The following is a 72,089-nucleotide window of genomic DNA, read 5'->3' on the forward strand; positions in this document are numbered from 1 at the left end:
AGTCTCGAAATGGTCGAGACATAAAGATTGATATATTGGACGGCTATATTTGGACACCGGAAGTGTTCCGGGTGATTTCAGAGAAAACCGGAGTGCCGGAGGGTTACCGGACCCCCCCGGGGAATTAATGGTCCACATGGGCCTTAGTGGAGAGAGAGGGCCAGCCAGGGCAGGCCGCGCGCCCCTCCCCCTCTAGTCTGAATTGGACTAGGGAAGGGGGGGACGGCACCCCCTTTCCTTCTCCCTCTCCTCCTTCCTTTCCCCCTCCTAGTAGGACTAGGAAAAGGGGAGTCCTACTCCTACTAGGAGGACTCCTCATCCTCTCCTGGCACGCCCCAAGGGCCGGCCGGCCTCCCCCTTGCTCCTTTATATACGGGGGCAGGGGCACCCTAGAACGCACAAGTTGATCATTGATCTTTCAGCCGTGTGCGGTGCCCCCCTCCACCATAATCCACCTCGGTCATGTCATTGTAGTGCTTAGGCGAAGCCTTGTGCCGGTAGCTTCATCATCACCGTCATCACGCCGTCGTGCTGATGAAGCTCTCCCTCGACACTCAGCTAGATCGACAGTTCATGGGACGTCACCGAGCCGAACGTGTGCAGATCGTGAAGGTGTCATACTTTCGGTACTAGGATTGGTCGGATCGTGAAGATGTACGACTACATCAACCGCGTTGTCATAGCACTTCCGCTTATGGTCTACGAGGGTAAGTGGACAACACTCTTCCCCTCTCGTTGCTATGCATCACCATGATAGATCTTGCATGTGCGTAGGAATTTTTTTGAAATTACTACGTTCCCCAACAGTGGCATCTGAGCTAGGTTTATGCGTAGATGTTATATGCATGAGTAGAACACAAAGGAGTTGTGGGCGTGGATATATACATATTGCTTGCCGTCACTACTTGATTCTTGATTCAGCGGTGTTGTTGGATGAAGCGGCTCAGACCGACATTACGCGTACGCTTACACGAGACTGGTTCTACCGACATGCTTCGCACATAGGTGGATGGTGGGTGTCAGTTTCTCCAACTTTAGTTGAATCGGATTCAATGAACAGGGTTCTTTCTGAAGATCAAAAAGCAATCACTATACCGCGTTGTGGTTTTTGATGCGTAGGTAAGAACGGTTCTTACTCAGCCCGTATCAGCCACGTAAAACTTGCAACAACAAAGTAGAGGACGCCTACTTGTTTTTGCAGGGCATGTTGTGATGTGATATGGCCAAGACATGATGCTAAATTTTATTGTATGAGATGATCATGTTTTGTAACATGGTTATCGGCAACTGGCAGAAGCCATATGGTTGTCACTTTATTGTATGAAATACAATCGCCATGTAATTGCTTCACTTTATCATTGAGCGGTAGCGATAGTCGTAGTAGCAATAGTTGGCGAGACGACAACGATGCTTCGATGGAGATCAAGGTGTCAAGTCGGTGACGATGGTGATCATGATGGTGCGTTGGAGACGGAGATCAAAGGCAGAAGATGGTGATGGCCATATCATATCACTTATATTGATTGCATGTGATGTTTATCCTTTATGCATCTTATATTGCTTAGTTCGGCGGTAGCATTATAAGATGATCTCTCACTAAATTTCAAGGTATAAGTGTTCTCCCTGAGTATGCACCGTTGCTACAGTTCGTCGTGCCGAGACACCACATGTTGATTGCTACCTCTTGAGCACTGCGTTGGTTTTCCCTTGAAGAGGAAAGGGTGATGCAGCAAAGTAGCATAAGTATTTCCCTCAGTTTTTGAGAACCAAGGTATCAATCCAGTAGGAGGCCACACGCAAGTCCCTCGTACCTACACAAACAAATAAGAACCTCGCAACCAACGCGATAAAGGGGTTGTCAATCCCTTCACGGTCACTTACGAGAGTGAGATCTGATAGATATGATAATGATGAGATAAATATTTTTGGTATTTTTATGATATAGATTGAAAGTAAAAATTGCAAAGTAAAATAGATTGGAAACTTATATGATGGAGAATAGATCCGAGGGCCATAGGTTTCACTAGTGGCTTCTCTCAAGATAGCATAAGTATTACGGTGGGTGAACGAATTACTGTCGAGCAATTAATAGAATTGAGCATAGTTATGAGAATATCTAGGCATGATCATGAATATAGGCATCACGTCCGTGTCAAGTAGACCGACTCCTACCTGCATCTACTACTATTACTCCACACATCGACCGCTATCTAGCATGCATCTAGAGTATTAAGTTCATAAGAACAGAGTAACACATTAAGCAAGATGACATGATGTAGAGGGATAAACTCAAGCAATATGATATAAACCCCATCTTTTTATCCTCGATGGCAACAATACAATATGTGTCATTTCCCTTTCTGTCACCGGGGTCGAGCACCGCAAGATTGAACCCAAAGCTAAGCACTTCTCCCATTGCAAGAATGATCAATCTAGTAGGCCAAACCAAACTGATAATTCGAAGAGACTTGCAAAGATAACCAATCATGCATAAAAGAATTCAGAGAAGATTCAAATATTGTTCATACGTAGACTTGATCATAAACCCACAATTCATCAGATCTCGACAAACACACCGCAAAAAGAGTTACATCGAATAGATCTCCAAGAAGATCGAGGAGAACATTGTATTGAGATCCAAAGAGAGAGAAGAAACCATCTAGCTACTAGCTATGGAACTGAAGGTCTGAAGTAAACTACTCACACATCAGCGGAGAGGCCATGGAGTTAATGTAGAGGCCCTCCGTGATCGATGCCCCTCCGGCGGAGCTCCGGAAAAGGCCCCAAGATGGGATCTCTTGGGTATAGAAGGTTGCGGCGGTGGAAATAGGGTTTCATGGTGCTCCTGGATGTTTTGGGGGTATATTAATATATATATATATATATATATATAGGAGGAAGAAGTAGGTCGGTGGAGGGCCCACGAGGGTGGAGGGCGCGCCCCCTGCCTCGTGGCCTCCTCGATTGTTTCTTGACGTCCACTCCAAGTCCCCTGGATGACGTTTGTTCCAAAAATAACTCTCCCGAAGGTTTCATTCCGTTTGGATTCTGTTTGATATTCCTTTTTCTGCGAAACACTGAAATAGGAAAAAAAACAGCAATTTGCACTGGGCATTGGGTTAATAGATTAGTCCCAAAAATAATATTAAAGTGTAAAATAAAGCCCGTTAACATCCAAAACAGAATATATAATATCATGGAACAATCAAAAATTATAGATATGTTGGAGACGTATCAGCATCCCCAAGCTTAATTCCTGCTCGTCCTCGAGTAGGTAAATGATAAAAACAGAATTTTTTATGTGGAATTCTTTCTAGCATATTCTCAATGTAAATCTCTTTATTGTGGAATGAATATTCAGATCCGAAAGATTCAAGATAAAAGTTTAATATTGACATAAAGATAGTAATACTTCAAGCATACTAACTAAGCAATCATGTCTTCTCAAAATGACATGGCCAAAAAAAGTTGTCCCTACAAAATCATATAGTCTGGCTATGCTCTATCGTCACCACACAAAATATTTAAATCATGCACAACCCCGATGACAAGCCAAGCAATTGTTTCATACTTTTGATGTTCTCAAACTTTTTCAATCTTCACGCAATATATGAGCGTGAGCCATGGATATAGCACTATAGGTGGAATAGAATGGTGGTTGTGGAGAAGACAAAAAAGGAGAAGATAGTCTCACATCAACTAGGCATATCAACGGGTTATGGAGATGCCCATTAATAGATATCAATGTGAGTGAGTAGGGATTGCCATGCAACAGATGCACTAGAGCTATAAGTCTATGAAAGCTCAACAAAAGAAACTAAGTGGGTGTGCATCCAACTTGCTTGCTCATGAAGACCTAGGGAATTTTGAGGAAGCCCATCATTGGAATATACAAGCCAAGTTCTATAGTGTGAAATTCCCACTAGTATATGAAGGTGACAACATAGGAGACTCTCTATCATGAAGATCTTGGTGCTACTTTGAAGCACAAGTGTTGTAAAAGGATAGTAACATTGTCCCTTCTCTCTTTTTCTCTCATTTTTATTTTTAATTTGGGCCTTTTCTATTTTTTATGGCCTCTTTTTCTTTTATTTTTTTTGTCCGGAGTCTCATCCCGAATTGTGGGGGAATCATAATCTCCATCATCCTTTCCTCACTTGGGACAATGCTCTAATAATGATGATCATCACACTTTATTTACTTACAACTCAAGAATTACAACTTAATACTTAGAACAAAATATGACTCTATGTGAATGCCTCCGGCGGAGTACTGGGATACGCAATGAATCAAGAGTGACATGTATGAAAGAATTATGAACGGTGGCTTTGCCTCAAATACGATGTCAACTACATGATCATGCAAAGCAATATGACAATGATGAAGCATGTCATAATAACGGGACCGTGGAAAGTTGCATGGCAATATATCTCGGAATGGCTATGGAAATGTCATAATAGGTAGGTATGGAGGCTGTTTTGAGGAAGGTATATGGTGGGTGTGATACCGGCGAAAGGTGTGCGGTATTAAAGAGGCTAGCAATGGTGGAAGGGTGAGAGTGCGTATAATCCATGGACTCAATATTAGTCATAAAGAACTCACATACTTATTGCAAAAATCTATTAGTTATCGAAACAAAGTACTACACGCATGCTCCTAGGGGGATAGATTGGTAGGAAAAGACCGCCACTCATAAGGAAGACAATCAATAAATAAATCATGCTCCGACTTCATCACATAACGGTTCACCATACGTGCATGCTACGGGAATCACAAACTTTAACACAACTATTTCTCAAATCCACAACTACTAAACTAGCATGACTCTAATATCACCATCTTCATCTCTCAAAACAATTATCAAGTATCAAACTTCTCATAATATCCAATGCACTTTTTGTATGTTAGTTTTTATTATACCGATCTTGGATGCCTGTTATATTAGGAATAAATTCATACCCAAAGAAAATTACCATGATGTTCTAAAGGACTCTCAAAATAATATAAGTGAAGCATGAGAGATCAATTATTTATATAAAATAGAACCACCACCGTGCTCTAAAAAGATATAAGTGAAGCACTAGAGCAAAATTATCTAGCTCAAAAAATATAAGTGAAGCACATAGAGTATTCTAACAAATTCCAATTTATGTGTGTCTCTCCCGAAAGGTGTGTATAGAAAGGATGATTTTGGTAAAATAGAAAGCAAAGACTCAAATCATACAAGACGCTCCAAGCAAAACACATATCATGTGGTGAATAAAAATATAGCTCCAAGTAAAGTTACCGATGGACGAAGACAAAAGAGGGGATGCCTTCCGGGGCATCCCCAAGATTAGGCTTTTGGTTGTCCTTGGATTTTACCTTGGGGTGCCTTGGGCATGCCCAATCTTAGGCTCTTGTCACTCCTTCTTCCATAATCCATCAAATCCTTACCCAAAACTTGAAAACTTCACAACACAAAACTCAAATAGAAAATCTCATGAGCTCCGTTAGTAAAAGAAAACAAACTACCACTTCAAGGTACTGTAATGAACTCATTCTTTATTTATGTTGGTGTTAAACATACTGTATTCCAACTTCTCTATGGTTCATAAGCTCTATTACTAGCCATAGATTCATCAAAATAAGCAAACAACACACGAAAAACAGAATCTGTCAAAAACAGAACAGTCTGTAGTAATCTATAGGTTTTGACTACTTATGGAACCCCAAAAATTCTAAAATAAATTTTTGGACGTGAGAAATTTATCTATTAATCATCTGCAAAAATAATTAACTAAATAGCACTCTTCAATAAAAAAATGGCAGCAATTCTCGTGAGCGCTAAAATTTCTGTTTTTTACAGCAAGATCACAAAGACTTTCCCCAAGTCTTCCCAAAGGTTCTACTTGGCACAAACACTAATTAAAAGCATAAAACCACATTTAAACATAGTCTAGATGAATTATTTATTACTAAACATAATCAAAAAGCAAGTAACAAAAATAAAATTGGGTTGCCTCCTAACAAGCACTATCGTTTAACGCCCCTAGCTAGGCATAAAAGCAAGGATAGATCTAGGTATTGCCATCTTTGGTATTAGGAAAGAAAAGAGAAAATATCTTTTCTACAGCATTTATATTTATATTTTGAGATAGCACGTGGCCATTGATAGTGGAAGAAAGATCAAGTACGTTACGGAAATTGGCGTCTAAGCTAGCCCTCATTTCTTTGATAATTTCATTTTGATAAAAGCACAAAAGAGAGGTAGATTCAACCTTCTCACTCATGGGGTGCCCAAATATAGTTTTCATCCTTTCATAAGTATCAATGGGATCCCCCTCAAGAAAACCTTCTTTAAAGATAGAATCTAGAACTTGCTTGAATGAAGAGGGTAAACCAATATAAAAGCTTTTCAGGTAAACCTCAATTTGATATTGGGGCACATAGCTAGCTCGGATACTTAATAGCCTATCCCAAGCGTCTTTCAAAGATTCATCAAGTAAATAACAAAAAATTCTGGGATCATCTTCATCGAAATTATTCAAACTCTCATTGATAACGCCAGTAGGTCTCTCCATAGCATCATTATTTATGAGCTTAGAGAGGACAGAGGGACTATCCAAGGTAAAACCCGGGAGAGAACCCTTAGCCCTTTTTGAAGCGGCCATTGTACAAGAAAACAAACGGGAAAGAGGCAAATAAAAAGGCAAGGGTGAAGTGGGGGAGAGGAAAACAAGAGGCAAATGGCAAATAATGTAATGCGAGGGATAAGAGTTTGTGATGGGTACTTGGTATGTCTTGACTTGTGCGTAGACTCCCCGGCGATGGCGCCAGAAATCCTTCTTGCTACCTCTTGAGCACTGCGTTGGTTTTCTCTTGAAGAGGAAAGGGTGATGCAGCAAAGTAGCATAAGTATTTCCCTCAGTTTTTTAGAACCAAGGTATCAATCAAGTAGGAGGCCACACGCAAGTCCCTCGTACCTACACAAACAAATAAGAACCTCGCAACCAACGTGATAAAGGGGTTGTCAATCCCTTCACGGTCACTTACGAGAGTGAGATCTGATAGATATGATAATGATAAGATAAATATTTTTGGTATTTTTATGATATAGATTGAAAGTAAAAAATTGCAAAGTAAAATAGATTGGAAACTTATATGATGGAGAATAGACCCGGGGGGCATAGGTTTCACTAGTGGCTTCTCTCAAGATAGCATAAGTATTACGGTGGGTGAACGAATTACTGTCGAGCAATTGATAGAATTGAGCATAGTTATGAGAATATCTAGGCTGATCATGAATATAGGCATCACGTCCGTGACAAGTAGACCGGCTCCTGCCCGCATCTACTACTATTACTCCACACGACCGCTATCCAGCATGAATCTAGAGTATTAAGTTCATAAGAACAGAGTAATGCATTAGGTAAGATGACATGATGTAGAGGGATAAACTCAAGCAATATGATATAAACCCCATCTTTTTATCCTCGATCGCAACAATACAATACGTGTTGTTTCCCTTTCTGTTACTGGGATCGAGCACCGCAAGATTGAACCCAAAGCTAAGCACTTCTCCGATTGCAAGAAAGATCAATCTAGTAGGCCAAACCAAACTGATAATTCGAAGAGACTTGCAAAGATAACCAATCATGCATAAAAGAATTCAGAGAAGATTCAAATATTGTTCATAGATATACTTGATCATAAACCCACATTTCATTGGATCTCGACAAACACACCGCAAAAAGAGTTACATCGAATAGATCTCCAAGAAGATCGAGGAGAACATTGTATTGAGATCCAAAGAGAGAGAAGAATCCATCTAGCTACTAGCTATGGACCCGAAGGTCTGAAGTAAACTACTCACACATCACCGGAGAGTCCATGGAGTTAATGTAGAGGCCCTCCGTGATCGATGCCCCCTCCAGCGGACCTCCGGAAAAGGCCCCAAGTTGGGATCTCTTGGGTACAGAAGGTTGCGGCGGTGGAAATAGGGTTTCGTGGTGCTCCTGGATGTTTTCAGGGTATATGAATATATATATAGGAGGAAGAAGTAGGTCGGTGGAGCAATGAGGGGCCCACGAGGGTGGAGGGCGCGCCTAGGGGGGTAGGCGTGCCCCCTGCCTCGTGGCCTCCTTGATTTTTCTTGACGTCCACTCCAAGTCCCCTAGATCACGTTTGTTCCAAAAATAACTCTCCCGAAGGTTTCATTTCGTTTGGATTCCGTTTGATATTCCTTTTCTGCGAAACACTGAAATAGGCAAAAAAACAGCAATTTGCATTGGGCCTTGGGTTAATAGGTTAGTCCCAAAAATAATATAAAAGTGTAAAATAAATCCCATTAACATCCAAAACAGAATATATAATAGCATGGAACAATCAAAAATTATACATACCTTGGAGACGTATCAATGATCGGGCGTGATAAGCTCTACGTTCACATACAATGGGTGCAAGCCAGTTTTGCACATGCAGAATACTCGGGTTAAACGTGATGAGCCTAGCATATGCAGATATGGCCTCGGAACACTGAGACTGAAAGGTCAAGCGTGAATCATATAGTAGATATGATCAACATAATGGTGTTCATCATTGAAAACTACTCCATCTCACGTGATGATCGGACATGGTTTAGTTGATATGGATCACGTGATCACTTAGATGATTAGAGAGATGTCTATCTAAGTGGGAGTTCTTAAGTAATTTGATTAATTGAACTTTAATTTATCATGAACTTAGTGCCTGATAGTATTTTGCATGTCTATGTTGTTGTAGATAGATGGCTCGTGCTGTTGTTCCGTTGAATTTTAATGTGTTCCTAGAGAAAGCTAAGTTGAAAGATGATGGTAGCAACTACACGGACTAGGTCCGTAACTTGAGGATTATCCTCATTGTTGCATAGAAGAATTACATCCTGGAAGCACCGCTAGGTGACAAACCCGCTGCAGGAGCAACGCCAGATGTTGTGAACACTTGGCAGAGCAAAGCTGATGACTACTAGATAGTTCAGTGTGCCATGCTTTACAGCTTAGAACTGGGACTTCAACGATGTTTTGAACATCATGGAGCATATGAGATGTTCCAGTAGTAGAAGTTAATATTTCAAACAAATGCCCGGATTGAGAGATATGAAGTCTCCAATAAGTTCTACATCTGCAAAATGGAGGAGAATAGTTCTGTCAGTGAGCACATACTCAGAATGTCTGGGTACCACAATCACTTGACTCAGCTGGGAGTTAATCTTCTGGTTAATAGTGTCATTGACAGAGTTTTTCAATCACTGCCACCAAGCTACAAAAGCTTCGTGATGAACTATAATATGCAAGGGATAGATAAGACAATTCCCGAGCTCTTCGCGATGCTAAAGGCCGTGGAGGTAGAAATCAAGAAGGAGCATCAAGTGTTGATGGTCAACAAGACCACTAGTTTCAAGAAGAAGGGCAAAGGGAAGAAGGGGAACTTCAAGAAGAACAACAAGCCAGTTGCTGCTCAAGTGAAGAAACCCAAGTCTGGACCTAAGCATGAAACTGAGTGCTTCTACTGCAAAGGGACTGGTCACTGGAAGCGGAACTGCCCCAAGTATTTGGCGGAAAAGAAGGATGGCAAAGTGAAAGGTATATTTGATATACATGTTATTGATGTGTACCTTACTAATGCTCGCAGTAGCGCCTGGGTATTTGATACTGGTTCTGTTGCTAATATTTGCAACTCGAAACATGGGCTACAGATTAAGCGAAGATTGGCTAAGGACGAGGTGACGATGCGCGTGGGAAATGGTTCCAAAGTCGATGTGATCGCCGTCAGCACGCTACCTCTACATCTACCTTCGGGATTAGTTTTAGACCTAAATAATTGTTATTTGGTGCCAGCATTGAGCATGAACATAATATCTGGATCTTGTTAGATGCGAGACGGTTATTCATTTAAATCGGAGAATAATGGTTGATGTATTTATAAGAGTAATATCTTTTATGGTCATGCACCCTTGATGAGTGGTCTATTTTTACTAAATCTTGATAGTAGTGATACACATGTTCATAGTATTGAAGCCAAAAGATGCAGAGTTGATAATGATAGTGCAACTTATTTGTGGCACTGCCGTTTGGTTCATATTGGTGTAAAGCGCATGAAGAAACTCCATTCTGATGGACTTCTGGAATCACTTGATTATGAATCACTTGGTACTTGCGAACCATGCCTCATAGGCAAGATGACTAAAACTCCGTTCTTCGGAACAATGGAGCGAGCAACAGAGTTATTAGAAATCATACATACTAATGTATGTGGTCCAATGAACATTAAGGCTTGCTGCAGAAATCGTTATTTTCTCACCTTCACAGATGATTTGAGCAGATATGGGTATATCTACTTAATGAAACATATGTCTGAAACATTTGAAAAGTTCAAAGAATTTCAGAGTGAAGTGGAAAATCATCGTAACAAGAAAATAAAGTTTCTACGATCTGATCGTGGAGGAGAATATTTGAGTTACGAGTTTGGTCTTCATTTGAAACAATGCGGAATAGTTTCGCACTCACGCCACCAGGAACACCACAACGTAATGGTGTGTCCGAACGTCGTAATTGTACTTTACTAGATATGGTGCGATCTATGATGTCTCTTACTGATTTACCGCTATCGTTTTGGGGTTATGCTTTAGAGACGGTTGCATTCATGTTAAATAGGGCACCATCTAAATCCGTTGAGACGACACCTTATGAACTATGGTTTGGCAAGAAACTCATGTTGTCATTTCTTAAAGTTTGGGGCTATGATGCTTATGTGAAAAAGCTTCATCCTGATAGGCAAGATATTCGTTGCTAAGAATGTATCCTTTCCAGAGAAGGAGTTTCTCTCGAAAGAAGTGAGTGGGAGGAAATTAGAACTTGATGAGGTAATTGTACCTGCTCCCTTATTGGAAAGTAGTTCATCACTGAAATCAGTTCCAGTGATTCCTACACCCATAAGTGAGGAAGCTAATGATGATGATCATGAAACTTCGAATCAAGTTACTACCGAACCTCGTAGGTCAACCAGAGCAAGATCCGCACCAGAGTGGTACGGTAATCCTGTTCTGGAGGTCATGTTACTTGACCATGACAAACCTACGAACTATGAGAAAGCGATGATGAGCCCAGATTCCGCAAAATGGCTTGAGGCCATGAAATCTGAGATGGGATCCATGTATGAGAATAAAGTGTGGACTTTGGTTGACTTGCCCGATGATCTGCAGGCCATAGATAATAAATGGATCTTCAAGAAGAATACTGACGCTAATGGTAATATTACTATCTACAAAGCTCGACTTGTTGCAAAAGGTTTTCAACAAGTTCAAGGAGTTGACTACGATGAGACATTCTCACCCGTAGTGATGCTTAAGTCCGTCCGAATCATGTTAGCAATTGCCGCATTTTATGATTATGAAATTTGGCAAATGGATGTCAAAACTGCATTCCTTAATGGATATCTTAAAGAAGAGTTGTATATGATGCAACCAGAAGGTTTTGTCGATCCAAAAGGTGTTAACAAAGTGTGCAATCTCCAGCAATCCATTTATGGACTGGTGCAAGCCTCTCAGAGTTGGAATATACGCTTTGATAGTGTGATCAAAGCATATGGTTTGATACAAACTTTGGAAGAAGCCTGTATTTACAAGAAAGTGAGTGGGAGCTCTATAGCATTTCTGATATTATATGTAGATGACATATTGTTGATCGGAAATGATACTGAATTTCTGAATAGCATAAAAGGATACTTGAATAAGAATTTTTCAATGAAAGACCTCGGTGAAGCTGCTTATATATTGGGCATCAAGATCTCTAGAGGTAGATCAAGACGCTTAATTGGACTTTCACAAAGAACATACCTTGATAAAGTTTTGAAGAAGTTCAAAATGGATCAGGCAAAGAAAGGGTTCTTGCTTGTGTTACAAGGTGTGAAGTTGAGTCAGACTCAATGCCCGACCACTGCAGAAGATAGAGAGAAAATGAAAGTCATTCCCTATGCTTCAGTCGTAGGTTCTATCATGTATGCAATGCTGTGTACCAGACCTGATGTGTGCCTTGCTATTAGTTTAGCAGGGAGGTACCAAAGTAATCCAGGAGTGGATCACTGGACAGCGGTCAAGAACATCCTGAAATACCTGAAAAGTGTTGGGGAACGCAGTAATTTCAAAAAAATTCCTACGCACATGCAAGATCATGGTGATGCATAGCAACGAGAGGGAAGAGTGTTGTCCATGTTGTTGGGGAACGCAGTAATTTCAAAAAAATTCCTACGCACACGCAAGATCATGGTGATGCATAGCAACGAGAGGGAAGAGTGTTGTCTACGTACCCTCGTAGACCGTAAGCGTAAGAGTTATGACAACGCGGTTGATGTAGTCGTACGTCTTCACGATCGACCGATCCTAGCACCGAAGGTACGACACCTCCGCGATCTGCACACGTTCGGCTCGGTGACGTCCCACGAACTCACGATCCAGTAGAGTGTCGAGGGAGATCTTCGTCAACACGACGGTGTGATGACGGTGATGATGATGCTACCGGAACAGGGCTTCGCTTAAGCACCGCTACGATATGACCGAGGTGGATTATGGTGGAGGGGGCACCGGACACGGCTAGAAACAATCAATTTGTGTGTTCTAGGGTGCCCCCTGCCCCTGTATATAAAGGAGCAAGGGGGAGGCCGGACGGCCCTAGGGGCGCGCCAGGAGAGGAGTCCTCCTCCTAGTAGGAGTAGGACTCCCCTTTCCTACTCCTACTTGGAGGGGGAAAGGAAGGAGGAGAGTGAGAAGGAAAGGGGGGTGCCCCCCCTCCTAGTCCAATTCGGACCAAAGGGAGAGGGGGCGTGCGGCCTGCCCTGGCCGGCCCTCTCTCTCTCCACTAAGGCCCATGTGGCCCATTGGTTCTCCAGGGGGGTCCGGTAACCCTCTGGTACTCCGATTTTCTCCGAAATCACCCGGAACACTTTCAGTGTCCAAATATACCCGTCCAATATATTAATCTTTATGCCTCGACCATTTCGAGACTCCTCGTCATGTCCGTGATCACATCCGGGACTCTGAACTACCTTCGGTACATCAAAACACATAAACTCATAATACCGATCGTCACCGAACGTTAAGCGTGCGGACCCTACGGGTTCGAGAACTATGTAGACATGACCGAGACACGTCTCCGGTCAATAACCAATAGAGGAACCTGGATGTTCATATTGGCTCCCACATATTCTACAAAGATCTTTATCGGTCAAACACATAACGATATATGTTGTTCCCTTTGTCATCAGTATGTTGCTTGCCCGAGATTCGATCATCGGTATCTCAATACCTAGTTCAATCTCGTTACCGGCAAGTCTATTTACTCATTCCGTAATGCTACATCCCGTAACTAACTCATTACCTGCATTTCTTGCAAGGCTTATAGTGATGTACATTACCGAGAGGGCCCAGAGATACCTCTCCGACAATCGGAGTGACAAATCCTAATCTCGATCTATGCCAACTCAACAAACACCATCGGAGACACCTGTAGAGCACCTTTATAATCACCCAGTTACGTTGTGACGTTTGGTGGCACACAAAGTGTTCCTCTGGTATTCGGGAGTTGCATGATCTCATAGTCATAGGAACATGTATAATTTATGGAGAAAGCAATAGCAATAAACTAAACGGTCATCGTGCTAAGCTAACGGATGGGTCAAGTCAATTACATCATTCTCTAATGATGTGATCCCATTAATCAAACGACAACTCATGTCTATGGTTAGGAAACATAACCATCATTGATTCAACGAGCTAGTCAAGTAGAGGCAAACTAGTGACATTCTGTTTGTCTATGTATTCACACATGTAAAAAGTTTTCGGTTAATGCAATTCTAGCATGAATAATAAACATTTATCATGATATAAGGAAATATAAATAACAACTTTATTATTGCCTCTAGGGCATATTTCCTTCAGTCTCCCACTTGCACTAGAGTCAATAATCTAGATTACATTGTAATGATTCTAACACCCATGGAGTCTTGGTGCTGATCATGTTTTGCTCATGAGAGAGGCTTAGTCAACGGGTCTGCAACATTCAGATCCATATGTATCTTGCAAATCTCTATGTCTCCCTCCTTGACTTGATCATGGATGGAATTGAAGTGTCTCTTGATGCTTGGTTCTCTTGTGAAATCTGGATTCCTTTGCCAAGGCAATTGCACCAGTCCATAAATGGATCGCTAGAGCTTGCACACTTTGTTAGCGCCTTTTGGATCGACAAAACCTTCTAGTTGCATCATATATAACTCTTCTTTAAGATATCCATTAAGAAATGCAGTTTTGACATCCATTTGCCAAATTTCATAATCATAAAATGCAGCAATTGCTAACATGATTCTGACGGACTTAGGCATCGCTACGGGTGAGAAGGTCCCATCGTAGTCAACTCCTTGAACTTGTCGAAAACCTTTCGCAACAAGTCGAGCTTTGTAGACAGTAACATTACCGTCAACGTCAGTCTTCTTCTTGAAGATCCATTTATTCTCTATGGCCTGCCGATCATCGGGCAAGTCAACCAAAGTCCATACTTTGTTCTCATACATGGATCCCATCTCAGATTTCATGGCCTCAAGCCATTTTGTGGAATTTGGGCTCATTATCGCTTCCTCATAGTTCGTAGGTTCGCCATGGTCAAGTAACATGACTTCCAGAATAGGATTACTGTACCACTCTGGTGCGGATCTTATTCTGGTTGACCTACGAGGTTCCATAGTAACTTGATCAGAAGTTGCATGATCATCATCATTAGCTTCCTCACTTACTGGCAAGTCTCTTTACTCGTTCCGTAATGCATCATCCCACAACTAACTCATTAGTCACATTGCTTGCAAGTCTCATAGTGATGTGCATTACCGAGAGGGCCCAGAGATACCTCTCCGATACACGGAGTGACAAATCCTAATCTCGATCTATGCCAACTCAACAAACACCATCGTAGACACCTGTAGAGCATCTTTATAATCATCCAGTTACGTTGTGACGTTTGATAGCACACAAGGTGCTCCTCTGGTATTCGGAAGTTGCATAATCTCATAGTCACAGGAACATGTATAAGTCATGAAGAAAACAATAGCAATAAAACTAAACGTTCATTATGCTAAGCTAATGGATGGGTCTTGTCCATCACATCATTCTCTAATGATGTGATCCCGTTTATCAAATGACAACACATGTCTATGGTTAGGAAACTTAACCATTTTTTATTAACAAGCTAGTCTAGTAGAGGCTTACTAGGGACACTGTGTTTTGTCTATGTATCCACACATGTATCAAGTTTCTGATTAATACAATTCTAGCATGAATAATAAATATTTATCATGATATAAGAAAATATAAAATAACAACTTTATTGTTGCCTCTAGGGCATATTTCCTTCACGTGCGCCGCGGCGTCGTCGGGCCCGAGGACTTCGTCACCGATGTCGGCACCGTCGCGGCTACCATTGCCGAACGCAGCTTGCGCGAGGAGGCGAAGCACCGGCGCCACCACAAGGAGCTCGACGACCTCGTGTTCCAGCAGGCGGTCATGGCGAACCTTGCCGCCAAGGAGAAGGACGACGAGCGGCGGCGCATCCGCGAGGAGCAGAAAGCGAAGTACATCGGTCTCGGCAGCTTCGACGAGGAGGATTGAGATCCTCCACCGCGTCGTCCATGGCCGCGAGCTCGCCGCCGTTAGATCCCCCCCCCCCTCTAGTACTAGTAGTGAATGTAGTATGTAGTATGAACTAGTGTTTGTAATTAATTAGTGTTTGATCATGTAGTATATGTAGTATGTGATAAACTACTACGGTTGCAATTTCTCCCACGAAACTTTTTTCAAATTATGCAGTTCCATATACGGTTTCTGTTCGGCTACGCACGTTTTCGACCCGCAAACGAGATCCGCGTTGAACTGCAAACACGTTTTGCGGGTCGGGAATTTGCGGAGTCTGCTAGAGATGCTCTTAGAATTGGTTAAATATCAGTCGACTGAGACCTAATCACACCCTTTTGCTTTCTTTCAAAAGCCGCAGTACAATCAATGGATTGGCGCGGAAATATTTTTTGGAAAAAATAATTATGTCCATTCATTTCCTCAGTCTGTTTTTAAATTAAATGAATCTCTTAATAGTCAACATTATAACATACAGAAGGAAAAGAAACAACTTTATACAACACAAATGATAAGGGTTGAACGTTAGGAATTTTGATGTTCAGACCGAACGTGCCAGCAGCCGTTGGATGATAAGCACAAATCTTAACACACCCATCAACAGACACGTCGGCGATTGAAAGTGTTCGCTCGATCTCACGCCTGGCCCGAACGAAAAAAGAAGCCCCCCGCTGCCCTCACTCCTTCTATCTTATCAATTTCCTCTCGTTCCCTCTCTTCTATCCCATTCCAGATCGCGACAGTCAAAACCCCGCGTGTTGTGCTACAACAACGGATCCAGAGCAGAGTCATGCGAGCTCCTAGCCAGACACCAAGAATCAGGCCTCCGCCGTGCTCCAGGGTTGTCTCTCTCCGTCAACCGGCTCGAGGTGTCGTCGCGGGCCGAGGCAAGCGCCGCCTGCTCGCCTGCGGCCGATGCAACATATCTTTTTGCTATGGTGTCAACCTTTTGTTGTGCCTTTGCCATGTATATTCGAGGAAAATTGCCATGGTTACTTTGAGATCCTTTTTTGCCATGCCATATTGAAATTGTTTTACCCATGCCAACTGCATTCGCCATGGCTTTTTCAATTCATCATGCCCCATACAACAATTCAGGCTTCATGCTTTTTTGCTAGCTAGTTCTGTTTTCGACATCATTTTCCAGTTTACCATGGCAATTTCAATTTGACTATCATGGCAAATTAAATTCATAGAACATGGCAAATTCTATCATATTTTTTTACGTGCCATGGCAATATTATTCCATGTGCCACGGGAATTTGGCTATCATTTTTCCATGGCAATTTTTTGATCATTTGTTTGTGTTATTTCATATACATGACGATTTTATTACGCAAAAGATGGCAATTTTTGTAAAACTACCATGGCAAAATTCAGCGTGAATTTTTCATCGCAATTTTTTATCAATCTTTTATTACTTCACATTCTTCGCAAATTTCTTTCATGGCAAATTTGATAAAAAAAAACACGACAATTTTTTATATGCATTTTCCATGGCAATTTTTGATCATTTTTTTGTGTTATTTCACATATACTACAATTTTATTATGCAAAATATGGCGATTTTGGTAAAAAAAAACATCATGGCAAAATTGAACATGCATTTTCATGGCAATTTTGTATCATTTTTTGTATTATTTCACATTCTTGGCAAATTTTCTTCATAAAGCATGGAAACTTTGATAAAAATATCATGGCAATTTTTTAATATGCATTCTTGGCATGGCAATTTTGAATCATTTGTATGTGTTATTTTCACATACATGTCAATTTTATTACGCAAAAGATGACAATTTTGGTAAAAATACCATGGAAAAATTGAACTTGCATTTTCCATGGAAATTTATTATTTCACATTAATGGCAAATTTCTTTTATAAATCATGGCAAATTAGGTAAAAAATAGCACGGAAAAATTGAATATGCATTTGCCATGGCAAATTTTTGATCATTTTTGTGTGCTATTTGACATACACGGTAATTTTTATTATGCAAAATATGGCATTTTCGGTAAAAAGAAATACCATGGCAAATTGAACATGCATTTGCCATCGCAATTTTTTTTTATCATTTTTTGTATTATTTCACATTCATGGCAAGTTTATTTTTATAAAGCATGGTAAATTTGATAAAAATACCATGGCAAATTTGAACATGCATTTGTCATGGAATTTTTTTTATCAATTTTCTGTGCTATTTCACAAACATGACAGATTTCTTATATAAAAGCATGACAAATTTTCCTTAAAATACCATGGCAAAATGTATTATACATCTGCCACGGCAACTTTGGTCGTAACTACTCTTATTTGACATAAATGCCAAATTCTTTATATGGAGCATCGAAATTTTAATTGAAATATCATGGCAAATTTTTATATACATCTGCCACGTCAATTTTGTAATTAAAATAACAAAAGGCAAAAAATGATATACATTGCCACAATAATCTGTTCAAATGTTTTTCCGATGGGAAATTGTTTTGTATATGTATCATGGTAAGTTTTACACTAATTTTTTTGTCATGGCAAATTTTCATTTATCATCACCTCAAAATTAGGGCTTCATTAGTCTCAGCCAAATCTGGGTTTTTTAGTCACGGATTAAATTGGGCCTTATTTTTTCTTTTTCTTAGTCACAACAAAAGGCCTATACGAGTGGCGTTCGGTCCAAGAACTTCTCGTGCCAGGCGAACTCATTCGGTCGATGCCCTCCCAGACCACACGTCCGGCCAATACAAAGGTGCCAATGAAACGGCTACGCACTCGCCAATTGCAAAAGGCACACATCAAGAAAAAGGGTTTCCTGGTTACAAGCAAACACCAAAACAAGCAAACGTAGCTCCCCTAAAAGGCAGTAACAAAACAAAAAAATGTAGAAAGATTGCACCAACGCCAAGTTCATTCAAAGTCGAGTCAGTGCTAGGAGGAGAAAAAACAACATTTGGCAATGATTTAGCTATACTTGAGTTGACTAAAAAACAAAATTTTTGCTAAAGCACATCTGAATATGCTATAAGATTGCACATATAAGTCATATGTAATTGATCTTAGATGAAGGTCGTGTAGATATTATTTTTCTTGTTATGCTTGACTGAGTCATTTATATGTGCCTTAGACAAACCAAAAAAATAATTAGGATTAGTCAATTCTCTTAGCACACGCGCGTAGAGTACCGCATGCATGCAACATGCAACTAGTCTGTGAAGGACGGGTGACGCGACCACGAGAGCATATTATAAAAATACGTAATTTCTTGGCAAATTGTATGCAAATTTTGTCATTATTTGTTTTAGTTTTTCATTTTCTTTGTTCTTAAAGAGTTTTCATTCTTCATCACATAACTTCGTATTTTAATTTTATTTTCTTTCTTATTTAAGGGTAATATGAATGCCAACAATTTATTACTTTTTAGTGAACTTTTTTTTGCGAAAATACCACTATTATGTGTAAAATCCATGTAAATTTGATGTGCTTATTCTCGCATATTATAAAGAGACGCAAATTATGTGTAATTTTTTTTACAAATTTTGTCATTATTTATTACGGCGGCCACGGCCATGACGGCGGGGGCAGGCACTCCCTTTGAGGTGTGGAAGCGGCGAGCTAGGGAGGGGGTCCGCTGCTATGCGCGTGGTGAGCATGTAAATTTGGGTGCGAGGGAAGAAAACAACACAGGGGGAGAACCAAATCCGACGGGCACATACGAATAAATGGGGTGGATGGGCGGCGGCCATCCAAATTTGGGTCGGCCGACGGCCTCTAATAGTCGCTATTTAAAAAAGGAATTTGAACAAAAAGCCCAGTGCTAATGTAACGTGCCAACCCGGGGTGCAATTGCGTTATTTATTTTACGACCGTGCCCTCATAAGGGATCTTTTCACTGCATCTGTTTTGATCCGTGTGCACTTATCGGTGTTGGGTCACGGATGGGCTCGGAGGCCATCTTTACGTCCGTGTGCACCTTTTAGTGCTGGATCACGAGTTGGGCTCAGTGGCCTCTTTTATTTATGCTCTTTGACATCTTTCGCAGTTAACAGCCGTGCATTATTCCCATGTTGGTGATGCAACAGGTAAAGTCCATCCAATAAACTGGTCACATCCTAATTAAACTTCCCGTACGGTACTAATCTGCGCAGCGATGGATTTTACGTCCCGCACCGGCCACCCTGAAAAACTCGGTTGAGGCCCAACTGGGCCCGTTCCCCTGGCCCGTGACTATCCCGTCCTCCTCTGCTCTCTTCCCCGAACGCACCCGCAGCACGCCGCCGTGAACCACCGCGCTCACCGCCGTCGCCTCGCCTCCGGAAGTTGTCTAAAAGCTCCGCCGAGCCATGCTGCATCTCCTCGCCGATGAACACGAGCCCGGGAGCATCACAGCGAGCCTTTGAGCTCGTCACCGCCGCCTCTGTTCGCCGATCGCCGGCGTCGATTCGCCACCGTCAACGCTCCCCCGAGCTCGCCGACGACTCCATCGGATGCGCCGTGAGCCCCTCCTCGTTTTCCTCCTGTTCCCCTTCTCGCGCTCGTGCCCTAGCTAGCTATTCCGCCATGGCCGAGATCTCGCTGCCGCCGCGGCTTAGCTCGCCATTGCTAGTCATCCCTGCTGATCAAACCGAGTGCGAAGCCGAGCTCTTGAAGCGCCCAGGAGGCCTATGAGCCCCTTAGCCAGCCTTCTAGCGCTTCGTAGCACTCTCCATGGTACTCCGCGGCGTGGGATGGTCGCCGGCCGGCTGACGCGTCCCTGTTTAATTAGTCGCTAATGACTCCGTTAACTAGCCACTGAGGCGCTGACTAGTGGGACCCCCAGTTAATTACGTCGGTTAAACTCTCTGTTTAGGGTTAGTTTCATTCCCGTCTGCAGATCAATTCTCTCGTTAGCCTTGACTGCTTCAAGGAAGCTACAAACTCAAAAGAAAATTTCCTTTTACTTATAACTGAGTTGCTGATGGCCGCGCAGAATCTGGAAGCTCAGTTGTGATTGTGATGGAAGGGGGCAAGAAACTGTCAATAAACATGAGGCGTCCAAGCTTTGTTGTTCTTACCTACTTTTGTGATCGTCCTCACGATTAACTTGACGCGAATGGGGGCATAGGTGTACCTTTTATGTCAGGCCCAGTACCACTCCTTGTCCTCCCAGCGTCAAGTATACGGCCTCGGGCGTGGGCCGGCCCGCAAGACGGAGGAAGCCCAACCCGCGGAACCAAGGCCCAGAGTGGGTGTGACCGAGCGGAGGCACCAACTACTTAAAGGCACACGTGCAGAAGGCCAAACCATCCAGTGGATCACGGCACCCGGCGGCGGCGGCTTCCTGTTCCTCTCCCGATCCCCTTGTGTACCACTTCTTGTAATCACTATCAGATACTCGAATTCGTGAGCAAGTGCAATAGATCGTGTGATATACTACCTGGGTGCTAACATATGGTATTCAGAGCCTTGGATTTGGGGCTGGCGCACCTCATCGAGACACGGCGGCAAAAATCGATCAGAGATCGAATCAGCGCCATGGATCCCTCCTTCAAGGAATATTTCAACAAGCTGACTTCCTCGCTGGACGGAATCCACGCGGATATCTGTTGACGGCGGCCAAATTGAAGGATCTGGTCGCCTGGCGCCCGGAGCTGGAACGGCGCGTCGACCGGCTCTCCACCGCAGTCGCTGAACTCCAACAGGGGTGACCCGCGGCAGAGGAGGAGCAGGCGCCCGCGCCCAAGGCCGCTCCGACACTCGTTCCCCTGCGCGACCCGACGGACAACAACAAGGGTCCGGAGGGCGGCGTCGCATCAGGGCCGATCGGCCACGACATCGACATCCTACCGCGGGGTCTGGCACCGACGTTCGCGTCGGTGTCCACCCCGGCAAACGGTCAGTTCGCTCCCCTGTCTCCCGCACCTCTGCCCTCTCCTTATGCACATGCAAGCCAGTTGCTCGCGGGGATCGGCGAGACGCACCCATCCATTGTGTTTCCCCAATTTTTTAGCGAGAACCCACGTCTCTGGAAGACGTTGTGCGAGCAGTACTTTCACATGTTCGCGATTCAGGAGAAATTCTGGGTTCCCATGGCCACGCTCAACTTCTCGGGCACGGCCGCAGTGTGGCTGCAGTCGATTCAGAAGAAACTCTCTGAATTCGACTGGGAATCGTTCTCTTCCTTGTTGTGCACCCGTTTTGGCCGAGATCGCCATCAACTCCTCAGCCGCCAATTTTACACGCTTGCACAAACAACAACTGTGGCAGATTACATCGAACGATTTGAGCAAATTATCAGTCATTTGTCTGCTTACTCAGACTCAATTCATCCTTATTATTACCTCACTCGTTTTGTGGAGGGACTTCGGGCGGACATACTAGCGATTGTGCTGGTGCAACGACCGCCTGATCTGGACACGGCGTGTGCACTAGCACTACTGCAAGAGGAAGTGGCAAACGGCGGCACCTGGGAGCGGCCTCGTCAACCCACCACGGCTCGGGCGGCGGACCTGGCGACGCGGGCGCACGTGGGCATGCCCATGCCGCTCCCGCCCCCTCCTCCACAAGGGCGGCCTCCTACGACACCGGCTACGTCCGAGCGCAGGACCAACGACACCAACCGCAGCGACAACTCCAAGATCAAGGCATTGCGCGAGTACCGGCGAGCACGTGGCCTTTCTTTCAAGTGTGGCGAGCGATGGGGACAGGACCACACTTGCCCCACGAGCGTGCAGCTTCATGTCGTCGAAGAGCTGCTGGAGCTCTTGGGCATGGAAGGGAGCGAGGAGCTTCCAAACGCCCCAACCGAGACGGTGATGGCAATTTCACGGCAAGCTCTCACGGGTGGCACTCCTCCAAAAGCCGTTAAACTCCAAGCGTGGCTCCAAGGCCGCGCTATTCTCCTCTTGGTGGATTTCGGCAGTTCAATCTCCTTCATTGACGCGCAATTGGCTGCCTCGCTGTCAGGAGTTGTACAGCTCAACCGTCCTTGTCGAGTCAAGGTGGCTGATGGGGGGGGGGGGGGGGTGGGGGGGGAGCTCTGCTGTGTGTCTCACATACCCAAGTGTTGCTGGTCCATTCAGGAGCAGGAGTTCAGCACGGACATGAAAATCCTTCCGTTGGGGGTTTATGATGCCATTTTGGGCATGGACTGGCTCGAAGAGCACAACCCCATGAATGTGGATTGGCGCGACAAGCAGCTCTGGATCACCACTCCGACAGGGACAATGCACCTTCAGGGCCAGATTGAGGGGGTTACGAGCTGCACGGAGATCAACAGTCTGCAACTGCAATGCATGCAACGTCAGGGAGAGGTGGCACATGTCGTGCAGCTGTACTAGGTTTACGAGTCGGATGAGATCTTCACCCCAACCCCAGGCAACATCCAGGCGGTGATTGATCAATTCAAGGACATCTTTGAGGAACCCAAAGGTTTACCGCCAAGGTGTGCGTGCGATCACTTCATTCCACTCATGCCAGGAGCGCAACCGGTGAATCTGAGGCCTTACCGTTACAAACCAGAGCACAAGTCAGAGATTGAGAAGCAAGTTAAAGGGCTGTTGGATCAAGGCGTCATTCAGAAGAGTCAAAGTCCCTTCTCGTCACCGGTGATTCTGGTCAAGAAGAAGGATGGAACACGGCGACTTTGCATCGATTACCGCCACTTGAACGCTATGACAGTGGTGGGCAAGTACCCGGTGCCGGTGATCGAGGAGCTATTGGACGAGCTGCATGGTGCTCGATGGTTCTCAAAACTGGATTTACGTGCAGACTACCACCAGATTCGCCTGGCAGAGGGGGAGGAGTACAAGACGGCCTTTCAAACCCATACAGGTCATTTCGAGTTCTTGGTGGTCTCGTTCGGGTTGGCTGGAGCTCCGGGCACCTTTAATGGGGGTATGACAGAAACCTTACACCCTCTTATCAGAGAGTGTGTGCTGGCGTTTTTCGATGACATCCTTGTCTTCAGCAAGACCCTACAAGATCATGTTCAGCATCTGCAGCAGGTGTTCAGTCTGCTCCGGCGTGACCAATGGAAAGTGAAGATGAGCAAATGTGCCTTTGGTCAGCAGCGCATATCGTACCTGGGGCACGTCATCAGCGCGGAGGGGGTTGCCACAGATCCTACCAAGATCCAGGCTGTTCGTGACTGGCCAACGCCAACAAATGTCAAGGAAGTCCGTCAGTTCTTGGGTTTGGCTGGTTACTACCGGTGATTCATGCGACAGTTTGGGGTGCTAGCTAGACCTTTGTTCAATCTATTGAAGAAAGGCTCTCCGTTTGTCTGGACGGATAACACTGAGCAGAGCTTTCAGGTGCTCAAGCAGGGTTTAATCTCGGCTCCGGTGCTCGCACTACCTAATTTCCAGAAGCCATTCACTATCGAGACGGATGCTTGTGACGTGGGCATCGGGGCAATTTTACAGCAAGAGAGACACCCAATTGCTTTCATGAGCAAATCGCTTTGTCAGAAATACCGCGGACTGTCCACATATGAGAAGGAGTACCTCGCAATCATCGCGGCAGTAGATCAGTGGCGTCCTTATTTGCAGTCGGCAGAATTTGTGATCAAGACTGATCAACGCAGCTTGGTGCACTTACAAGAACAACGGCTAGTCACCCCATGGCAGCAGCGAGCCTTTACTAAACTCCTCGGGTTGCAGTACCGCATCGTCTACAACAAAGGATCGGAGAACGGGGCAGCTGATGCTCTTTCTCGGCTGCCCAAAACAGAAACATTGTTTGGGATCTCCACTTGTCAGCCAGCATGGATGGAGGACGTGCTCGCAAGCTACAACTACAATCCGCACACTCAGAAGCTGTTGGAACAGCTGGCAATCAGACCTGACCCCAAGAAGCGCTTCACCCTGGCACAGGGCATCATCCGTTTCAGAGAACGCATATGGCTGAGAGGCAGCACCGAGCTACAGCAGAAAATTATGGCAGCTTTCCATGACAGCCCCATCGGAGGACACTCTGGATTCCCGGTGACTTACAAGGCTATCTGCAGGTTATTTGCTTGGCCCAAGATGAAGACCCACATTGAGCAGTATGTCAAGTGTTGCCAGATATGCCAACAAGCCAAAACAGAGAGAGTGGCATCACCAGGTCTGCTGCAACCTCTTCCTGTTCCACAGGCTTCATGGGATATGACAACAATGGATTTCATCAATGGATTGCCACAATCAGGTCAGCACAACTGCATCTGGGTTTTGGTCGACCGGATGACCAAGTTCGCTCATTTTCTGCCTCTTACCCACCCATACACCACTTCTCGAGTGGCTCAACTGTTCATGTAGCGCATCTATCCAATTCATGGGTTTCCTTAGGCCATTGTCTCTGATCGGGATCCGGTTTTCATGAGTCACTTCTGGCAAGAACTCTTTCGTTACGCCGGCACTGAACTTCGTTTGAGCACTGCCAACCACCCTCAAACATACGGGCAGTCAGAGCTAGTGAACCAATGCCTCGAAACCTTTCTCCGTTGCTTCAATCACGCTTGTCCCAAGCGATGGAGTCATTGGCTTCCTCTTGCTCAATTCTGGTACAATTCTTCACCCCATTCTTCCATTGGCATGACTCCCTTTAAGGCCATGTTTGGGCATGAACCCTGACATTGGGGAATTACTACAACTACAGTGTGCTCGGTACCGTCACTTCAGTCCTGGTTGGACGAACGCGCTGTCATTCAGGACCTGCTGCAACAGCACTTGCAGCGTGCTCGGCTCCGCATGAAGCAACAGACTAACCGTAAGCGTTCTGAGCGCAGATTGGAAGTGGGGGACATGGTGTTTCTGAAACTACAACCTTATGTCCAGACGTCAGTGGCAAAACGGGCTAATCACAAGCTTTCGTTCCGGTTCTACGGTCGTTTTCCTGTCATCAGCAAGATCAACGAGGTGGCGTATAAGCTGGAACTGCCCCCGCAAGCCACGATCCACCCGGTCTTTCATGTTTCCATGCTGCGTCGCGCGGTGCTCCCAGGTACGCCGGTCGAACCAGTACTTCCTGTACTCTCTGATGTACCAGCGGTACCTCGAGCCATCCTCGACACTCGCTAGAAGCGCAAGCAAGGAGCCATGGTGGAACAGGTTCTGGTGCGCTAGTCGGATCAAACCAAGATCGACGACACCTGGGAAGACAAGAAAGAGCTGCAAGCTCGTTTTCCAGCGGCTGAGGCTTGGGGTCAAGCCTCTTCTCAAGAAGGAGGGGATGTCAGGCCCAGTACCACTCCTTGTCCTCCCATCGTCAAGTATACGGCCTCGGCGTGGGCTGGCCCGCAAGACGAAGGAAGCCCAACCCGCGGAACCAAGGCCCAGAGTGGGTGTGACCGAGTGGAGGCACCAACTACTTAAAGGCACACGCGCAGAAGGCCAAACCATCCAGTGGATCACGGCACCCGGCGGCGGCGGCTTCCTGTTCCTCTCCCGACCCCCTTGTGTACCACTCCTTGTAATCGCTATCAGATACTCGAATTCGTGAGCAAGTGCAATAGATCGTGTGATATACTACCTGGGTGCTAACATTTTATAAGGGCGTTGAAACTGTTGGATGAATTACAAATTCCATGGCCATCTTTAGAAATGACGCGTAAGCGTCTAGTAATCCCAACTATGCAACCATGCGTGCTAGCCTCAGATGGCAGTGCTTGTTTAGTTTTGTACTTGTACAATGGTAGATGCAGAGATGAAGTCAAATCATCAGATTCAGAAGAGGTAAGAAGAACAAACTCTGATGAGCAGGCTCACCATCAGATCCAACAGATTCAGAATGAATACTACACGTTATATGCGAGGAACATTGCACTTGGCACGATATGATAAAAGGGAGAATAAGAAATCTTTTTGAGGAAAAGCAGCAGCCTTGGTTTCTTTTCCAATTAATTCAGAGAAGAGTAAGAACTACACTAGAGACTAAACTGAGTCAGCTTCTTTTGAACCCCCTCGTGGTTTTGTGGAGAATGCTTGAGTGAAGAAGAGGTAACTCAGTTGAGCAGATATGACTTGAGAGCTGGGATCGCTGTTCAGCAACGACTGTGCACGGACAATGAGGCAAGAACTGTTCAAATTGACTGACATTGTTTGTTTACTTACCACTGTAGTATCAATATGGATAAGGAAAAGTCGTGTATAGTATCCAATTGCAGCCTGCTAGATAAGGAAAGAACACCTTTGAAACTGAAGCCTCTGCTCCTCTTGGCACCTACCGCACCAAGTTGATACTACAGTGGACAACGCCAAGTTGGCTGAGCAGTTCAGAAAGAACAACTTTGACGATGACATGAACTCTTTTCCAACGCAAGTTGGCTGGGCAGTTCAGTCTCCTTTCCGGCGCCAAGCAAAGCAAGCTACCACGTGTGTAGATAAATACAGTAATCTAATCTAGTAGGCGCAATGATCCGACATGGCATGCACTCTGGAGACCGGAGACCGGCGAATGAGTGGCTGCATGCACTCTGGCCACCTCCTGCTGCGTCGAAATTTCCGGCCTTGCAGAGTCGTGGACTAGTATGCATAGGCAGGCTGCGCACGCACGTGTTGGTGAGATTTGAATGTTAGCCAGCCAATGGATGGATCCCGTCCAAGTTGAACCTGCTATATAAACCTCCGCGGCAGCACAACACAGCAGCAGCAGCCAAAGCCTGTGGCGAGCAAAGAAAAAGTTCAGAGAGGATAGCTAGGTGATTCCTTCACAGACCACTTCCGCTTCCAACAAATCCATCACCTCGTCCGCGTCATGGACGTCTTGGAGAGAGGCGAACGCGCGCCGCTCCTGCAGAGTCACGGCCCAAAGGTTCAGGAGGATGATAGCCTGCAGGTGCCGCTCCTGAAGCACAAGAAGCGGGGCGGCAGCAAGGCACCAGCAGTTATTCTATGTAAGCAAAGCTCAATGTTCTTCTTATTGTCTTCTTATTGTAGCTCGAAGAGGCTGGTGGTTTAACTGAACTTTTCGCAATTGAATGGTGCAGTGTTCGAATGTCTAGAGAGCACGGCGTTCAATGGCATCTCCACCAACCTGGTGGTGTACCTGGAGACCGTCCTCCACGGCAGCAACCTCGCCAGCGCCTCCAACGTCGCCACCTGGTTTGGCACCAGCTACCTCACCCCCGTCTTCGGCGCCATCATCGCCGACTCCTTCTGGGGCAACTACAACACCATCCTCGTCTCCCTCGTCGTCTACCTTCTCGGCATGATGCTCGTCACCTTCTCCGCCTTCGTGCCCACCACCACGGCGGCGCTGTGCGCGGCGGGCGCGTCGTGCGCCGGCACCGCCGGCACGTGGGGGCTGAGCTCGCAGACCGTGGCTTTCGTGGGGCTGTACCTCGTGGCGATCGGGTGCGGCGGGGTGCGCTCGTCGCTGCTGCCGTTCGGAGCGGAGCAGTTCGACGACGACAGCGCGGCGGACCGGGAGGGCAAGGCGTCCTTCTTCAGCTGGTTCTACCTCTGCGTGAGCTTCGGCCCCATCATCTCCGGTGTGTTTCTCGTCTGGATCCAGCAGAACATCAGCTGGGGCCTCGGCTTCGGCATCGCCACCGCCTGCATCGCGCTCGCCTTCGCCGCCTTCGTGCTCGCCACGCCCATGTACAAGCGCCGCATGCCCGCAGGCACGCCGCTCAAGAGCCTCTGCCAGGTCGTGGCCGCCGCGTGCAAGAAAATCAGCATCAAGGTGCCCGCCGAAGCCGAACACCTCTACGAGGTCAGTGACAAGATCGACTCACCCCAGCCTAAGATCGCGCACACCAGCGACTTCAAGTTCCTCGACAAGGCGGCCATCGTCACGGAGTCGGACATGGAGGAGAGGCCGGAGGCGGCGACCTCGTGGAAGCTCTGCACCGTGACTCAGGTGGAGGAGCTCAAGATCCTTCTGCGGCTGCTGCCCGTCTGGATCACCAGCGTCATCGTGTCATCGGCCTACTCGCAGATGAACACCACGTTCGTGCAGCAGGGCAGTGCCATGGAAATGACCATCCTGTCGGTGCCGGTGCCCGCGGCGTCGCTGGTCTCGTTCGAGGTGATATGCGTCCTGACATGGGTGCTCCTCTACAACAAGGTGATCGTGCCAGCGTTGAGGAGCTTCTCCTCGAGCGGCGACGGCGAGCCGTCACAGCTGCAGCGGATGGGCGCGGGGAGGCTCCTCATGGCTCTCACCATGGCGGTGGCGGCGCTCGTGGAAATGAAGCGGCTCGACAGCGCGGCGCGTGGGGAGGAGATCAGCATCGCGTGGCAGCTGCCGCAGTACTTCTTCCTGGCTGGCGGAGAGGTGTTCTGCTACATCGCGCAGCTGGAGTTCTTCTTCGGCGAGGCGCCGGACACCATGAAAAGCATGTGCACGTCGCTCGCTCTGCTCACCATCGCGCTGGGGAGCTACATGAGCTCCTTCATCTATGCGATCGTGGAGGCCTTCACGGCGACGGGAGACAGCCCCGGGTGGATCTCCGACGACCTCAACAAGGGCCACCTCGACTACTTCTTCTGGGCCATGGCTGCAATGTGCACGCTCAACTTCGTCGTGTACAGCGGCATCGTCAAGAACTACAGGCTCAAGACGGTCATATCGTGATCGCTCGCGCAAGGATTCAAAGATTCCATTACATTCTATACATACATTACACAGGAAAGAGTAATTAGGAGTAGCCAGGTACCTTTTTTTAGAAACTTGTAGCCAGGTACCTTTTTTTAGAAACTTGTAGCCAGGTACATATATATACACAAGAAACACTAGGAAGAAAATGTAGGATATAGAATTTTGTTTTCAGTCTTGCTAAGTCTCAGTCGACTTCGTTAAGTCTCAGTTGATATTATATCCATAAGTTTTACATTGATCGGTGTAATATTTTTTCAATTTTTTTTCTCTCTTACATGCTATGTCACTTGAGTTAGAGCAACTCTAGCAGACCCCGCAAAATCGGCAAACCCACAAAATTCCAGCGAGTATATGGGCTCGGCCCAATTTTCTAGCTAGAATCGAGCCCGTATACTCGCCGGACCCATAATTTTTTTACCGCAAACCGCCCTCCCCCAACAGTATATCTACGGGTTCGCGGTGCATTTGCGGGTCGAAACTCTATCCCCCTGCCGCCGCGTCTCTCCGCAATTCCCCACTCCTCTTCTCATATTTCTCGCCGCCGGTGAGCCCCTTCCGCCTCCAGCTGCCATGTGGGGCCACATGTGGAGCTCCGGCCGCGGCTCTGGGAGCAGATCCGGCGGCGGTAGTGACCCCGAGCGCGAGCAGCGTGTCCGGTCAGACGGCGCGAGGAAGTTGACGAAGAGGGGCCTCTCGCCGCCGCCGAGCTTCCCCGTCCGCGAGATGGAGGAATACGACCGTCGGCACGGGCGTACGCCCTCCTCCGCCGCGAGGCCCTCTTTCGCCGCGAGCTCTTCCTCTTCCGACGTGAGCCTTCTCCCCGTGAAGAGGGAGTGGTCGAAGGAGGTCGAGGTCGTCGCCGCCAAGCAGGAGCCCGAGGAGATCGTGCGCCGCGCGTCGTCGGGCCCGAGGACTTCGTCGCCGATGTCGACGCCGTCGTGGCCACCATTGCCGAACGCAGCTTGCGCAAGGAGGCGGAGCGTCGGTGCCACCACGAGGAGCTCGATGACCTCGTGCTCCAGCAGGCGGTCGCAGCGAACCTGCCGCCAAGGAGAAGGACGACGAGTGGCAGCGCATCCGTGAGGAGCAGAAGGCGAAGTACATCGACCTCCGCAGCTCCGACGAGGAGGACTGAGCTCCTCCACTGCGTTGTCCATGGCCGCGAGCTCGCCGCCCTTAGATCCCCACCCCTCTAGTACTAGTAGTGAATACAGTATGTAGTATGAACTAGTGTTTGTAATGAATTGATCATGTAGTATATGTAGTATGTAATGAACTACTACGGTTGCAATTTCTCCCGCGATTTTTTTTTCAAATTATACAGTTCCATATACGGTTTCTGTTTGGCTGCGCACGTTTTCAACCCGCAAATGAGATCCGCGTCGAACTGCAAACGCGTTTTGCGGGTCGGGATTTTGCGGGGTCTGCTAGAGATGCTCTTAGAATTGGTTAAATCCCAGTCGACTAAGACCTAATCACACCAGTTTGCTTTGTTTCCAAAGCTGCAGTACAATCAATGGATTGGCGCGAAAACAATTTTTGGAAAAAAAAATTATGCCCATTCATTTCCTCCATCCGTTTTTAAATTAAATGAAGCTCTTAATAGTCAACATTATAACATACAGAAGGAAAAGAAACAACTTTATACAACACAAATGATAAGGGCTGAACGTTAGGAATTTTGATATTCAGACCGAACGTGCCAGCAGCCGTTGGATGATAAGCACAAATCTTAACACACCCATCAACAGACACGTCGGCGATTGAAAGCGTTCGCTCGATCTCACGCCTGGCCCGAACGAAAAAAGAAGCCCCCCGCTGCCCTCACTCCTTCTATCTTATCAATTTCCTCTCGTTCCCTCTCTTCTATCCCATTCCAGATCGCGACAGTCAAAACCCCGCGTGTTGTGCTACAACAACGGATCCAGAGCAGAGTCATGCGAGCTCCTAGCCAGACACCAAGAATCAGGCCTCCGCCGTGCTCCAGGGTTGTCTCTCTCCGTCAACCGGCTCGCGGTGTCGTCGTGGGCCGAGGCAAGCGCCGCCTGCTCGCCTGCGGCCGATGCAACATATATTTTTGCTATGGTGTCAACCTTTTGTTGTGCCTTTGCCATGTATATTCGAGGAAAATTGCCATGGTTACTTTGAGATCCTTTTTTGCCATGCCATATTGAAATTGTTTTACCCATGCCAACTGCATTCGCCATGGCTTTTTCAATTCATCATGCCCCGTACAACAATTCAGGCTTCATGCTTTTTTGCTAGCTAGTTCTGTTTTCGACATCATTTTCCAGTTTACCATGGCAATTTCAATTTGACTATCATGGCAAATTTAATTCATAGAACATGGAAAATTCTATCATATTTTTTTACGTGCCATGGCAATATTATTCCATGTGCCACGGCAATTTGGCTTTCATTTTTCCATGACAATTTTCTGATCATTTGTTTGTGTTATTTCACATACATGATGATTTTATTACGCAAAAGATGGCAATTTTGGTAAAACTATCATGGAAAAATTCAGCGTGCATTTTTCATGGCAATTTTTATCAATTTTTTAGTACTTCACATTCTTTGCAAATTTCTTTCATGGCAAATTTGATAAAAAAAAACACAGCAATTTTGTATATGCATTTTTCCATGGCAATTTTTGATCAATTGTTTGTGTTATTTCACATACTCGACAATTTTATTACGCAAAAGATGGCGATTTTGGTAAAAACATCATGGCAAAATTGAACATGCATTTTCATGGCAATTTTGTATCGTTTTTGTATTATTTCACATTCTTGGCAAATTTTCTTCATAAAGCATGGAAACTTTGATAAAATATCATGGCAATATTTTAATATGCATTCTTGGCGTGGCAATTTTGAATCATTTGTTTGTGTTATTTTCACATACATGGAAATTTTATTACGCAAAAGATGGCAATTTTGGTAAAAAAATACCATGGAAAAATTGAACTTGCATTTTCCATGGCAATTTATTATTTCACATTAATGGCAAATTTCTTTTATAAATCATGGCAAATTAGGTAAAAAAAATAGCATGGAAAAATTGAATATGCACTTGCCATGGCAAATTTTTGATCATTTTTGTGTGCTATTTGACATACACGGTAATTTTTATTATGCAAAATATGGCATTTTCGGTAAAAAAAATAACATGGCAAATTGAACATGTATTTGCCATCACAATTTTTTTTTCATTTTTTTGTATTATTTCACATTCATGACAAATTTCTTTTTATAAAGCATGGTATATTTGATAAAAATACCATGGCAAATTTGAACATGCATTTGTCATGGAATTTTTTTATCAATTTTTTGTGCTATTTCACATACATGACAGATTTCTTATATAAAAGCATGACAAATTTTCCTTAAAATACCATGGCAAAATTTATTATACATCTGCCACGGCAACTTTGGTCGTAACTACTCTTATTTGACATAAATGCCAAATTCCTTATATGGAGCATCGAAATTTTAATTAAAATATCATGGCAAATTTTTATATACATCTACCACATCAATTTTGTAATTAAAATGACAAAAGGCAAAAAAATGATATATATTGCCACAATAATCTGTTCAAATGTTTTTCCGACGGGAAATTGGTTTGTATATGTATCATGGTAAGTTTTACAGTAATTTTTTTGTCATGGAAAATTTTCATTTATCATCACGTCAAAATCAGGACTTTATTAGTCACAGCCAAATCTGGGTTTTTTGGTCACGGATTAAATTGGGCCTTATTTTTTCTTTTTCTTAGTCACAACAAAAGGCCTATACGAGGGGCGTTCGCTCCAAGAACTTCTCGTGCCAGGCGAACTCGTTCGGTCGATGCCCTGCCAGACCACACGTCCGGCCAATACAAAGGTGCCAATGAAACGGCTACACACTTGCCAATTGCAAAAGGCACACATCAAGAAACAGGGGTTTCCTGGTTACAAGCAAACATCAAAACAAGCAATCGTAGCTCCCCTAAAAGGCAGTAACAAAAACCAAAAAATGTAGAAAGGTTGCACCAACGCCAAGTTCATTCAAAGTCGAGTCAGTGCTAGGAGGACAAAAAACAACATTTGGCAATGCTTTAGCTATACTTGAGTTGACTAAAAAATAAAAGTTTTGCTAAAGCACATCTGGATGTGCTATAAGATTGCACATATAAGTCCTATGTAATTGATCTTAGGTGAACATTGTGTAGATATTATTTTTCTCTTTATGCTTGATTGAGCCATTTATATGTGCCCTAGACAAACAAAAAAAAACAATTAGGATTAGTCAATTCTCTTAGCACACACGCGTAGAGTACCACATGCATGCAACATGCAGCTAGTCTGTGCAGGACGGGTGGCGCGACCACGAGAGCATATTATAAAAATACGTAATTTCATGGCAAATTGTATGCAAATTTTGCCATTATTTGTTTTAGTTTTTCATTTTCTTTGTTCTTAAAGAGTTTTCATTCTTCCTCAGATAACTTCGTATTTTAATTTTATTTTCTTTTTTCTTTAAGGGTAATATCATGCTAACAATTTATTACTTAGTAAAATTTGCGAAAATACCACTATTATATGTAAAATCAATGTAAATTTTATGTGCTTATTCTCGCATATTATAAAGAGACGCAAATTATGTGTAAATTTTATACAAATTTTGTCATTATTTATTACAGCGGCCAAGGCCATGACGGCGGGGGTAGGCACTCCCCTTGAGGTGTGGAAGCGGCGAGCTGGGGAGGGGGTCCGATGCTCTGCGCATGGTGAGGACGTGGATTTGGGTGCGAGGAAAGAAGACCCCGGGGGTGCAATTGCGCTATTTTTTTACGACTGTGCCTTCATAGGGGATCTTTTCACTGCATTTGTTTTGGTCCGTGCGCATTTATCGGTGCTGGGTCACGGATGGGCTCGGAGGCCATCTTTTCGTCCGTGTGCACCTTTTGGTGCTGGGTCACGGGTTGGACTCAGTGGCCTCTTTTATTTGTGCTCTTTGATATCTTTCGCAGCTAACAGCCATGCATTATCCCCGTGTTGGCGATGCAATAGGTAGAGTCCATATAATAAACTGGTCACGTCCTAATTAAACTTCCGATACGGTACTAATCTGCGCAGCGATGGATTTTACGTCCCGCACCGCACCGGCCACCCTGAAAAACTAAGTTGAGGCCCAACTGGGCCCTCGACCCAGCTCTCTCTTTCCCCTGGCCCGTGACTATCCCGTCCTCCTCTGCTCTCTTCCCCGAACCGCGTCTACCACCGTCGCCTCGCCTCCCGAAGTTGTCTAAAAGCTCCGGCGAGCCACGTTGCATATCCTCAACGATCAACACGAGCCCGGGAGCACCACAGCGAGCCTTTGAGCTTGTCACTACCGCCTCGGTTCACCGAACGCCGGCGTCGATCCGCCACCGTCAACGCATCCCCAAGCTCGCCGCCGACGCCAGCGGATGCGCCATGATCCCCTCTCTGTTTTCCTCATGTTCCCCTTCTCGCGCTCGAACCCTAGCTAGCTATTCCGCCATGGCCGAGATCTCGCAGCCGCCGCCGCGTAGCTCGCTGATACGTCTCCGTCGTATCTATAATTTTTGATTGTTCCATGCCAACATTATTCAACTTTCATATACTTTTTGGCAACTTTTTATACTATTTTTGGGACTAACATATTGATCCGGTGCCCAGTGCCAGTTCCTGTCTGTTGCATGTTTTTGGTTTCGCAGAATATCCATATCAAACGGAGTCCAAACGGGATAAAAACGGACGGAGCCTATTTTTGGAAAATATGGAAAATTCGGAAGGAAAATCAACGCGAACCAGTGCCCGAGGTGGTCACGAGGAAGGGGGGCGCCCCTACCCTCGTGAGCCCACCGTAAGGCGGTTGTCGCTCTTCTTTTGCCGCAAGAAAGCTAATATTCAGAAAAAAATCACGGCGAAGGTTTCAGGCCAATCGGAGTTACGGATCTTCACATATATACGAAACGGTGAAACAGAGTCAGAACAGAACGCAGAACCAGAGAGAAACAGAGAGATAGATCCAATCTCGGAGGGGCTCTCGCCCCTCCCACGCCATGGGAGCCAAGGACCAGAGGGGAAACCCTTCTCCCATCTAGGGAGGAGGTCAAGGAAGAACAAGAAGAAGGGGGGCTCTCTCCCCCTTGCTTCCGGTGGCGCCGGAGCACTGCCGGGGCCATCATCATCACCGCCATCTTCACCAACAACTTCACCGCCATCATCACCAACTCTTCCCCCCCTCTATGCAGCGGTGTAACCTCTCTCTTACCCGCTGTAATCTCTACTTAAACATGGTGCTCAACGCTATATATTATTTCCCAATGATGTATGGCTATCCTATGATGTTTGAGTAGATCTGTTTTGCCCTAATGGCTATTTGATGATCGTGATTGGTTTGAGTTGTATGTTTTATTATTGGTGCTGTCCTATGGTGCTCTCCGTGTCGCGCAAGTGTGAGGGATTCCCGCTGTAGGGTTTGCAATATGCTTATGATTTGCTTATGGTGGGTGGCGTGAGTGACAGAAGCACAGACCCGAGTAAGTAGGTTGTTTGCGTATGGGATAAAGGGGACTTGATGCTTTAATGCTATGGTTGGGTTTTACCTTAATGAATCTTTAGAAGTTGTGGATGCTTGCTAGAGTTCCAATCATAAGTGCATATGATCCAAGTAGAGAAAGTATGTTAGCTTATGCCTCTCCCTCAAATAAAATTGCAATAATGATTACCGGTCTAGTTATCGATTGCCTAGGGACAAATAACTTTCTTGTTGACAAAAGCTCTTTACTAAAGCTAATTTAGTTGTGTCTTTATCTTAGCAGCCCCTAGTCTTTATTTCCGTGCTCTTTACTTTCTTGCAAGCTTACCCAAAAACACCTACAAAGTACTTCTAGTTTCATACTTGTTTTCGGTAAAGCGAACGCCAAGTGTGCGTAGAGTTGTATCGGTGGTCGATAGAACTTGAGGGAATATTTATTCTACCTTTAGCTCCTCGTTGGGTTCGACACTCTTACTTATCGAAAGAGACTACAATTGATCCCCTATACTTGTGGGTTATCACTTGTAGCGACCAGACCTCAAACAGTCTGATCTCTGTGCTCCGGTGTCATCCCTGGATCAGTAATGCTGACACCACACAGTACTCGAAGGATTTATAGCAGAGTAGCAATCACACACTTATTACATCGAATGTCTCAAAAGAGAACTTATTACAATAAATATGGCTTAAGGCCATCTAATAACGATAACAGCGAAAGGCTTGGAAGATAAGTGAGTCCATCAACTCCAACGGCATCACTGAGTATAGAACTACGACCTAAAAACTCCTTAATCATCGTCTGAAAAGTCTGCAACATTAACGTTGCAGCCTGAAAACGGGTCAGCACATGGAATATGCTGGCAAGGTAACACACAGAGAGTAATGGAATGAAATAGCTATACTATATGCATATTTGGCTGGTGGAAAGCTCTATGGTTACAGTTTTGCGTAAAGCCAATTTTTCCCTACTTCAAAGGAATAAAATTTTAATTACTACCAAGGTAGTTGTTAAACATTGAGAATGGTTGACAGCATTCTCAATCCCAATTAAGCATCATCATTAAACATAACCCAAAAAATTAATTTAGAGTAACATGTTGAGATTCACATGATAATCCAAGTACTAGATACTCAAGATGTCCTTAACCGGGGACACGGCTAATCATGATTAGTTTGTTACACTCTGCAGAGGTTTGCGCACTTTTCCCCACAAGACTCGATCGCCTCCGTTTGTTTTCTCGCACTACATGGTGTTTGAGAAGACGGATGACCAAGACATAGTCTTTCAGAAGCGCTAGCACCTTACGATCGGGTAGACCGTACCACCTACATCCCTTACATCTGCTAGTCTACAACTATAAGAGTTCGCACAACTTAGTCAACTATGCTAGAGCCCATAATAGCTTGTGGCTGCACACGGAAGTTTCTAGTATGAATAGCCTCATGATCCCTTTGAGCCTGGGTGGCGGTCCAAAAGAAAACAGGCAAGTCCTGGAATACCCAGGTGCCTCAATCCACCCAGATGTTCTTTAAGTTGCCACCTTAGATAAACCATTAATTATCAATCTCACATCTGTCATGGATATCACTCACCCAATCCACGTCTACTAGCATAGCATGGCATAATAAGCAAACATAGAAGTAACTCCCAAAGGTTTGATAATAAATAGGTAATAGGTACTACCTCATCTACTTCCCATCCCACAATTTAATTAGATCCTAATCATGCAATGTGTGAGGATTGATCTAATGCAATAAAACTGGGTAGTAGAAAAGGTATGATCAAAGTGTTACTTGCCTTGCTGATGATCCGAAAAACCTAGCGATTCGAGGTAGCAAGCGGCGCACTCCGGATACTCTATCACAGACAAACAAACAAGTATACAATAAGTACTTAACTAATGCACAGGTAAAACTCAAATAAGAGATCTAACCAGAAGGTTCAACTTAAGAACTCCGGTTGGCAAAAAGAATCAAATCGAACGAAGCAACGAAAGTCAAACGGCGGAAGAAAACAACTTCGTTCTAGTAATATGGATCTAGGGCAAATTTTACAGTAGCAAAATCTTGTTTAAGTTGGTTAAACGGATAGAGGGTTTCGAGACGAAACTCTAGGCGCTTGAATCGCCTGATACCGATAAACGAGCGAAAAGTTAAACTAAAATGAAAATCGGATCAGGAATCGCGATCAGAAAAATCGCGGATTTAATCCGAGAAAAAGAAAAACGACGAACGCTCGCTAAAAATAAATAAACCATAAAAACCGATCTATTTAAAAAAAACCAAATCTATTAAACCGACGAAAACCGATCGGCTTTTTTTTAAAACCAAAGGCACGAACGAGGCGCGGCGGCGAACCTCGGCGGCGGCGGCGGCGTCCAGCGACGGCGGCGCGGGGTGGCGCGGCGACGGGAACCGGCGGCGGCGGCACAGGCGGGTGGCGGCGGCGGCGTGGGCGGCGGCAGCGGCTAGGGTTGGGGGCTGGGGCGGCTAGGATTCCCCGGGGCTGGGCCTCGGCTTATAAAGCCTAGTCGGGCCAGAGTCCTAGTCGGACACGGCCCGTTAGGTCGGTTCGTTTTTTTAATTTATTTCCGCTCGGAAAAAATAAAAAGAAATACTAAACGGACTCCAGAAATCCCGAAATAAATTTTCTTGGGCTTCTAAAATCAAGCCTGACAAAGTGAACATTTATTTGGGGCCTAAATGCAATTTTGAAAAACGCACATTTTTCCTAAATTCAAATAAAACACCGAAAAACTCCGAAATAAAATCTTGTTTGATTTTATTATTAAATCCTCAATATTTCTCTATTTTGGGAAAGTCATTTTATTCCCTCTCTCATATTTTTGTAATAGAAATAATTGATGATAAAATAAATAAAATCAAATGATCCTATTCTCAAAATTTGAGAAAACTCAAATATAAAAATAACGAAATCCCCAACTCTCTCCGTGGGTCCTTGAGTTGCGTAGAATTTTCTAGGATCAACCAAAATGCAAAAATAAAATATGCTATGCAATGATGATCTAATGTATAACATTCCAAATTGAAAATTTAGGATGTTACAAATCTACCCCCCTTAAGATGAATCTCGCCCTCGAGATTCGGGTTGGCTAGAAAATAGGTGAGGGTGGTCTTTGAGAAAATCTTCCTCTCGCTCCCAGGTGGCTTCATCATTCGTGTGTTGGCTCCAATGAACCTTGCAAAACTTGATAACCTTGCTGCGAGTAACTCGGCTGGCAAACTCGAGGATCTTAACTGGTTTCTCCTCGTAGGTCCAATCGTTATCCAACTGAATAGTTTCCGAAGGCACTGTATCTCTCAACGGTACGTCAGCCATCTCCGCATGACACTCTTTAACTGAGAAACGTGGAACACATCATGTACTCCTGACAATCCTTCGGGCAATTCCAACTTGTAGGCCACTTCTCCCATACGTTCCAAAACTCGATATAGTCCTACAAATCGTGGCGCTAACTTCCCTTTAACTCCAAAACGCTTTGTTCCCCGAAGTGGAGATACTCGAAGATAAGCTCTATCTCCGACTTCGTAAACTGTCTCCTTGCCTTTAGAATCTGCATAACTCTTCTGTCTGGACTGGGCTATCTTGAGCCTATCGCGAATCAATTTCACCTTCTGTTCAGACTCTTTAATCAAGTCAGGTCCAAATAACTGGCGGTCTCCGACTTCGTCCCACGACAGCGGTGTCCTGCACCTCCTTCCGTACAAAGCTTCGAAAGGGGCCATCTTCAAACTGGTTTGGTAACTGTTGTTGTAAGAGAACTCTGCATATGGCAAATTATCGTCCAACTAGATCCATAATCTAGCGCACAAGCTCTCAGCATATCCTCCAAAATCTGATTTACTCTCTCGGTCTGTCCATCTGTCTGTGGATGAAAAGCTGTACTGAACTCTAGCCTGGTACCCAAAGTTTCATGCAACTGCTTCCATAACTTTGAGGTAAACTGGGTTCCTCTATCTGATACGATACTCCTTGGAACTCCATGCAGACATACGATCTTGGTCATGTATATCTTTGCCAACTTAGCACTGGTGTAAGTGGTCTTTACTTGGGATGAAATGAGCTATTTTCGTTAATCGATCAACTACAACCCAAATTGAGTCATAGCCTGAACGAGTCCTGGGCAATCCCGTGATAAAATCCATGCCTAACTTATCCCACTTTCATTCGGGTATCGGCAATGGTTGTAACAATCCTGCTGGCTTCTGATGCTCTGCCTTTACTCTCTGGCATACATCACAAACTGCTACATACTCCGCAATATCCTTCTTCATTCCCGTCCACCAGAAAATATCCTTCAAATCCAAATACATCTTGGTATCCCCTGGGTGAATGGAATACGGTGAATCGTGTGCCTCTTGCAAAATCAACTTCCTGATCTCCGGGTTATGGGCACGTAAACACGGTCTTCAAACCATAGGGTATCGTGCTCATCCTCACGAAATCCTTTAGCTTTTCCTTTGCTCAGTTTCTCCTTTATAGAGGCAATCTCTTTGTCAGTTTTCTGAGCTTCTCTGATTCTATCCATCAAAGTTGACTGAATCTCTAGTGCTGCTACATAGGCTCTCGGAACTATTTCCACACATAGTTCACGAAGATTTTCTGCTAACTCCTTGGGTATCCCTCCCATCATTAACGTATTGACATGGCTCTTACGGCTTAACGCGTCAGCTACTACATTAGCCTTTCCGGGGTGATAGTGCAATTTCATATCATAATCTTTGATAAGCTCCAACCATCTCCTTTGTCTGAGATTCAACTCCTTCTGTGTGAAAATGTACTTCAAACTCTTATGATCCGTGTACACCTCACAATGGTTTCCAATGAGGAAATGTCTCCATGTCTTCAATGCATGTACTACGGCTGCTAAATCCAAATCATGCATGGCATAATTCAACTCATGGGGCTTCAGTTGTCTTGAGGCATATGAAACAACTCTCCCTTCCTGCATAAGCACTGCTCCAAGTCCTCGACGTGAAGCGTCACAATACACCTCATAATCTTTGGTCTGGTCTGGCAAAATCAACACTGGTGAGGTAACCAAGCGTTTCTTCAACTCCTGAAAACTAGCCTCACACTCCTCCGTCCATATGAACTTGGTATCTTTCTTCAACAACTCCGTCATAGGCTTCGCAATCTTTGAGAAATTCTCAATAAACCTCCGGTAGTATCCTGCGAGTCCAAGAAAACTCCGGATCTCTCCAACTGTTGTTGGGGCTTCCCACTTGGTCACGGTTTCAACTTTAGCGGGATCTACTACTATACCTTCTCCGGATATAACGTGTCCGAGGAATCCTACTTCCTTCAACCAAAACTCACATTTGCTGAACTTGGCATATAATTGGTGTTCTCTGAGCTTTCCAAGTACCAAACGCAAATGCTCCTTATGCTCCTCTTCATTCTTCGAAAATACCAGGATATCATCAATGAACACTACGACGAACTTATCCGAAAACTCCATAAACACTTTGTTCATCATGTTCATAAAATAGGCAGGTGCGTTAGTCAGACCAAATGACATAACGGTATACTCATACAGCCCATACCTGGTGGTAAAAGCTGTCTTCGGAATATCCTGTTCTCGAATCTTCAACTGGTGGTATCCTGATCACAAATCGATCTTGGAAAATACTTTAGCTCCTTGCAATCGATCAAACAGATCATTGATCATTGGTAGTGGGTACTTGTTCTTGATCGTTACTTTGTTCAATCCTCGATAATCAACAACCATCCTTAACGATCCATCCTTCTTCTCCACTAGAAGTACTGGCGATCCCCAAGGCGAAGAACTTGGGAGAATATATCCCTTATCCAGTAACTCCTTAATCTGCTTCTTAATTTCCACCAAATCCTTTGCTGGCATCCTATATGGTCTCTTTGATATTGGCCCAGTGCCTGGCAATAGCTCAATCAAAAACTCAATATCTCTATCTGGTGGCATGCCTGGCAACTCTTCTGGAAATACATCAGGGAAATCCCTTACCACTGGTACTTCCTCCTGCACAACTCCTGTTAGGCAATTTGCTTGGGTCCTCTTTGGCACATGCCGGGATACATACTTGATCCTTCTCCCTTCTGGTGTGGTAAGCAAAATTGACTTACTAGCACACTCAATATTCCCTTCATACTTTGATAACCAATCCATGCCTAATATCACATCCAATCCTTGAGATTCCAATACTACTAGGTCTGAGGGAAAAACATAGTTACCAATCCTTAATGGTAACCGATCACACCATAGACTAGCCACATACTCTGCTCCTGGCGAGGTTACTAACATGGGTGACCTAAGGGCTTGGGTTGGTAGGTTATACTTATCCACAAATCCCCTTGAGATGTATGAATGTGATGCACCAGTATCAAAAAGAACGAGTGCAGTAAATGACTTAACCAAAAACTTATCTATTACTGCATCGGGCTGAGCTTCAACCTCCTCCACGCTAACGTGGTTCACCTGTCCCCTGTTGAAAGGGTTCGGCTTCTTCCCAGAACTTCCATTGCCATTTTGGCCTTCAGGACATTCATTGGCATAATGTCCTGGCTTCGAACACTTATAACAAGTGACTTGGCTCAAGTCCTTCTTGGCTGGGGTTGATGGGTTGGTGCAGTTCTGGCCGTTGCTTCCTCCATTGCCATTACCATTCTTAGTGCCATTGTGATTGTGCGAGCTACCTCCCCCATGGGTATGCTGAAAATGTCCTCCCGGTCTAGGGGTAAAACGTGGCTTCTGCTGAGCTCCTGAATTGTACTTTCCTTGTCCATACTTCCTCTTGCGATTCTCAATTTGCTGCTGCTTCCCTTCAATCATAAGAGCACGATCTACCAACTCCTGGTAGTTTTTGAAGGTGGCTACCATCAACTGCATGCTCAACTCATCATTCAGTCCTTCCAGAAACTTCTCTTGTTTAGCTGCATCCGTAGCAACGTCATCTGGGGCATGACGTGCTAGCTTACTAAACTCCTCCACATACTGGCCAACTGTCCGTCCTCCTTGGCGCAAGTTACGAAACTCACGCTTCTTCATGGCCATAGCTCCTGCTGAAACATGGGCAGTACGGAAAGCCTGCTGAAACTGGTCCCATGTGACAGTGTCGACTGGGAAGGTGGCTGTGAAATTCTCCCACCATGATGCTGCGGGTCCTTCTAACTGATGTGCGGCAAACTTCACCTTCTCCGCATCTATGCATCCTACTGTGGTCAACTCCCTAGCTGTCTTGCGGAGCCAATCATCTGCTACTATCGGCCCGGTGCTACTGGAAAACACCGGCGGATTCAGCCTAAGAAAACGGGCTAAGTGGTCAACAGGTGGTGGTGGTGGGTTGTTGTTGTTGTTCCCCTGATTCTGATTCTGGACTAGCAACTGCATCAATGTGTTCTGCTGCTGGATCAACTGGGTGAGCTCCGGTGGAAAGGCAAATCCGGGGTCACATCTCGGAGGCATCTGAGGGTTTAGAAAAGATGAGATATAAGAATAGAGAGGGTCTAAAGAGAAAACACTACCCATATGCACATGAGGCAAAAGCAAACAATTCACTTCAATCAATCAACCAAAGGCATACAATCGATCTAACTATCGCAAAAGTGCTCGGACTACTATATTTACATGGTGGACTACTACTACTAGTGAGGTGGTCTATTAGAAATATTCTACGGTTGTGGACTCCATAATATCTGCTCCAGCTTCATCAACATAGTCATCATCGCTACTATCTGCTTTCGAGTCGGTGTCGTCGATGATGATGTAGTCTTCCGGGCTAATCTCCTTGGGTTCTTCGTCTTCCTCTACTGGCGCCGGGCCTCCCATAAATATTCCAATCTTCTTTGTTAGGTCGGCATTTTTATCCACCAATACTTCAATTTCCTCTTCATAATCTTCACGTGTAGCCTTGAGTTCTTCCTCCAGTTCCTTGATTCTGGTCTTAGCCTTCTTCAGATCTATCATGTCGGCGCACATCTGGTTCTCCTGTCGTCGAATGTGCTGGTTTAACTCTTGGATAAAAGCTGCAATTGATCTATCATTCCTGGTGCTGATCATCTCCCAGTGTTCATCTCGGCGCCCACAAATCTGGTAGATAGTATCCCTGAGATCCTTGCGGTAGACTTCTCCAATGCGTCCCATGGTGATGTGAGCTGCCATGCTCTTTCCTAGACTCCAAGTTGGTGCATCACAAGAAAATTCTATGGGCTCAGTGACTGGCATGAACGTCCTTCCTGGAACTTGAACTTGAATCATCCAGCGCTCTTCTTCAGGTAAAGTGGCGTTGTAGGTTCCCGTGAAGCTTGGTACTCCTATGTTCAGGTATCTAGTGACTTCCTTCAAGTGGCGTCCAAAGGGTGCATCTTCATCCGGTTGCGTAAACTTGTTCCTTGCATTCGCCATCCTAAAGAATAGAAAAGATGAGAGGTCAGAAGAGAAGAGAGTGAGTAGTGATCTAGGTCTTTATCTTAGTGGTCGTGTCCTACAGTCAGCGTGTGCTCTGATACCATCTCTGTAGCGACCAGACCTCAAACAGTCTGATCTCTGTGCTCCGGTGTCATCCCTGGATCAGTAATGCTGACACCACACAGTACTCGGAGGATTTATAGCAGATTAGCAATCACACACTTATTACATCGAATGTCTCAAAAGAGAACTTATTACAATAAATATGGATTAAGGCCATCTAATAACGATAACAGCGGAAGGCTTGGAAGATAAGTGAGTCCATCAACTCCAACGGCATCACTGAGTATAGAACCACGACCTAAAACTCCTTAATCGTCATCTGAAAAGTCCGCAACATTAACGTTGCAGCCCGAAAACGGGTCAGCACATGGAATATGCTGGCAAGGTAACACATAGAGAGTAATGGAATGAAACAGCTATACTATATGCATATTTGGCTAGTGGAAAGCTCTATGGTTACGGTTTTGCGTAAAGCCAATTTTTCCCTACTTCAAAGGAATAAAATTTTAATTACTATCAAGGTGGTTGTTAAACATTGAGAATGGTTGACAGCATTCTCAATCCCAATTAAGCATCATCATTAAACATAACCCAACAAAATTAATTTAGAGTAACATGTTGAGATTCACATGATAATCCAAGTACTAGATACTCAAGATGTCCTTAACCGGGGACACGGCTAACCATGATTAGTTTGTTACACTCTGCAGAGGTTTGCGCACTTTTCCCCACAAGACTCGATCGCCTCCGTTTGTTTTCTCACACTACATGGTGTTTGAGAAGATGGATGACCGAGACATAGTCTTTCAGAAGCGCTAGCACCTTACGATCGGGTAGACCGTACCACCTACATCCCCTACATCTGCTAGTCTACCATTGTAAGAGTTCGCACAACTTAGTCAACTATGCTAGAGCCCATAATAGCTTGTGGCTGCACACGGAGGTTTCTAGTATGAATAGTCTCATGATCCCTTTGAGCCTGGGTGGCGGTCCAAAAGAAAACAGGCAAGTCCTGAAATACCCAGGTGTCTCAATCCATCCAAATGTGTGTTTAAGTTGCCACCTTAGATAAACCATTAATTATCAATCTCACATCTGTCATGGATATCACTCACCCAATCCACGTCTACTAGCATAGCATGGCATAATAAGCAAACGTAGAAGTAACTCCCAAAGGTTTGATAATAAATAGGTAATAGGTACTACCTCATCTACTTCCCATCCCACAATTTAATTAGATCCTAATCATGCAATGTGTGAGGATTGATCTAATGCAATAAAACTGGGTAGTAGAAAAGGTATGATCAAAGTGTTACTTGCCTTGCTGATGATCCGGGAAACCTAGCGATTCGAGGTAGCAGGCGGCGCACTCCGGATACTCTATCACAGACAAACAAACAAGCATACAATAAGTACTCAACTAATGCACAGGTAAAACTCAAATAAGAGATCTAACCAGAAGGTTCAATTTAAGAACTCCGATTGGCAAAAAGAATCAAATCGAACGAAGCAACGAAAGTCAAACGGCGGAAGAAAACAACTTCGTTCTAGTAATCTGGATCTAGGGCAAATTTTACAGTAGCAAAATCTTGTTTAAGTTGGTTAAACGGATAGAGGGTTTCGAGACGAAACTCTAGGCGCTTGAATCGCCTGATTCCGATAAACGAGCGAAAAGTTAAACTAAAAAGAAAATCGGATCAGGAATCGCGATCAGAAAAATCGCGGATTTAATCCGAGAAAAAGAAAAACGACGAACGCTCGCTAAAAGTAAATAAATCGGAAAAACCGATCTATTTAAAAAAACCAAATCTATTAAACCGACGAAAACCGATTGGTTTTTTTAAACCGAAGGCATGAAAAACGAGGCGCGGCGGCGAACCTCGGAGGCGGCGGCGGCGTCCGGCGATGGCGGCGTGGGGCAGCGCGGCGACGGGCAGCGGCGGCGGCGGTGCGGGCGGGTGGCGGCGGCGGCGCGGGCGGGCGGCGGCGGCGGCGGGACCGGGCGGCGGCTAGGGCAGCAGCTAGGGTTGGGGGCTGGGGCGGCTAGGGTTCCTCGGGGCTGGGCCTCGGCTTATAAAGCCTAGTCGGGCCAGAGTCCTAGTTGGACACGGCCTGCTAGGTCGGTTCGTTTTTTTTTAATTTATTTCCGCTCTGAAAAAAATAAAAAGAAATACTAAACGAACTCCAAAAATCCCGAAATAAATTTTCCCGGGCTTCTAAAATCAAGCCCGACAAAGTGAACATTTATTTGGGGCCTAAATGCAATTTTGAAAAACGCACATTTTTCCTAAATTCAAATAAAACACCGAAAAACTCCGAAATAAAATCTTGTTTGATTTTATTATTAAATCCTCAATATTTCTCTATTTTGGGAAAGTCATTTTATTCCCTCTCTCATATTTTTGTAATAGAAATAATTGATGATAAAATAAATAAAATCAAATAATCCTATTCTCAAAATTTGAGAAAACTCAAATATGAAAATAACGAAATCCCGAACTCTCTCCATGGGTCCTTGAGTTGCGTATAATTTTCTAGGATCAACCAAAATGCAAAAATAAAATATGCTATGCAATGATGATCTAATGTATAACATTCCAAATTAAAAATTTGGGATGTTACATCACTCGCCATTGCTAGCCATCCCTGCTGATCAAACCGAGCGCGAAGCCGAGCTCTTGATGCTCCCAGGAGGCCTAAGAGCCCCTTAGCCAGCGTTCTAGCGCTTCGTAGCACTCTCCATGGTACTCCACAATGCGGGATGGTCGCCGGCGGATAACCCAGGACGGTTGACGTGTCCCTGTTTAATTAGTCGCTAATGACTCCGTTAACTAGCCACTGAGGCGCTGACTAGTGGGACCCCGAGTTAATTACGTTTGTTAAACTCTTGGTTTAGGGCTACAAACTCAAAAGAAAATTTCCTTTTACTTATAATTGAGCCGCTGATGGCCGCGCAGAATCTGGAAGATCAGTTGTGATTGTGATGGAAGGGGGCAAGAAACTGTCAATAAACATAGGAACTGCGCTGGTAAACATGAGGCGTCCAAGCTTTGTTGTTCTTACCTACTTTTGTGATCGTCCTCACGATTAACTTGACGCGAACGGGGGCATAGGTGTTCCTTTTATAAGGGCGTTGAAACTGTTGGATGAATTACAAATGACGCGAATGGGGACATCTTAAGAAATGACGCGTAAGCGTCTAGTACATAATACCAACTATGCAACCATGCACGCTAGCCTGAAATGGCAGTGCTTCTTTAGTTTAGTATAGATACAGAGATGAAGTACAATGGTAGATACAAAGATGGAGTCAATCATCAGATTCAGAAGTGGCAACAAAAGCAAACTCTGATGAGCAGGCACACCATGAGATCGAATAGATTCAGAATAAATACTACACGTTATATGAGAGAAACATTGCACTTGGCGCGATGTTGATGAAAGGGGAAAATAAGAAATCTTTCTGACGAAAAGCAGCAGCCTTGGTTTCTTTTCTAATTAATTAAGAGAGTCAGCTTCTTTAGAACTACACTAGACAATCCGGCAAGAACTGTTCGAATTGGCTGACATTGTCTGTTTTCAGTTAACGTCCTGGTTACTAGTATCAATCTGGATAAAGAAAACTCGTGCCTCAGTTATCAGCCTGCTAAGAGCATCTGCATTCGGACCTCTCAAACCCGCCTCATACGTCCGGGCGGGCTGATCGGTCATATTTTTTTTGATCTAGACGGACGCCTCAAACGGACCTCAAACGTATGGGCTGACCGGTGATACTTCCATTTTGCATTATGCTTTTATATTGATATTTTATTGCATTATGTGCTATTATTACACATTATGTCACAATACTTATGCCTATTCTCTCTTACTTTACAAGGTTTACATAAAGAGGGAGAATGCCGGCAGCTGGAATTCTAGGCTGGAAAAGGAGCAAATATTATAGACCTATTCTGCACAGCTCCAAAAGTCCTGAAACTTCACGGAAGTTATTTTCAGAATATATAAAAAATATAGAGCGCAAGAAGTACCAGAGGGGGGCCACCTACCAGCCACGAGGGTGGGGGCGCGCCCTACCCCCTGGGCGTGCCCCCTGCCTCATGGGCCCCTGGTGGCCCTCCTATGGCCATCTTCTGCTATATGGAGTCTTTCATCGAGGAAAAAATCATAAGCAAGCTTTCGGGACGAAACTCCACCGCCACGAGGCGGAACCTTGGCGGAACCAATCTTGGGCTCCGGGAGAGCTGTTCTGCCGGGGAAACTTCCCTCTGGGAGGGGGAAATCATCACCATCGTCATCACCAACAATCCTCTCATCGGGAGGGGGTTAATCTCCATCAACATCTTCACCAGCACCATCTCATCTCAAACCCTAGTTCATCTCTTGTATCCAATCTTTGTATCCAAACCTCAGATTGGTACCTGTGGGTTGCTAGTAGTGTTGATTACTCCTTGTAGTTGATGCTAGTTGGTTTACTTGGTGGAAGATCATATGTTCAGATCCATTATGCATATTAATATCCCTCTAATTATGAACATGAATATGCTTTGTGAGTAGTTATGTTTGTTCCTGAGGACATGGGAGAAGTCTTGCTATTAGTAGTCATGTGAATTTGGTATTCGTTTGATATTTTGATGACATGTATGTTGTCATCCTTCTAGTGGTGTCATGTGAACGTCGACTACATGACACTTCACCATTGTTTGGGCCTAGATGGAGGCATTGGGAAGTAATAAGTAGATGATGGGTTGCTAGAGTGACAGAAGCTTAAACCCTAGTTTATGCGTTGCTTCGTAAGGGGCTGATTTGGATCCATATGTTTCATGCTATGGTTAGGTTTACCTTAATACTTCTGTTGTAGTTGCGGATGCTTGCAATAGGGGTTAATCATAAGTGGGATGCTTGTCCAAGTAAGGACAGCACCCAAGCACCGGTCCACCCACATATCAAATTATCAAAGTACCGAACGCGAATCATATGATCATGATGAAAACTAGCTTGACGATAATTCCCATGTGTCCTCGGGAGCGCTTTCCTTCATATAAGAGTTTGTCCAGACTTATCCTTTGCTATAAAAAGGATTGGGCCATCTTGCTACACCTTATTTACTTTTATTACTTGCTACTCGTTACTAATTACTTTATCATAAAACTATTTGTTACCGATAATTTCAGTGCTTGCAGAGAATACCTTGCTGAAAACCGCTTATCATTTCCTTCTGCTCCTCGTTGGGTTCGACACTCTTACTTATTGAAAGGACTATGATAGATCCCCTATACTTGCGGGTCATCATGACTCTTCTCTGGCGCCGTTGCCGGGGAGTGAAGCACCTTTGGTAGGTGGAATTTGGTAAGGAAAAATGTATATAGTGTGATGAAATTTACTGTCACTTGTTACTATGGAACATAATCCTTTGAGGGGTTTGTTCGGGGTATCTTCACCTCGTCTGGAACCACAATTAGTTACCCCTCAACCTACTGAACCTACTGAAAATGTTTACTTTGAAATTCCTTCGGGTATGATAGAGAAACTGCTAGCTAATCCTTTTGCAGGAGACGGAACATTGCATCCCGACTTACACTTAATCTATGTGGATGAAGTTTGTGGATTATTTAAGCTTGCAGGTATGCCCGATGATATTATCAAGAAGAAGGTCTTCCCTTTATCTTTGAAGGGAGATGCATTGACATGGTATAGGCTATGTGATGATATGGGATCATGGGACTACAAACGGTTGAAATTGGAATTCCATCGAAAGTTTTATCCTATGCATCTTGTTCATCCTGATCGTAATTATATATATAATTTTTGGCCTCGCGAAGGAGAAAGCATCGCTTAAGCTTGGGGGAGGCTTAAGTCAATGTTATATTCATGCCCCAATCATGAGCTCTCAAGAGAAATGATTATTCAAAAATTTTATTCTCGGCTTTCTGACAACAATCGCTCCATGCTCGATACTTCTTGTACTGGTTCCTTTATGATGACGACTATTGAATTCAAATGGAATTTATTGGAGAGAATTAAACGCAACTCTGAAGATTGGAATCTCGACGAAGGTAAGGAGTCAGGTATAACACCTAAGTTTGATTGTGTTAAATCTTTTATGGACACCGATGTTTTCCGTAAATTTAGCACTAAATATGACTTGACTCTGAGATAGTAGCTTCTTTCTGTGAATCTTTTGCTACTCATGTTGATCTCCTTAAGGAGAAGTGGTTTAAATATAATCCTCCCATTGAAACAAATGTATTTGCACCTATTAAAGTTGAAGAAAAAACTATCACTTATGATGATCCTGTTGTTCCTACTGCATATGTTGAGAAACCACATTTCCCTGTTAGAATAAAGGATCATGCTAAAGCTTCAACTGTGGTTCATAAAAGTAATATTAGAACTTATAAACCCCCTGAGCAAGTTAAAGTTTAACCTAATATTGCTATGGTTAAAGATCTCTTGGCTGATAATATTGATGGTCATGTTATTTACTTTTGTGATGAGACTGCTAGAATTGCTAACCTGGTGCTAAAGATAAACATAGACCTGTGGTAGGCATGCCTGTTATTCCTGTTGAAATAGGAGATCATTGTTATCATGGCTTGTGTGATATGGGTGCTAGTGCTAGTGCAATACCTATTTCCTTATACAAAGAAATTATGCATGATATTGCACCATCTGAGATAGAAGATATCGATGTTACCATTAAGCATGCTAATAGAGATACTATTTCACCAATTGGAATTGTTAGAGACGTTGAAGTCTTGTGTGGGAAGGCTAAATATCCTGCTGATTTTATTGTTCTTGGTTCCCCTCAAGATAGCTTTTGTCCCATTATATTTGGTAGACCCCTCTTGAACACTGTTAATGCTAAGATAGATTGCAAGAAGGATGTTGTTACTATTGGTTTGGATGATATGTCTCATGATTTTAATTTTTATAAATTTCATAGACAACCCCGTGATGAAGAATTGCCTAGTAAAGATGAAATTATTGGTCTTGCTTATATTGATGTGCCTCCTAATGATCCTTTCGAACAATATTTTCTAGACCATGAGAATGATATGTTTATGAATGAAAGAAGGGAAATAGATGAAGTATTCTTTAAACAGGGAGCTATTCTGAAACACAATTTGCCTGTTGAAATCCTAGGGGATCCTCCTCCACCCAAGGGTGATACTGTGTTTGAGCTTAAACCATTACCTGATACTCTTAAATATGCTTATCTTGATGAAAAGAAAATATATCCTGTTATTATTAGTGCTAACCTTTCAGAGAAGGAGGAAGAGAAATTATTGAAAACTCTGAAGAAGCACCGTGCTGCTATTGGATATACTCTTGATGATCTTAAGGGCATTAGTCCCACTCTATGTCAACACAAAATAAATTTGGAGAAAGACGCCAAACCAGTTATTGATCACCAACGACGGCTGAATCCTAAGATGAAAGAAGTGGTAAGAAAGGAAATATTAAAGCTCCTCGGGGCAGGTATAATTTATCCCGTTGCTGATAGTCAGTGGGTAAGTCATGTTCATTGTGTCCGCCAAGGTTCCGCCTCGTGGCGGCGGAGTCTCGTCCCGAAAAGTTCCTTCCTATTTTTTTTCTCATCGAAAGACCTCGTATAGGAGAAGATGGGCGTCGGAGAGCCACCAGGGGGCCCACGAGGTAGGGGGCGCGCCCCCCACCCTCGTGAGCAGGGTGTGGGCCCCCTGGCCTTCATCTTTGACGTGGATTTTTCTTTATTTCTTTTAAGATGTTCCGTGGAGTTTCAGGACTTTTGGAGTTGCGCAGAATATGTCTCTAATATTTGCTCCTTTTCCAGAGCAGAATTCCAGCTGTCGACATTCTCCCTCCTTATGTAAACCTTGTAAAATAGGAGAGAATAGCCATAAGTAATGTGACATAAAGTGAAATAACAGTCCATAATGCGATAAATATCGATATAAAAGCATGATGCAAAATGGACGTATCAACTCCCCCAAGCTTAGACCTCGCTTGTCCTCAAGCGAAAAGCCGATAACAATAAATATGTCCTCATGTTTAGAGGTAGAGGCGTCGATAAAAATAAAATACGGACATGAAGGCATCATGATTATTCTCATAACAACAACATATATAGATTTTGTCATATGAGTACTTATGTTCAAGTGATGATCTATTCATAATGCAAGAGTATAAATCATAAACCTTATTGGGCTCCGACAAACTATAATCTCAGTCATTGAAGCAATTGCAATTTATCATAACATCGGAAAGAGTCTATGTCAGAGCTAAAAAGCAAGTCCACATACTCAACTATCATTTAGTCCTCCATAATTGCTAACACTCACGCGATACTTGTGGTTATAGAGTTTTAATCGGACACAGAGAAATATAGGGGCTTATAGTTTTGCACCACAACCTTTTACCTCAAGGGTAATGTCAACAATAATGGTTCATGCTCCCCTACATCCAATTAGATATATATATATATATATATATATATATATATATATATATATATCATGTTCTTTCCAACATGTTGAGCTTGCCAAAGGATAAAATGAAAAAGAAAAGGTGAAGATCACCATGACTCTTGCATAAGGTAGAAGATAATAATAAAGGATAGGCCCTTCGTAGAGGGAAGCAGAGGTTGCCATGCGCTTTTATGGTTGGATGCACAAAATCTCAATGCGAAAGAACATCACTTTATATTGCCCCTTGTGATATGAACCTTTATTATGCAGTCCGTCGCTTTTATTACTTCCACATCACAAGATCGTATAAAGCTTATTTCTCCCACACCAATCAATCATACATATTTAGAGCAATTTTTATTGCTTTGCACCGATGACAACTTACTTGAAGGATCTTACTCAATCCATAGGTAGATATGGTGGACTCCCATGGCAAAACTGGTTTAAGGGTGTTTGGAAGCACAAGTAGTATTTCTACTTGGTGCTGAGAATTTGGCTAGCATGAGGGGGAAAGGCAAGCTCAACAAGTTAGAGGATCCATGACAACATACTTTATCTCAGATATAAGAAAGACATGACTCATTACGTCGTGTTCCTTGTCCAACATCAACTCTTTAGCATGTCATATTTTAATGAGTGCTCCCAATCATAAAAGATGTCAATGATAATATATCTATATGTGAAAATCTCTCCTTCCTTATTACTTCCTATTAATTGCAACAATGACCAAAGCTATGTCTGCCAACTCCCAACAACTTTTAATCATCATACTCTTTCTATGTGAAGTCATTACTCTCAATAAGATCAACATGAACTTTTTGTTTCTTTTTATTCTTTTCTCTTTTCTTTTATTCACCCAAGATCATGGCAAAATAATCAAGACCTTGACTCAATACTAATCTTTATTATATATAGCTCACGGACTCGATTACATAGAGAGATCATAAAGCAAAACTCAAAACTAGATCATGCCATAAACTTTATTCTACTAGATCAAGATACTACTAATAGGATCAAACTAAGAAAAAGGTAAAGATAGGAGTTGTGATTGTGATACGATACCGGGGCACCTCCCCCATGCTTGGCAGTTGCCAAGGGGAGTGCCCATACCCATGTGATTATATCTCCTTTGTCGATGAAGAAGGTGGAGGTGTTGTTGATGATGCGGGCTTGTCATCCATCTTCCAAGGCATAGGTTCACCATCATAGAAGGATGATCGAGTCTCCAGAATCCTCAAATCTGCAGCCAAACTCATTCTTTTGAATCTATATTCATACTCACAGTTTTGGTTTTGCAGGTCATAGATTTGGGCTTGGAGGTGCTCGATCTTCTCATATAGCTTAAAGATGGCCTCTCGGTGTTCTTGGCATCCGGCTTGTAGTTGTTAGTGAACTCCGCGAGCATCGTGTGGCTAGCATTGATTCCACGCTCCACCATCCCCTGACACTTGAAAATTTATTGCTCCATTGCTTCGAGCCTCGTCTCCACGCTTCCGGTTCCCTTTGGTCCCTCAACATCACTGATGTGCAACAACCCATCACGCATCTCAATGGTTTGAGGGTGTCGCAGCACCTCCGCGAGGTAAGGGTTGATGACCTTCTCGAAGAATTTGTCCTTGGAAGCACTTGGGGACGTCATGATAATCTAGATCTGTCAGAAAAACAGCTCAAAACAAAGACAGGAGATTTTTGCATGATACGGGAGTCAAAACCCCCGGAAGATTATATAATGAATTTTTACCGACCAAAATACGTAACGTGCAAGAAAACGGAGTCCGGAAGGCACACGAGGTGCTCACGAGGTAGGGGGCGCGCCAGGGGGGTAGGGCGCGCCCACCACCCTCGTGAGGCCCTCGTGTCCTTCCCGGACTGCTACTTATTTTTCTATTTTTCTAAATATTCCAAAACAGAGAAATATTGCCTTAAAATTGTTTTGGAGTCAGTTTACTTACCGTACCACATACCTATTCCTTTTCGGAGTCTGAAACATTCCGGAAAGTGTCTCTTATGTATTCCTCCGGGGTTATGGTTTCAATAATATTGGTTTCAACATTTATGGGATTACCTGAGATATAATGTTTAATTCTTTGACCGTTTACCACCTTCGGATTTGTGCCCTCGAAATTGTTGATTTTTATGGCACCGGAACGATAGACCTCTTCGATAACATAGGGGCCTTCCCATTTAGAGAGAAGTTTTCCTGCAAAAAAATCTTAAACGAGAGTTGTATAGCAATACATAATCACCTACATTAAACTCACGCTATTGTATCCTTTTGTCATGCCATCTTTTAACTTTTTCTTTAAACAACTTGGCATTTTCATAAGCTTGGGTTCTCCATTCATCAAGTGAGCTAATATCAAATAATCTCTTTTCACCGGCAAGTTTAAAATCATAGTTGAGCTCTTTAATAGCCCAATATGCCTTATGTTGTAGTTTGAGAGGTAAGTGACATGCTTTTCCATAAACCATTTTATACGGAGACATACCCATAGGATTTTTGTATGCAGTTCTATAAGCCCATAATGCATCATCAAGTTTCTTAGACCAATTCTTTCTAGACCTATTAACAGTATTTTGCAAAATTAATTTGAGCTCTCTATTGCTGAACTCTACTTGACCACTAGACTATGGGTGATAGGGGGATGCAATTCTATGATTAACATCATATTTAGCAAGCATTTTACGGAAAGCACCATGAATAAAGTGTGAACCACCATCAGTCATTAAATATCTAGGGACTCCAAACCTCGGGAAAATAACTTCCTTAAGCATTTTAATAGAAGTGTTATGATCAGCACTACTAGTTGGAATAGCTTCTACCCACTTAGTAACGTAATCAACATCAACTAAAATATGTGTGTATCCATTAGAGGCAGGAAAAGGTCCCATATAATCGCAGCCCCAAACATAAAACGGTTCAATAACTAGAGAATAATTCATAGGCATTTCTTGACGTCTACTAATATTACCAATTCTTTGACATTCATCACAAGACAAGACAAACTTACGGGCATCCTTGAAGAGAGTAGGCCAATAAAAACCAGATTGCAATACCTTATGTGCAGTTCTATCTCCAGCGTGGTGTCCTCCATAAGACTAGGAATGACACTTGCGTAGGATCTGTTCCTGTTCATGCTCAGGTACACAATGTCTAATAACACCATCTACTCCTTCTTTATAAAGATGTGGGTCATCCCAAAAGTAATTTCTTAAATCATAGAAAAACTTTTTCTTTTGCTGGTATGTGAAACTAGGTGGTATAAACTTAGCAACAATATAATTAGCATAATCAGCATACCATGGAGTACTACAAGAAGTACTTATAACATTTAATTGTTCATCAGGAAAGCTATAATTAATAGGTAGTGGGTCGTCAAGAATATTTTCTAACCTAGACAAGTTTTCTGCAACGGGGCTCTCAGCTCCCTTTCTATCAACAATATGCAAATCAAATTCTTGTAGCAAGAGAACCCATCTAATAAGTCTAGGTTTAGCATCTTTCTTTTCCATAAGATATTTAATAGCAGCATGATCAGTTTGAATAGTTACTTTAGAATCAACAATATAAGATCTGAACTTATCACAAGCAAATAAAACTGCTAAGAGTTCTTTTTCAGTAGTAGCATAATTTCTTTGAGCATTGTCTAGGGTCTTACTATCATAATGAATAACATTTAATTTCTTATCAACTCTTTGCCCTAGAACAGCACCTACAACATAATCACTAGCATCACACATAATTTCAAAGGGTAGGTTCCAATCAGGTGGCTGAACAACAGGTGCAGAGACTAATGCTTTCTTAAGTATTTCAAATGCTTCTACACAATCATCATCAAAGACAAATGGTATATCTTTTTGCAATAAATTAGTCAGAGGCCAAGAAATTTTTGAGAAGTACTTAATGAACCTCTTGTAAAATCCGGCATGACCAAGGAAACTTCTTATACCTTTGATGTCCTTGGGACATGGCATCTTTTCAATAGCACCAACCTTGGCTTTATCAACTTCAATACCTCTTTCAGAAACTTTGTGCCCCAAGACAATACCTTCATTAACCATAAAGTGGCACTTTTCCCAATTCAAGACAAGATTAGTTTCTTCACATCTCTGCAAAACTCGATCAAGATTGCTCAAGCAATCATCAAAAGAGGAACCATAGACGGAAAAGTCGTCCATAAAAACCTCACGAATCTTTTCACAAAAGTCAGAGAATATAGCCATCATGCATCTTTGAAAGGTAGCAGGTGCATTACATAAACCAAAAGGCATACATCTATAAGCAAAAGTACCAAAAGGGCATGTAAAAGTAGTCTTTGATTGATCTCTAGCCGACAGAGGTATTTGAGAGGAACCAGAATAACCATCTAGAAAGAAATAGTGTGTATGTTTGCATAATCTTTCTAGCATTTGATCAATAAAAGGTAAGGGGTAATGATCTTTCTTAGTAGCTTTATTTAATTTGCGGAAATCAATTACTATCCTATAACCTGTGATAATTCTTTGTGAAATCAATTCATCTTTATCATTAGGAACAACAGTAATACCTCCCTTCTTAGGGACACAATGGACAGGACTTACCCACTCACTATCAGCAACGGGATAGATTATACCTGCCTCCAGAAGCTTTAGTATTTCTTTTCTTACCACTTCTTTCATTTTAGGATTCAGACGTCGTTGAGCATCACGAACTGGTTTGGCATCTGCTTCCAAATTTATTTTATGTTGACATAGAGTGGGACTAATGCCCTTAAGATCATCAAGAGTATATCCAATAGCAGCACGGTGCTTCTTCAGAGTTTTCAATAATCTTTCTTCTCCATGCTCTGAAAGGTTAGCACTAATAATAACAGGATATATCTTCTTTTCATCAAGATAAGCATATTTAAAATTATTTGGCAAAGGTTTAAGCTCAAACACGGGATCACCCTTGGGTGGAGGAGGATCCCCTAAGATTTCAACAGGAAAGTTGTGATGCAGAATAGGTTCTTGTTTAAAGAATACTTCATCTATTTCCCTTCTTTCATTCATGAACATATCATTTTCATGGTCTAGGAAATAGTGTTCTAAAGGATCACTAGGAGGTATGGCAATAGAAGCAAGACCAATAATTTCATCCTTACTAGGTAATTCTTCCTCACGATGTTGTTTACTAAATTTAGAGAAATTAAACTCATGAACCATATCATCCAAGCCAACAGTAACAACATTCTTAGTGCAGTCTATGGTAGCATTGACAGTATTTAAGAAGGGTCTACCAAATATAATGGGACAAAAACTATCTTGTGGAGAACCAAGAACAAGAAAATCAGCAGGATATTTAGTTTTCCCACACAATACTTCAACATCTCTAACAATTCCAATTGGTGAAATAGTATCTCTATTGGCAAGTTTAATAGTAACATCAATATCTTCTAACTCAACAGGTGCAATTTCATTCTTAATTTCTTCGTATAAAGTATGCGGTATAACACTAGCACTCACACCCATATCACATAAGCCATGATAACAATGATCTCCTATTTTAACAGAAATAACAGGCACACCTACCACAGGTCTATGTTTATCTTTAGCACAAGGTTTAGCAATTCTAGCAGTTTCACCTTCGAACTGAATAACATGCCCATCAATATTATCAGACAAGAGATCTTTAACAATAGCAATATTAGGTTCTACTTTAACTTGTTCAGGAGGTGTATAAGTTCTAATATTGCTTTTACGAACAACAGTTGAAGCTTTAGCATGATCCTTTATTCTAACAGGGAAAGGTGGTTTCTCAATATAAGAAGTAGGAACAATAGGATCATTATAAGTGACAGTCTTTTCTTCAACTTTAATAGGTGCAGCTACTTTTACTTCTATGGGAGGATGATACTTAAACCACTTCTCCTTAGGGAGATCAACATAAGTAGCAAAAGATTCACAAAAAGAAGCTACTATCTCAGAGTCAAATCCATATTTAGTGCTAAACTTACGGAAAATATCGGTGTCCATAAAAGATTTAACACAATCAAAATTAAGTGTCATACCTGACTCCTTACCTTCATCGAGGTCCCAATCTTCAGAGTTGTGTTTAATTCTATCAAATAAATTCCATCTGAATTCAATGGTCTTCATCATAAAAGAGCCAGCACAAGAAGTATAAAGCATGGTGCGATTGTTTTCAGAAAGCCGAGCATAAAAACTTTACATAATTATTTCTCTTGGGAGCTCATGATTGGGGCATGAATATAACATTGATTTAAGCCTCCCTCAAGCTTGAGCGATGCTTTCTCCTTCGCGAGGCCAGAAATTATATATATATAATTGCGATCACGATGAACAAGATGTATAGGTTAATACTTTTGATGAAATTCCAACTTCAATCTTTTATAGTCCCATGATCTCATATCATCACATAGCCTATACCATATCAATGCGTCTCCCTTCAAAGATAAAGGGAAGACCTTCTTCTTAGCAACATCATCGGGTATACCTGCAAGCTTAAATAATCCACAAACTTCATCCACATATATTAAGTGCTCATCAGGATGCTTTGTTCCATCTCCTGTAAAAGGGTTAGCTAGCAGTTTTTCCATCATACCCAAAGGAAATTTAAAAGGAGTTTCATTTTCAATAGGTTCGGTAGGTTGAGGAGCAACTCTTTGCTCTACTGGACGAGGTGAAGATACCCCGAACAAGCCCCTCAGAGAATTACTTTCCATAGTAACAAGTGACAGTAAATTTCAGCATACTATATAAATTTTTCCTTACCAAATTCCACCTACCAAAGGCGCTACACTCCCCGGCAACGGCGCCAGAAAAGAGTCTTGATGACCCACAAGTATAGGGGATCTATCGTAGTCCTTTCGATAAGTAAGAGTGTCGAACCCAACGAGGAACAGAAGGAAATGATAAGCGGTTTTCAGCAAGGGATTCTCTGCAAGTACTGAAATAAGTGGTAACAGATAGTTTTGTGATAGGATAAATTGTAACGAGCAACAAGTAATAAAAATAAATAAAGTGCAGCAAGATGGCCCAATCCTTTTGTAGCAAAGGACAATCTGGAATAAACTCTTATAATAGGAAAAGCGCTCCCGAGGACACATGGGAATATCGTCAAGCTAGTTTTCATCACGTTCATATGATTCGCGTTCGATACTTCCATAATTTGATATGTGGGTGGACCGGTGCTTGGGTGCTGTTCTTACTTGAACAAGCATCCCACTTATGATTAACCTCTATTGCAAGCATTCGCAACTACAACAAAAGTATTAAGGTAAACCTAACAATAGCATGAAACATATGGATCCAAATAAGCCCCTTACGAAGCAACGCATAAACTAGGGTTTAACCTTCTGTCACTCTAGCAACTCATCATCTACTTATTACTTCCCAATGCCTTCCTCTAGGCCCAAATAATTGTGAAGTGTTATGTTATTGACGTTCACATAACACCACTAGAGGCTAGACAACATACATCTTATCAAAATATCAAACGAATACCAAATTCACATGACTACTGTAACACCCCGGGTGTCATGCTGCAGTAAAATCCTATTAGTGGTGCTACATCATCATAATTAAAATTTTGCTAATCATCACTTTGTCCCAAACCGACCTCAAATTCAAATTTAAAAGACAAGTCAAAATTATTTCTCCTCAAGCTATAAAACTAAAATGTGCGAATAGTTCTATACAATTTCCTTGATCAATGTCATGTTTAACCAACTTGGTTTGACTCACAAATAAATTCCTAGGAAATTAATAAGTGGTCCAAAAGCATTTAAATTGGCCTTTTCAAAATAAGAAAATATTTATAAATTTCCAAATGATGTGAAACATTGTGTGTGGTCTCAAAATATTGCCTACTAATTACGTGCCAAATTTCAAGTTGAACTAAATTTAATTACTTTGGCAATTAAGTAGAAAACAATACAGAATTAATAAAGCAGAAACTTGAAAAAAAAAAGAAAATGGGCCAAGTGCACACTGTGCACTAGAAGCCTGGTGCTACAGTATCGTGGCCCAAGCCCACCAGGGCATTCTCCATCTTCCTCTGTACAGGAAGCAGAGACCTGTGCGTGGCACACACCCACGCCTCCATGGCCGCCGTGTCGACCATCCGGCGAGCCCCCGCGGTGTACAAGACCATCCCCAAGCCCTAGGACAAACCCTAGACGCCCAGTTCCCTCGTTTCCCCCCTCGCACTCGATCTGGAAGAGGAGCCGAAGCTTCCGGCGCCGCGCCATAGTCGTCATCATGGCCGTCGGCCTCCCCTTGCTGCACCAAGGTGTCCAGAAGCCTCCTCGTGGTCGTCTCCTTCGTCCCCACCAAAGAACCCGAGCCAGGCCGCACCGTACGCTCGGGATCGAGCCGGTTTCTCTGCCACGTCCGCGGCATCTCGCCGTCGATCTACACCACCGCGCCACCCCAGCCGTCACAAGCACGTCCCCGACCTCCCTCTTGGTGAGCTGCGCCGATTCCCCCCGTTTTCCCCTTTGATCCATCGTCATAGGCCCTGTTTTCCATTGTGCCCGGAGCTCCACGTGTCGCTGGTCTTGTTCGGCTGCTCCCTGGACACGCGCCCGCGTGTGAACCTCCACGGCTTGGCGTGCCCAAGCGCGCACTCGACCGCCCCTGGCGGCGCCCTTGCCTAGCCACCCGCGCGCTACGGCCGCTGCGCCCCGCGCCCATCCCACGCGCCCACGCCCATCTGCCTGCTGCTGGCACTGCTGCTGTCTTCTGCTACTGCGGCGCAGCCGATGCCTTTGCTTACTGCTGGCGCCTGCTACTTTGCTGTTGCTTGTGCCACCGTTGTTGCTGCTCTCTGCACCGGCTCATTGCTGCTGCTGCTCCTAATCCCTGCCGCTACTGCTCTTTGCTACTGCGTGCTGCTGGCAATGCAGGCCATGGCCGCTATGCACTCCAGTGCATACGTGCATGTATCTTCTACTACCCAGCAAGGCCGCCCCATTAGATTAGTCTAGGAATAGATTAGGTTAGTTTATTTGTTTAGTTAGTGAGATGTGTAGATGACATGTGGCCCTTTCTAGATTAATTTAGTCTAGCTACTTTTATTAGCACATGTGACATTGACATACGGGTCCCCTAAAGATTAAACAAAAATCAAATTACCTACTATCTATGACAATTGGGTCCGGTCGGCACTGTTGACTTTGACTAGTCAACTCTGACTGGGTTGTTGACTTTGACTCTAGCCCCACCTGGCAGTCAAACAGCGACACTGGTAGTGTACACACCCTGGGTACACCTAGCTTTTAGTCATTTATTTTCGAAATAAAAGTTTTTCATAAAATCTTTTAATCTTTGAACAATCATATAAAATAAACGGTAACTCGGATGGAAATAATTTATATATGAAAGTTGCTCAAAACGATGAGACGAATCCGGATACGCAGCCTGTTCGTCCGCCACGCATCACTAGCATAGTGAACCTGCAACCTCCCCCCTCCGGTTCGTTTGTCCGAATATGCCAAACACCGGGAATACTTTCCCGGATGTTTCCCTTTTCGTCGGTATCACCTATCCCTGCGTTAGGTAACCCCTAGCATAACGTATTGCCGCGTCGTACTTTGTGTTACATTTGATTGCTCTATTATTTATTGTGTTCCCCCTCCGTTACTTCTTTCCGGTAGACTCCGAGTCCGCTGCCGATGTTCGTGTGTTCGACTACATCGAGGACGACCCCTCCTACTTGCCAGAACAACCAGGCAAGCCCCCCCTTGATCACCAGATATCGCCTATTCTTCTCTACTGCTTGCATTAGAGTAGTGTAGCATGTTACTGCTTTCCGTTAATCCTATTCTGATGCATAGCCTGTCATTGTTGCTCTAGCTGTTGATACCTTACCTGCAATCCTAATGCTTAGTATAGGATGCTAGATTATCATCAGTGGCCCTACACTCTTGTCCGTCTGCCATGCTATACTACTGGGCCGTGATCACTTGGGGAGGTGATCACGGGCATATGATATATACTTATAATGTTACATTACTTATGATATTGTTCGGAGATGGGGGCTGAAGGGGCAGGTGGCTCCATCCAGGTAGTGGTGGGCCTGAGTTCCCGACGGCCCCCGACTGTTACTTTGTGGCGGAGCGACAAGGCAGGTTGGGACCACCTAGGACAGAGGTGGGCCTGGTCCTGGTCGGCATTCGCGGATACTTAACACGTATAATGAGATCTTGGTATTTGATCTGAGTCTGGCCACTGGCCTATACGCACTAACCATCTACGCGGGGACAGTTATGGGCACTCGACGTCGTGGTATCAGCCGAAGCCTTCGTGACGTCAGCGACTGAGCGGCGCGCGCCGGATTGGAACGTAAGCCTGCTCTTGTATTAAGGGGGCTAGTTCTGCTTCCGGCCACCCTCGCAACGTGCAGGTGTGCAATGGGCGATGGGCCCAGACCCCTGCGCCATAGGATTTAGACCGGCGTGCTGACCTCTCTGTTGTGCCTAGGTAGGGCTGCGACGTGTTGATCTTCTGAGGCCGGGCATGACCCAGAAAAGTGCGTCCGGCCAAATGGGATCGAGCGTGTTGGGTTATGTGATGCACCCCTGCAGGGAAGTTAATCTATTCGAATAGCCGTGATCTTCGGTAACAGGACGACTTGGAGTTGTACCTTGACCTTATGACAACTAGAACCGGATACTTAATAAAACACACCCTTCCAAGTGCCATATACAACCGGTGATCGCTCTCTCACAGGGCGACGAGGGGAGGATCATCGGTTAGGATTACGCTATGCGATGTTACTTGGTGAACTTACCATCTACTCTCTTCTTCTGCTGCAAGATGGAGGTGGCCAGAAGCGTAGTCTTCGATAGGAATAGCTATCCCCCTCTTATTCCGGCATTCTGCAGTTCAGCCCACATATGTTACCCCTTTTGCCATTTGATACCAATGCATACATATGTAGTGTAGCTCCTTGCTTGCGAGTACTTTGGATGAGTACTCACGGTTGCTTTGCTCCCCCTTTTCCCCCTTCCTATACCCGTTTGCTGCGACCAGATGATGGAGCCTAGGAGCCAGACGCCACCGTCGACGATGACTCCTACTGCACTAGAGGTGCCTACTACTACGTGCAGCCCGCTGCCGACGACCAGGAGTAGTTTAGGAGGATCCCAGGCAGGAGGCATGCGCTTCTTTCGATCTGTATCCCAGTTTGTGCTAGCCTTCTTAAGGCTAACTTGTTTAACTTATGTCTGTACTCAGATATTATTGCTTCCGCTGACTCGTCTATGATCGAGCTCTTGTATTCGAGCCCTCGAGGCCCCTGGCTTGTAATATGATGCTTGTATGACTTATTTTATTTGTAGAGTTGTGTTGTGATATCTTCCCGTGAGTCCCTTATCTTGATCGTACATGTTTGCGTGTATGATTAGTGTACGATTGAATCGGGGGCGTCACAAGTTGGTATCAGAGCCGACTGCCTGTAGGAATCCCCCTTCCACACTCTTTGGCCGAAGTCGAGTCTAGACATTGCAAAACTTTTTACTAACATGGCTGTGTGCCTTACGGGCCCACGTCGCCATTTGGGTGGTATTAGGATCTTTTACTCCTCGATCCTTACTCTGGGGCTCTGATCTCTCTTCTATTCGGGTTAAAATGAATTTACTAACTCTGACTCTAGGATCTCGTAACTACTTCCACCTGGAGAGCACCTTATTACGATGATCGTCTACTGCACCAGAAGATTCCGAAGTTACTCTCAGATGTTCTCTCGAGACTTTGTGCGCACCACTTTTGTTATTCCCGACTATCAAAAATCCCTTATGGATGACTACTTACGCTTGCCATTCGTACAATCATTCCTCGTGACCTTGTTATTATAAGATACCACGAATTCCTCTCATCGTTCCGAGAATACTTTGAGCATACTGCCTTGCAGTTCTTTGCCACATGAATACCAATGTGGATAATTCCTCGCTCTTACCGAGTATCCGCTCATCCCATTTGATTCAAGTATTTCACAAAAGTCTTCGAAATACCATTCGATCTTTCGAAAATCCTCATCCGACTATTACTCTTGAAATTCTTGCTTGCTTGCATTATGATTAATCTCATAGGTCTGGTAGTATTATTGGCATCCTTTGTCATTATCATTTCGAGCCTGTTGATTCAATAGGTTGTGAATGCTCGCAATCCTCAATCAGATCCTGGAATTCATCCTTCCGGCTCAGACGTCATTTTAAACATGAGTTGGATCTTGACCAATCAAATTGCCGGCGATTCTACCCCTAAGCTTACTCAACTTATCCATCCTTAATCAGAGCACTTGCTTGTGAGCCCTTGAATTGGAAATCATAATTCCTTTGCATCTGAGCTTTGGTTTAGCCAGTTGTTTCTATAATTCAATGCCTTTGCATTGTTACTTCCTTTGCTTGTGTGCCGATACTCACATCAGATCCTTTGTGGACCACCAGATCCCTTACTGGATTTTGTCCGACAACGTCCTTCATATTCAATAAATTTGTGGGGCTTTCCTCGGATACATAATGCCTTTGGTAAAATGGTATCCCCTGCTTTTGTCAACCATGCTATGCTCCCGAGCTTGAGTTATTCGCTCCTGAAGTTGTGGTATATGTTCCTAAGAGACCCTGATGGGTTGAACCTATGCCTTTTCCTAATCTACGTGAGCCCGAAAGATTTCACGGGTCATACTCATCTGGTATTTCACCAGGTAAAACTTTCAACACTAATGCCATTATCGAAACGAGAAGTGAATGTAAGGTTATGCTTTGGAGAAGTGGGAGTCGACCTTGAACTTTTTGTTCATGCCCATGGACCTGAGGTGGAACTTATCATGGAAGCTTCTCGTAGTAATAGTAATCCCCTTGTTATAACTTCTTCTCTTATCTATGCTTGGTCTTTTGCGACCGTGGTTTCGACCATATTGTTCTTCTTTGATCCCATTTCTTGGATAAGTTTAAGTGCTTGCCTTTTGCAAATGATTTCACTTGTCCAACCTCTATCCCGATCTACCCTTGAGTATACCCTCTGGTGCCACGAGAATATCATGGAACTACATAACTTCTTATGAGTTCTTCATCAAGTACTACATTCTCACTGATTACAATTTTTCATGGGCGCTGAGTTATTAAACACTCAAAGACACCGATAATTGAACTGAGTCCGCACTACGGTTCAACAACTCTTAGTAATCTTCTTTAAGTACAAGTTTGTACACGATCACGCCATTCCTGGTCTGTTTGACTATATCATTATCGTGCTAAATTTTAACTATGCTACCTGGTCCTTCTTCCCGGAGCACAATTTTCGATGATGAGCTAGGCTTACGTCGATCTGCCTCATCATATCTTTTTGCTTTGGACAACAAGCTTTGTTGGAGTTTGTGTTGTACCCTTGGTTCCATTAACCTTTCGCTTCATCATCCCTTTCAACTTGATGTCATCGCCGATCGATTACATCTTCATGAGATCTCTCGACAAATGTGTCATGATCATCATGAGCATTCTGAGCTCTTCCAGGATATCAATTGAATTCATGATGAGAAATACCATCCTTGCCCTCGATGATTTGTTTTATCATTGACCACTTTATTGCCTTCCGTTCAACACAAACTTGTTCGTGTTTTGTGTTATACCTTGAGATCCTTGCTATCCAGCATTTGTTCTTCTTTACCTTGGAGTATTACCATCTTTTATGTCAAGAATGTCGTGAGAATTTCACAACCTCTTAAGAATTCTTGATACAGGTGATCCTTCTTGCCATATCCGTTCATTCCTTGGTCCCCGTGTTGTTTCTAACCGGAGAACCGACAATTGAACTATGATGTGCGACTTCAAAACTTCTAGTAACCCTATTGCTTTGAAGTTAATGGTCGATGTTTCATTCTTAGACCATTGGTTATCGAATCATCATTCTAACATTGATCGTACTACCTAAGCCCATGTTTCGGGTGCACTTTTCAGCCATTGTTTAATTATGTATGTTTTCCTTGAGCATACATCATTATATGATTTGATCCGACAAATGTTATCTCCTTGTTCACATAACTGTGGAAATCCACCTTTTTGGAAATCTCGAGGATTGTTGCTGACTCCATCAGCTACCCCCTGACCCCCCTTCCTTTGTTTAATGATGAACTCTTGTTTTAGAATCGCTTCCATAGTACATTTCCCGAGAACCTTACAATGTCATCTCGTCAATTTGTGTTACACCTTTCTTCTCAGGCATCCTGAGTCTATGTTATCCTGACACCAATCAGATCTGCATCTCGGTCAGATATGATGGTTGGAACATCCTTCCAAGAGTTATAACGTTGGTCTTTATATGACTCGGTAAGGTGATGTCATGCCTAGCACACCGGGCCGGAGAATCTATTGTTATAGTTTCTAATTTAGCAAGGTTAACCATTCTCCCATGAGTAAGTCGTAAGACTTATTCTATATGTTGTTCCTGATGAATCCTTTGTGTATCCAAATTCCAACCTTTGCTTGAAGACCTTGTCAATGCTATCTCGAAGCATGTCTGTCGTGCTCCGATTTTCAATAAGAACATTTGAAGCCTAATGCTAAATGTTACTTGCTCAATTATCCAAAGACCGTTGTATGGGTAATGTCAATAAATTTCTCTCCCCTTACCTAAATAGTTTTCTACATTATATCCTGTCATGGATATCATGCTCTGTTTATCCTTGGGAAGGATATACCCTTGAAATATGTGTTTAAACACATTTTCCTTTCCATTGTTCTGTTTAATCTGATAATCGTATTTTCCTTTCCATTGGTTGGTTTAATGTTTCTTGTGATCTTTATGATCTAAGCAGTATGTAAACACCTTGGTGTATAGCTCTATCAGTAAGACCCTGTTACTATTGTTGATGACATTCCGGTAACCACCGATGGACGAGAACTTTGCCTATTGGTCCGCCTCGTCCTAAAGAGCAGGAAAATGGTTCTCTTCGTCCCTCGCCCTTGGTACCGACGTTGTTTTCGACATATCTGACGGGCTACCCTCTAACATGCCTTGCTATCATGACCGTGCAAGATGTCACCACTCCTTCTACCTTTATCCCGTATGGTGGGCCCATAACCCACAGTTCCACAGGATCGAAACCTAACTCTCCTGTACACCCTCGGTTTCCAAAGTTACTCCTCGCTCGTGGCCTCGTATGTAATTCATGAGCCACCTTCAGGTCTGATATCGGACACAATAATTATTCCGTTGCTTTGAAGCCCCTTTTACCTTCTGTCTAGGAATTGAACGATTGCCTGGCTGCTTGAAACTTCTTATTGTACCTTCCAACTTTACTCTCGATGTGTTTTATTTGTTCAACTCGAGAGGTACTCATATGCTCATTCATGGGTTAATCCCAGATTATTACCCTTATAGCATTCTGTCATTGCCGATCTGCCCCGTTACCTATTCGTAAATACGATGAAGATCCCGAAGAAAGGATGAGGACTTCATCATGATGACCTGAAGCAGAGAAATGAAGTCATCAACGTAATGAATCAACCTCTTTGAGAAGAGCAACCAAGACCGGGAAGATTTGATAGAATTTCGTAACCAGATTTTCCCCCTTACTCCACCTCTTAAATCTCGGGACGAGATTTCTTGTAGTGGAGGAGATTTGTAACACCCCGGGTGTCATGCTGCAGTAAACTCCTATTAATGGTGCTACATCATCATAATTAAAATTTTGCTAATCATCACTTTGTCCCAAACCGACCTCAAATTCAAATTTAAAAGACAAGTCAAAATTATTTCTCCTCAAGCTATAAAAATAAAATGTGCGAATAGTTCTATACAATTTCCTTGATCAATGTCATGTTTAAACCAACTTGGTTTGACTCACAAATAAATTCCTAGGAAATTAATAAGTGGTCCAAAAGCATTTAAATTGGCCTTTTCAAAATAAGCAAATATTTATAAATTTTCAAATGATGTGAAACATTGTGTGTGGTCTCAAAATATTGCCTACTAATTACGTGCCAAATTTCAAGTTGAACTAAATTTAATTACTTTGGCAATTAAGTAGAAAACAGTACAGAATTAATAAAGCAGAAAACTTGAAAAAAAAAGAAAATGGGCCAAGTGCACACTGTGCACTAGAAGCCTAGTGCTACAGTATCGTGGCCCAAGCCCACCAGGGCATTCTCCATCTTCCTCTGTACAGGAAGCAGAGACCTGTGCGTGGCACACATCCACGCCTCCATGGCCGCCGTGTCGACCATCCGGCGAGCTCCCGCGGTGTACAAGACCATCCCCAAGCCCTAGGACAAACCCTAGACGCCCAGTTCCCTCGTTTCCCCCCTCGCACTCGATCTGGAAGAGGAGCCGAAGCTTCCGGCGCCGCGCCATAGTCGTCATCATGGCCGCCGGCCTCCCCTTGCTGCACCAAGGTGTCCAGAAGCCTCCTCGTGGTCGTCTCCTTCGTCCCCACCAAAGAACCCGAGCCAGGCCGCACCGTACGCTCGGGATCGAGCCGGTTTCTCTGCCACGGCCGCGGCATCTCGCCGTTGATCTACACCACCGCGCCACCCCGGCCGTCACAAGCACGTCCCCGACCTCCCTCTCGGTGAGCTGCGCTGATTCCCCCCGTTTTCCCCTTTGATCCATCGTCATAGGCCCTGTTTTCCATTGTGCCCGGAGCTCCGCGCGTCGCTGGTCTTGTTCGGCTGCTCCCTGGACACGCGCCCGCGTGTGAACCTCCACGGCTTGGCCGTGCCCAAGCGCGCACTCGATCGCCCCTGGCAGCGCCCTTGCCTAGCCACTCGCGCGCTACGGCCGCTGCGCCCCGCGCCCATCCCACGCGCCCACGCCCATCGGCCTGCTGCTGGCACTGCTGCTGTCTTCTGCTACTGTGGCGCAGCCGATGCCTTTGCTTACTGCTGGCGCCTGCTACTTTGCTGTTGCTCGTGCCACCGTTGTTGCTGCTCTCTGCACCGGCTCATTGCTGCTGCTGCTCCTAATCCCTGCCGCTACTGCTCTTTGCTACTGCGTGCTGCTGGCAATGCAGGCCATGGCCGCTATGCACTCCAGTGCATACGTGCATGTATCTTCTACTACCCAGCAAGGCCGCCCCATTAGATTAGTCTAGGAATAGATTAGGTTAGTTTATTTGTTTAGTTAGTGAGATGTGTAGATGACATGTGGCCCTTTCTAGATTAATTTAGTCTAGCTACTTTTATTAGCACATGTGACACTGACATATGGGTCCCCTAGAGATTAAACAAAAATCAAATTACCTACTATCTATGACAATTGGGTCCCGTCGGCACTGTTGACTTTGACTAGTCAACTTTGACTGGGTTGTTGACTTTGACTCTAGCCCCACCTAGCAGTCAAACAACCACACTGGTAGTGTACACATCCTGGGTACACCTAGCTTTTAGTCATTTATTTTCGAAATAAAAGTTTTTCATAAAATCTTTTAATCTTTGAACAATCATATAAAATAAACCGTAACTCGGATGGAAATAATTTATATATGAAAGTTGCTCAGAACGACGAGACGAATTCGGATACGCAGCCTGTTCGTCCGCCACGCATCCCTAGCATAGCGAATCTGCAATCTTCCCGCTCCGGTTCGTTTGTCCGAATATGCCAAACACCGGGAATACTTTCCCGGATGTTTCCCTTTTCGCCGGTATCACCTATCCCTGCGTTAGGTCACCCCTAGCACAACGTATTGCCGCGTCGTACTTTGTGTTACATTTGATTGCTCTTTTATTTATTGTGTTCCCCCTCCGTTACTTCTTTCTGGTAGACTCCGAATCCGCTGCCGATGTTCGTGTGTTCGACTACATCGAAGACGACCCCTCCTACTTGCCAGAACAACCAGGCAAGCCCCCCCCCCCTTGATCACCAGATATCGCCTATTCTTCTCTACTGCTTGCATTAGAGTAGTGTAGCATGTTATTGCTTTCCGTTAATCTTATTCTGATGCATAGCCTGTCATTGTTGCTCTAACTGTTGATACCTTACCTGCAATCCTAAATGCTTAGTATAGGATGCTAGATTATCATCAGTGGCCCTACACTCTTGTCCGTCTGCCATGCTATACTACTGGGCCGTGATCACTTCGGGAGGTGATCACGGGCATATGATATATACTTATAATGTTACATTACTTATGATACTATTCGGAGATGGGGGCTGAAGGGGCAGGTGGCTCCATCCAGGTAGTGGTGGGCCTGAGTTCCCGACGGCCCTTGCCGGGGTACTGATCCACGGGCACCTATGGGACCGGCGGACCGGGTCCCTTTCGGTTCGGCGGGGGCAGAGATCGTGCAAAGAGCAAATCGAGGCGATACACGCGAGCGATTTACCCAGGTTCGGGCCGCACGGATGCGTAAAACCCTACTCCTGCTTTGTGGTTTGTATTGATTTCTTGCTCGGGAGCGCGGAGTGCTACAGTACACTTCCGCAGCTAACGAGACCGAGCGTGAGTGTATCTGAGTTAGCTAACCCCCCCTACGTTGCGCACGGGCCTTCTTTTATATGCTCAAGGGGTCACCGACAGGTGGCAACGGAGGCAAAGGGTAAAAATGGAAAGGTGCTGCAGTAGGTACAGCTACCTGCTACAGTGTATCATACCTAACCCTGACGGCAGGGGACAAGGGCCTTAAATGCCCGTCTGTGTCGCCTAAACAGTGCGAAAAGGGACCGCCAGGGACGCCACCGTTCGCCACGATGGCGATCTTGTCAGCGCCGCTTGCCACCGCAAGCCGCTGGCTGCACAGCCTCCCGCCACGTACGCCTGGAAGGGCCCCAGAGCGACACGTTGGTGGATGTGCTGGAGCGCGGGCCGAGAGAGGTGGCTTTCCGCGGCAAGCGCCTTGCCGCTGTCGTTGTCTTGTCGCGTCCGGGAGCTTGTCGCTCACCGGGCCTTGCCGGGGCGCGTGGTGCGCCGCGGCAAGTTCCTCGAAATGCCTTGGGTGGCTTTCCCGGCAAGCTCCTCTTGCCGGGGTCTTGGGATGCTTTTGTTAGCCTTCCTGGCAAGCTCCTCTTGCCGGGGTCTTGTCTTCTTGGCTTGGGCACTTTGTTTTTGAATGGCTCCTAAGGAACCACGGAGGACCTTGGCGGTCACCCGGCAAGCCTTGCCGCGGGATGCTGCGACTGCCCGTGCACAAGTTCGGGATACTAGGGTACCCCTACTCTAGTACACCGACAGGAGCCCCCGGGCCTGGGCCATACACGGTGCCGAGCGCTGTTGGGCCAGGCCCAAAACAGGGCACGGGCACGCGCGGCCTAGGTTACACCGTATCTCTCTCCGTATCCACCGCGCCCTCCCCGAACGGCACGCGTCGAATGCGGCGTCGTGGGAGAGATCGTGGGTGGTTTCTTTATTCGGAAATGCGGAACGTCCGCCCCCTCCTTCTTTATAAGCAGGGGAAACAGGGG

General features: G+C 44.3%; 2 protein-coding genes across 2 annotated transcripts; both read left to right on the top strand.

Annotated features, from left to right (window-relative positions):
- The first annotated feature begins 19,844 nt into the window (after nt 1-19,844).
- Nucleotides 19,845-26,184, top strand: LOC125514216. Its single transcript, XM_048679505.1, has 2 exons — nt 19,845-20,174; nt 20,650-26,184. Exon 2 carries the CDS (start codon nt 21,716-21,718, stop codon nt 22,997-22,999), a length of 1,284 nt encoding a protein of 427 aa, XP_048535462.1. The 5' UTR covers nt 19,845-20,174; nt 20,650-21,715; the 3' UTR covers nt 23,000-26,184.
- On the top strand, nt 23,865-29,460 carry LOC125514215 (protein NRT1/ PTR FAMILY 8.3-like). Its single transcript, XM_048679504.1, has 2 exons — nt 23,865-27,534; nt 27,628-29,460. Exons 1-2 carry the CDS (start codon nt 27,396-27,398, stop codon nt 29,217-29,219), a joined length of 1,731 nt encoding a protein of 576 aa, XP_048535461.1. The 5' UTR covers nt 23,865-27,395; the 3' UTR covers nt 29,220-29,460.
- The last annotated feature ends 42,629 nt before the right edge of the window (nt 29,461-72,089 follow it).

This window comes from Triticum urartu, chromosome 6 (assembly GCF_003073215.2).
Source record: "Triticum urartu cultivar G1812 chromosome 6, Tu2.1, whole genome shotgun sequence".
NCBI lineage: Eukaryota > Viridiplantae > Streptophyta > Magnoliopsida > Poales > Poaceae > Triticum > Triticum urartu.

Bases quoted from the DNA above. Each gene is read 5' to 3' on its own strand.
- LOC125514216 (XM_048679505.1), top strand. From the start codon at position 21,716: ATGTTCGCGATTCAGGAGAAATTCTGGGTTCCCATGGCCACGCTCAAC.
- LOC125514215 (XM_048679504.1), top strand. From the start codon at position 27,396: ATGGACGTCTTGGAGAGAGGCGAACGCGCGCCGCTCCTGCAGAGTCAC. The intron at 27,535-27,627 runs GTAAGCAAAGCT...TGAATGGTGCAG, and splicing joins GGCACCAGCAGTTATTCTAT to TGTTCGAATGTCTAGAGAGC.